The sequence below is a fragment of the Helobdella robusta genome, assembly GCF_000326865.2.
Source record: "Helobdella robusta unplaced genomic scaffold HELROscaffold_1, whole genome shotgun sequence".
NCBI classification, from domain to species: Eukaryota; Metazoa; Annelida; class Clitellata; order Rhynchobdellida; family Glossiphoniidae; genus Helobdella; species Helobdella robusta.
This window is the reverse complement of record NW_008703570.1, coordinates 6,615,760-6,680,247: the sequence shown is the minus strand read 5'-3', so window position 1 is coordinate 6,680,247 and position 64,488 is coordinate 6,615,760. Positions and strand designations below refer to the sequence as shown.

General features: G+C 31.3%; 7 protein-coding genes across 7 annotated transcripts; 6 read left to right on the top strand and 1 right to left on the bottom strand.

Moving 5' to 3' along the window:
• Positions 1-9,770: 9,770 nt before the first annotated feature.
• Positions 9,771-21,423, top strand: HELRODRAFT_159097 (hypothetical protein; the record flags this gene model as incomplete). Its single annotated transcript, XM_009011012.1, has 29 exons — positions 9,771-9,968; positions 10,100-10,287; positions 10,616-10,817; positions 10,957-11,022; positions 11,407-11,518; positions 11,634-11,682; positions 12,052-12,205; positions 12,531-12,653; positions 12,809-12,952; positions 13,212-13,357; positions 13,593-13,727; positions 13,804-14,028; positions 14,119-14,230; positions 14,384-14,544; positions 14,861-14,950; positions 15,146-15,356; positions 15,819-16,044; positions 17,002-17,136; positions 17,258-17,367; positions 17,513-17,644; positions 17,876-18,103; positions 18,284-18,371; positions 18,578-18,728; positions 19,035-19,221; positions 19,589-19,690; positions 19,920-20,036; positions 20,186-20,326; positions 20,768-20,866; positions 21,307-21,423. The coding sequence occupies 29 exons, from the start codon at positions 9,771-9,773 to the stop codon at positions 21,421-21,423; spliced, it is 4,149 nt and encodes a 1,382-aa protein (XP_009009260.1).
• Positions 21,424-23,578: 2,155 nt separating this feature from the next.
• On the top strand, positions 23,579-29,003 carry HELRODRAFT_62290 (hypothetical protein; the record flags this gene model as incomplete). Its single annotated transcript, XM_009011011.1, has 16 exons — positions 23,579-23,737; positions 23,858-24,063; positions 24,175-24,262; positions 24,579-24,653; positions 24,747-24,900; positions 25,336-25,470; positions 25,616-25,683; positions 25,856-26,065; positions 26,354-26,469; positions 26,838-26,875; positions 27,011-27,107; positions 27,204-27,405; positions 27,595-27,783; positions 27,857-27,899; positions 27,986-28,079; positions 28,793-29,003. The coding sequence occupies 16 exons, from the start codon at positions 23,579-23,581 to the stop codon at positions 29,001-29,003; spliced, it is 2,085 nt and encodes a 694-aa protein (XP_009009259.1).
• Positions 29,004-30,084: 1,081 nt separating this feature from the next.
• On the bottom strand, positions 30,085-32,918 carry HELRODRAFT_159094 (hypothetical protein; the record flags this gene model as incomplete). The annotated part of the gene is made up of 8 exons (XM_009011010.1): positions 30,085-30,122; positions 30,625-30,750; positions 30,913-30,990; positions 31,268-31,334; positions 31,412-31,495; positions 31,611-31,731; positions 32,244-32,342; positions 32,866-32,918. The coding sequence occupies 8 exons, from the start codon at positions 32,916-32,918 to the stop codon at positions 30,085-30,087; spliced, it is 666 nt and encodes a 221-aa protein (XP_009009258.1).
• A 2,477-nt stretch (positions 32,919-35,395) lies between these two features.
• On the top strand, positions 35,396-36,827 carry HELRODRAFT_159093 (hypothetical protein; the record flags this gene model as incomplete). The annotated part of the gene is made up of 5 exons (XM_009011009.1): positions 35,396-35,597; positions 35,869-36,043; positions 36,401-36,533; positions 36,614-36,750; positions 36,803-36,827. 5 exons carry the CDS (start codon positions 35,396-35,398, stop codon positions 36,825-36,827), a joined length of 672 nt encoding a protein of 223 aa, XP_009009257.1.
• Positions 36,828-47,995: 11,168 nt separating this feature from the next.
• Positions 47,996-52,526, top strand: HELRODRAFT_63519 (hypothetical protein; the record flags this gene model as incomplete). Its single annotated transcript, XM_009011008.1, has 9 exons — positions 47,996-48,254; positions 49,365-49,562; positions 50,293-50,444; positions 50,808-50,900; positions 50,994-51,156; positions 51,332-51,501; positions 51,617-51,744; positions 52,060-52,099; positions 52,296-52,526. 9 exons carry the CDS (start codon positions 47,996-47,998, stop codon positions 52,524-52,526), a joined length of 1,434 nt encoding a protein of 477 aa, XP_009009256.1.
• A 3,951-nt stretch (positions 52,527-56,477) lies between these two features.
• On the top strand, positions 56,478-59,827 carry HELRODRAFT_155580 (hypothetical protein; the record flags this gene model as incomplete). The annotated part of the gene is made up of 6 exons (XM_009011007.1): positions 56,478-56,552; positions 57,212-57,283; positions 57,363-57,503; positions 57,573-57,637; positions 59,467-59,617; positions 59,750-59,827. 6 exons carry the CDS (start codon positions 56,478-56,480, stop codon positions 59,825-59,827), a joined length of 582 nt encoding a protein of 193 aa, XP_009009255.1.
• A 1,543-nt stretch (positions 59,828-61,370) lies between these two features.
• On the top strand, positions 61,371-63,635 carry HELRODRAFT_105393 (hypothetical protein; the record flags this gene model as incomplete). Its single annotated transcript, XM_009011006.1, has 6 exons — positions 61,371-61,439; positions 61,514-61,709; positions 62,109-62,202; positions 63,042-63,172; positions 63,294-63,425; positions 63,489-63,635. The coding sequence occupies exons 2-6, from the start codon at positions 61,530-61,532 to the stop codon at positions 63,633-63,635; spliced, it is 684 nt and encodes a 227-aa protein (XP_009009254.1). The 5' UTR covers positions 61,371-61,439; positions 61,514-61,529.
• Positions 63,636-64,488: the final 853 nt, after the last annotated feature.

The following is a 64,488-nucleotide window of genomic DNA, read 5'->3' as shown; positions in this document are numbered from 1 at the left end:
AACTAAACGTTCACCAAAAAACTTTAGTGAGAAAAATCGAAAAAACGAACTACAAACATATTAACGCCAAACATTCGGTAGAATTTATAGAATATTGTAAATATATATATATATATATATCTATATATATATGTATATATATATGTATATATATATATAAATATATACATATATATATAGATATATATAGATGTATATATATATATATATATATATATAATGCTTTATAATATGTTTTATAATATGCTTTTATAATAAGTTGGATTTTATTTAAATATTTTTCCAACTTAGGAAGTAAAAGACGAGCAAAGTGAAATGCACGTAACAGCAGCTGATGTCCACGTGCCTTCTGCTGATGAAGATGATGAATATGATCAGGCAGAGTGTGAGTTAAGGACTGATTTGTTGATTGGTCTAAAAGCTTGCAAGCAACAGGACCACGTTGTCTTCATCAATCTGGTCGACCTCACCAAGTATTATAATTATGTTTTTCAGTTTTATGAGGGATGTGATATGTTTAGCTAAAAAAGTTTTTATTCAATTAAGCCTATTATGTTTTACTTCATCGTTTTCTCAGAATTTGTTTTCAAAATAATATTTTTTAAATTTTGCAGAGATCTCTTGTTGAAAAAGTCATGCCATCTATTTAAGAATCATGTTCTGAAATTCAGTAGAAATCTCGTTCTATTAGCGGCCAGGTATGTTTTTGTTTTTCATCTGTTTAATTTATACGTTGTGGATTATGATAGCTCTCCGTCTTCTAGTTTATGTAAATATGGACAAACTCGTTATATTTTCTGATCCATTAAATTAAGCCATATAAGCCTTAACTATGTACTGACACCTTAAGACTCTAAACGAAAACCTTTGAACATCTTGAAATATAATGTAGGTATCCCCTGGTAAGTGGCATATACAAGATGATGAGGATGGTCTTCCGGCTAAGCACGAACATTAAGTACTTTGAGGTATGTGCTGATCTGCCATTTTATCTGTTGTTAAGTTGCGTAAATTTTGAGAATTTAGTTAACAGCATCAATTTGAGTTTTTTTGAGTTAATTATTATTTATGGCTGTGGTGTTAAATTTTGCTTCCCCTGCTTTTGTACGTACTGTATTTGATTTTGTTGCTGATTGAACTTAACTTTTATTTTTTCAGAAGACGGACACGCGCAGTAATAAAATGAAGACATATGATGATTATTCATCTAATGATACTGCTCAGCAAGATCCATTTTGTAATGAAGTGGGTGATGGTGACAACGAAGCAGACAGTAAGAACCTCGTCTCTTCCTTATTTCTCAAGTTTTCTCTGGAGGTTTATATCTGCATGCTTTGTTGTTTATTCCATTATGTTTATTTTATCAAATTTAAATCTTTTTACATCAATATATCAATTGCTGATTAATTTAAAAAAAAAGCTTTATGAACCGCATTCATGCACATTAAAATACCAAAATTAAATGACCAAATTAGGTAGGACATCGAATGAGTAGATACAAAGATGATTTGTTGGTTTCTTGTCTCTCCATGTTGTTGGCCGCACCACTTCATGTTGTCACCAACAACCACAATTTTTTCATCGGCGTCGTCAAGGTTGGTGTCTATTTTGTTGTGGGTCTGTTGTGGGACTCATCCATCATTCTCTAATTAAAGGCATTTCCTTCTTCCTCGAGTGTTATAAAACAGCATTTACTATATTTTGTCAGAAATCTCTGATTGTGGGACACAGTTATCTGCCGGTGATGATTGAATCCCTGGAGAGCCTGGCAGATTGGATGAGATACATTCCAACGCACGTCCTCTTCTCGTGCAACCATTTCAAGAATGTTTTACAGTTGTTTGATGCTTTCCTGGCCTCATCCCACCGTCGAAATCTAAACGAGGTTTACTTATTTTTTTTAAATTTTTTCCATCTAATAACTTTTTATTTCGATTTTCTTGTTTTCAATAGTGTTGATTATAATTCGCTTGATTTGCCACGATTGTAAGTCCTTACAATTTTTGATATTTGACGTTGCAGAGCCATCAATCTTCAAATTTGGATGACGTAAAGAACAGAATGATCGACATATTAGGTGACGTTGGCAGCTCAGCTGGACACTTCATGTTGTCATTTCCACCTCCTGATGAATCAGCCACATCAACCACTTCAGCAACAGCACCTACAACTGCTTCTCAGTTGTTGGCTGTTGCTGAGACAACTAAATACTTTAAATATGATCTGCCATTCACAAACATGAAAATAGTTCTATACTTAGGTTGGTTTCCAGTTTATGTTTGTCTTTGTTTTTTTTTTACTGTTATATCCTATCCTAACAAAATCCTATTATATTGAAATTTCTTAATAATTTTCTCTGTGCAAACCAGAGTGTCGGAGTCAGATGAAAAATCCTCAAAAATCCGAATCCTCAAAAATATCCCACTCCGATTTCGGCCCTTCAAAAAATTCCGACTCCGGGTAAAAATTTCTGACTCCGGGTTCCGACTCTTAGAAAAAATTTTTAACTTTTGCATTACAATTTTACCATATTATCACTAGTAAATAGAAAATACTTTAAAAAACACTATAAATTAGTCAAATGTAATTGTTTTTAAGTAAAATTATTATATTTTATGTTTTAAAATTAACCGAAAAAAGTTATGTGATTTTATTGACATTATTTAGCATTTATTTTTTTGTATTAAAGATAATTACCTATTGCTATACTCATTTATTATCTAAAAAACACTATCTTAAAAAAAATTCAGAAAAAAAAATTAAAAAAAAAATTTAATAACATTTTCCGGAGTCGGAGTTGGATAAAAAAATCCGACTCCGACTCCACCCCTTCAAAAAAATCTGACTCCGGCCAAAATCTCCGACTGACTCCTACCTATTTCCGACACTCTGGTGCAAAGAGGTAGGAAGAGCAAAAGATTTTCATGCTATCAAAACCGAGTTTGAAACATGTTGATTGACATGCAGATTTGTTTATTCCACGCACAATTGAGTTGGCACTGACATCGGGTGACCGCAAGACCAAAGTGGCCTCGTGTGAGCTGCTCCACTCGTTTGCAGTCTTCATGGTCGGCAAGTCGGCTCAGATAGCTGGTCACGGCAGGGAAGGAGGGATGGATGGAGACAAGATGTCAGTCGGAGGAAAATTATTTCAACACGTTTTTGAGGCTGTTGTTAAATTGGCTTGTGATTCTGAACTGGTAATTTTTTAATTTAAAACAAAAATCACTGTATATAAAGATTATAGTAATTTAATTTACCCCAATCCTTCTATTTAAAATTTTACCTCATCAGGTAGCCAGGCAATTATTTGAATCTCTGACATTCCAGCTCATCCATTGGTACACATCTGCAAACGCCTCAAGATCATTTGAAGCTCAAATTCTGCTCGACGTTATCATGGTAGTTGCCCTGCTTCTTATGTTAATCGTTGTACAACTAGTACAATATTTCTATTAAATAGTACCGTTGTTTTTTTTCAACAAATACTTGGTTCTCTTCTTAACAGTTGAATACTCAAAATTGTTTGCTTCTCATATCTTAGTTTCAAATAATAATTTAAACGATCTTTGAATGACAGGAAGGATTAGTTTCTGGTGATGATTCTTCACTCAGAGATTTTTCTGGTCTTTGTTTGAAGGAGTTTGTCAAATGGTCCATTAAGCAAATGTCATCCAAGGTTTTTCAGACATTTTTTTCCAGTTTATGTTTTATAAAGGTGGCTCGTACATAAATGTTTGTGGGATAATTTTAAACGTTAATGATCCATAAATGTTTCATTCCTATTCAATTTAAATATGCCATTTCAATTAAATTAAAATTTTTAAAAATATGTTACATGTTTCAGCAACTTCGCAACAATGCATTCAATATTGGGTGGGTGCTGAAACGCTTGTTCTCGTATGCACTGCATAGCAATCCTGCGAAGAGGATGGGGGCTGCCCTTGGCTTCAATAACATTTATACCTCATTCAGGTATTTTATTTTATTTAATTTTTTATTTAATTTTTAATAGTTCAAGTTAACTATTTAAGCAAATAATTGTATTCATTGTTCTTGATCAAATTTGTAATCTTTATCTTCCATTTTTGATGGCTTTTAAGATAGAAACTTGAAGTTTTTAGAAAACTCAATAAAAAAATTTATTTAATTGAAAGTTGAGTTGAATATTGTTTCTCTCAGAAGTTCACATGCAAAATATCGTCTGTTTTTACATGTTTTTGATTTGAATGTAATCAGTTGAAACTATTTTGTGGGAAAATGCTCTTGTTGCTTCGTTTGACAGTTCACATGAGTCAGCCAATAGTTAGATAATATAAATTACAGAGCTGAAGAGAGCTTGGTGGACGCATACACGTTTGAAATTTTCCATTGTTTCGCCGAAAGTTTGGCTCTCAACCATGATGTTTCCAAAGATGATAACGGTACATGTTCAAGAAATTTTTCAACGCTTTAAAATGTTGTGAAAATAGGTCCGACAGAAACTGACTGCTTTTATTACAATCAGATTTGTAATTTTTGAAGTTAAATTTTTTTTAATAAAATTTAAAATTATTGTCAAGGCGTTTCCACACAGTGTTTGTTGAGTTTGAAGTATTTGGAGAGAATTATAAAAACTAGGAAGAAACTTTTCAATCAACCGTCAAAAAGAAGAAAACTTCCAAGGTAAATAAGATTATGTTTCTTTTATATAATAATTCATTGCAGAAAAATAATTTTATCTAATTCAGAACTTTTAGGAATAATTTTGCAGAAAGAAATTCGGATTTGAAATAATTTAATTCGTGACTTGCTTTTAGAGACTGGCCTGCCGATGGCACATTGAAGTCGTGTGTTGATTGGCTGGTTGATCAAAGCGGCAGACGAGAAACTCTTTTCCGACAGGAGTGCATGAGACTTGCACACTCACTAACCACTTCCATAGCTGGTTTGAAAGTTTTTTCTATCCACTTCATTCACATTGTGTGCTATTGATACGGTGCCTACTGCTTCAATTAGATTAAAATAATTTGTTCTTTAAGAATGTATGGATGGTTAGATCAAACTTTGTTATATCACTCATGTTTGTGAATGTTTGTGTTTGTATTTTTGCAGGCATGAGCAAGGCACAAGATTATTTTGATTTCAAATTAAAAGAAAATGATTTGAAGCGACTTGTTGAAAGGTCGTACACATTTTTTAATCAAGATATTCTTAATCAATCAATTAATTAATTAAATATTTAATTTATTTACGCTTTTTTGTTGGAGATGTTGATGCTCGTTGGACACTCTATGCTACTTTCCTACGCATGTAATTAATTTTCATCACAATTAAATGCTTCCTTTTGTTTCTTCTTAATTTTAATATATCCACTTATGTTTTTTGTTTTATTTGAATGTGATTTGAACTCTTTGCGCAGTTTTGAAAAAACCAGACGTATGAACGATGAAATCTTTACAACTGTTGGCTCGCTTGAATGTGTTTTAGCATCGTTAGATTGTTACACTTGGCTGTTTGGGCAACACCTCATCCATTCTATTTCTATTCTCCAAGGTTAAATCACTCATGTTTTGATTACTTATTCAACAGTTTAAAATTTTTCGTTACATTAATTTGTTTTGCTGGCTATAAATTTTCCAATTTTTTTTATTCAAATGAATGGTAATCTACTACTATCAGTTTACCATTCACATCAGGTTAAGTAATTTATATTCAAATTTTTGAGCCTCTGGTAAATGCTTTTAACTTTTCAACCACACGATAATTTATACTATTTCAACATTATTTTCAGAATCAAGTCGATCAAATCTTATGAAAATTCTAGAGGTGTTCTATAAAAAATTTTCAAGCCACATAAAAAGCAAGATACCAGCTAGCCAGACAGTAGTGAGAAGCAGTCAAGTCGATGATCAAAATGAAGGAGTACTGAACAGGTTCCATTAATTTATATCATTTCATTTTTTTCCAAATTTACATATTAATCTGGAGCCTTTCGTGAATTTTAATAGGTAGAATGTGATAGGGTTGTTTGCAATAATGATTACAATGATTAAGATAACATGAGGATGGTAACAACGATGATGATGTTTATGTAAGTTCATTGTTGATTATATTGTTGATTATATGGTTAGGGTATTATGCAAGCACTACCTACAGATAAGGTCTCAGTCAAATTACTGAAATGTTTAACTATTTATTAGTTTGTAATTCAGATTTTTCAGTGAAGTGTCATGTCAGCACATTGACTCATTGCAGTAATTTTTATTCTCAACCAGGCTGAGATGCACCATACTTATAAGAACCATGAATCTTTTTACGATTCTCTTCAACAATTCGCACATAGACTCTATGCATGTTAGTTTAGTTGGCAAACTTTTTTTCCAACTTTTTTGAAGTTATTTGTTATTTTTAAAAACCTTGCTGTATTGTTATGTATAAAATTTTAATATATTTATAATTTATACTATCGTTTCAATGCATCGTTGTACTGAACTACATGACGTCACATTGCAACTGCTGAAATGATTTAAATATGATTAACGTGTGGATGTGGATTCCAGCTGATGACATCAGAAATGATGGAAATCATAATCACAACTTGCTTCAGTCCTACTCGCGTTCATTTCAACATGGCTGATGTTGTAGTTGTTGACAATCTGCCGAATGAATTGCTGCTATTCTTCAAATCTCTCAACAAAATGCCAAAGCTTAAGGAAACTTTCATTCATGAAATTAACTCTGAAAAGTTAGTTTAATATCGCATTCCTACTAAAAATAACATGAATATTTGCAGCCAGATTTTTTTTATTAAATTGATCTAATTTTGGAGAAAATTGCGCTAAGGTTTGCCGAGATTCATGGAAGTGTAAAGTTGCTATCGGATGCTTCCTCACTGCTATCGTCCTCGTCATCCTCTCTGGCCCACTGTCTCAATGGACTGAAAATTATGCAACAGTGCAACATGTTGGAAAAGTTGGAAATGTTCAGCAACAATGTTGACTACTTTCAGATCGTCTATCAGGTTTGAGTTGCTGTCTCAGTTACAATTCAACATCAATTTGCTATCGTAACATTAATGTCGAAAACCTTTTGCCGCTTTCAAATACAGCTGTTCAATGGCTTTGTGAAAACTTCATCTGATTATCATTAAATAAATTTCTAGTTTATTTTTTTTTTTTATAAAATAATGACTATGTATCATTTCACTATTTAAACCATGAATTGGTAGAACATCAACATGTAACATCTTCGATCTGCACGACACATAGGTTGTGTTCAGCCAGAACGAATCCTGTATTATTCTGAGAAATGTTCCAGACCGTGTTTTGTTGGTTTGCAAGGATTTGTTAGACCTAACCTTCAATATGGATTACAAAGTTAATATGAACTTGCTGTTATCATTCATCAGTCTTGCTTCTCTCATAACTTTTTTTTATAATGTAACGAAGAAATATAAATATTTATAAAGTTTTTTTTCTCATTTGCATCAGGTGCAAGAACTTTGTTCACTGCTCACAAATCCAGCACAAGTAAAACTAACCAAGCGAGTAGATTCATCTGACACTCTGGGCAGCCTGTTTTTGAAATTATTTGCGACCGAATTGTTGGTGCACATGATAAAACATTCTGATGCATTCATGAACGTTCTCATCTCGTCCGACCACTCAGCTCAAATGATGGCCTTCATCATGAAACTTTGTGCAGAGATGTTGGAAGTGTTGAACAAGGATTGTAACCTCAAGAAATTGTTAGCTATTTACATTAGTTTTTTATTCGGTCTTTGTAAGTTTGTGAATTATATATCAAAATTGTTTTCTGTTGAAGTTTTGTTAACGTACTTTGAAAAAATTATTCCCCTTGCTTTAGATATTCAACGAGTGTCGTCAATTCAATGCTGGACAATTGGAACAAATTGGATTTGAAAAGGACCTCAGATCTCAAAACTCAATATTGCAATCTGTTTATTAAACTTTTATTAAGCGATAAGGACTTGTGTGCAATTAAAAAGCATAAGTTTATTCAAAGGATTGTGGAAGATTTCTGCTCTCTTGCAACTTCCAAACTTGAAACATTGTTTGAAAAGGTATGGCTTGAAAAATATTGATTCTGGGTTTTTGAGCTATTTATTTTTTATAAACTGCCAATTTTTGACGTTGAAATTGTTGTAGGTGCAAGTACTAGATATGTTGCTGGAAATGTTACATCTGCAAGACGATCAGCTAATTATGAACAAACTCAAGTATGGAGAACAGTACATTCATTATTTTTTGAAAGTTAACATATTTATTCGTAATTTGCTTGGTTACTTCAATATGCAACAATATATACATCAATACCTATACTTTCAACTTTGTTTGACAAAATTTAAATTGTCTATTTTTAAAAACCGACAGTTCTATATAGCTTTTTTACGTATAACCTATATGCTGCTCTATGATAGTGCCTGTACCAAATTATGAAAAATTCCGAAAATTAAAAAAAAATATTTTTGGTTTTATTTTTTCATCACGATCATATCATCACATGTTACCATGTTACACTCACTAGATGTTCATTGAAAATATTTATATCCAACAACTTGGCTGCATGTTCTCGCGATTATGAAGAAGGTTCTTCCAAATTTAAAGAACAGGTCACCATCGTCAGAAAGGTAGACCAGATAAGTAAAAAATTGAGAAATTGATAGTTTTAATTTAAGAAATATTAGATATTAACCAGTTAATTTTGAAAATATCAGATGAATAATTACTTCAATGTTAATTTAAACAGTTGGTGTCCTTGTTAGCTACCAGTCAATCCAGCGGTAACGTCAATAAAATGCTGATTTTCGAAAATTTGGTTCTGCTGTTGTGTCGAGAATCTGATCACGTGTTGGAAGAGGAATTGAAAGAAGCGCTTTTAAATTATTTTCAATTGTATGTTAATTAATCAAGCTTTTTAATTAATTAAAATTTTCATAATATATTTAAGATTGGTCATTCGTCCTTTAATTTCACTCTTTATCCATGACACACCACCAACTGGTGTGCATTCCACATGTTCCACTTGCTTGAGATTCAGATTTCAATTCAGATTCTAAAATTTGCCGCTGCTTCTTCCAGTTTTCGTCTTCGCAGTTCAACATATTCCCAGCTAGTACATTTTGTTCTCACAACTTTGTTAATGAGGTCATTTCTCGTAAATCACCCTGCTAATTCTCTTAATCCTGCATTTTGATTTTGCTATGTTTTTGTATGTTTATACAGTGACTGGCTGAGATTTTCCGACATCCTACATACAATTCCCTATATATTTTTATTTACTATTTTAGTATTAGTATTTTTATTTACTAGTTTACGCGGATGATTATTTTTTCAATTTCTTCCTCGTACTTCCATTGTAGTCAATCATTGCTCTGTCGAATAATCCATTGTTTTTTTTACTATATTATTTATTTTATTTGCATTTTTTAATATTTTCGTAATACTGTTTGTATAAAATATATTTGTGAAAAAATTATATAAACCGTAACTTTCCAAGTGTTATTTTGTTTACCGATATTTTTGTTGGTGCTGAACTACTGTTAATACTAATTGAAACGTTTGACTTCTTTTTAAATATTTTAATGTTACACTTTTTTAATAATTCAATTAGCTATTCCTGAAACTTTTTATTTGATTTATAAAATATTTATCAGCAATTTATAAGATCATGTGTTCTTTCATTCTCATTTCGTATATATGCGGCGTATTTTGAAATTAAACTCTAGTTTTAGCTTGGAACATTTTTTACTCAGATTACCTTCTAGCATGAAGAAGGAAATAATGGAAAAACTGGATGGCATGTACAAGAACGAAGAACAGTACAAAACACAGCACAGAAAGTCCATCTTCTACAAGATTTTCTATCCCACATTAGAAAGCGCCACTGAGGAAGCATTGTTGGAAGATTACTTTATTGCTCATGTCCTGGACATTATGAGTACTTTGAACAAGAAAATCCCATATGTTAGTTTAATTCAATTTGCGTATGCGAGATAATAACAGTTTCAGCTCAACGAATGGTTAACGATTGGTGATAAGTTATCTTGGCATGTTGATAAAAAGTATGTCATGTTTTATTTGAATTTTATGATCAGCATTTGGACGTGAAGTTGGATTCTCACTTCCTGAACAAGATCTGCTGCTTGGATCTCATAACATTATTTTACAGTCGACTGAGTAAGGATTCTCTGCATTCTCTAACTTCCAAAGTCAACAGCGAATATTGCAAACATTTCTGCGTAACTGACATAAAAGGCAAAGAACTGACCACCTCGATAATCAGGTATTCATTCTTTAAGATTATTTTACATGTCGATCTCTACGATAACAATATTTCAACAAGGAGCTGGAGAGAGTGAGAGAGAGAGAGAGAGAGAGAGAGTGTGTTGATAATGCACTTTAATTAGATTTTGAAATATTTATTTCAATTTTTTAGAGCACCAAGTAATAACATTGAGAAGTTTATTTGCTATTTCAAAAATTAATTATTTCGTGAAGTGAAAGGTGTGTGCAATAATTGTAATAAGATTAAATAAGAGAGAAAGAACTGGATACTGGATCAATGACTTTCACAGATTACAAGTTATTCACTTTGTTCAATATATTTTCAGAACTGCTAAAGACTTCAAAAGTGATGATTACCATTCGAAAATTAATTCACATAAAACAACACCATCATCTCCTTTGGATGATTTTGAGATGCAAAGGCTGCTGAATTGTTCATCATTCAACACATTGTCACACGTGCTCATGAGGACTCAAACTGATGTTAAGTTCTACACTGCATTTCTCTTCACTGAAAATCTTGCCAAGGTGATTATTAAAACCATTTTACTTTACTTTACTTCAGAACATTTATTCAATATTTGTTAGCAATAATCTGCTTTAATCTCAAAAGAAATAATTAAGTAGATGTAAATTTGTTTCTAAACGATGGCATTTATTTTTAAAGGGTGAAATAATTTGGGAAAATTTGATTGACACAAAAAGGCTTTACAAGTTCTCCATTGAAATAACAGTCAGTTTTGTTAATTTTTTGAAATTTGAATATTCTAATTATTGAGCTAAACAAAATATTTTATCCCGTATATATTATATTGTTTTATATATAAAATATATATATATATATGTATAGTGTAGCATCTTAGGCATTGTTTAATGGACGCATGGTCAGACGACTATTGACAGAAATTCTTCAGCTTATTTGTACAAAAATGGTTGAGAATTTTTGAAGAGTTCGATAGATAGTTGCTGATGCTTGTTAATAATTATCGGATGTTATTTTTTTCATCATAATCAACTGAAGATGATTTCATTATTGAATTTAATTGTTGGAAATATTTACTACGGAAATATTTTGTATAAATGTAAGAAGTTTTCGTAATGCGTTGATTTTTTTGAGGATGCTGAAGCCAGAAAGATGAAATACAAAACGCTGAGGAAACAAATAAGAATTCATACACAAGGTAAACCTGGAGTCGACGCTGAAGACGAGGAGGAAGATAATGACAACGGTTAGTTTTATTTCTTTTTATTTAAAATGACTAAAAATCCATTTATATAGAGATGGAGTGAAGAATAAAGTGTAACATTTAAAATGTATTCTGATTGTATTTTTGTAATAAACAGTGCAGTACTTGTCAACACTGGACAGTAGTGTGTCCGCTGATCTTACCCAGTTTGATTTCACTAATCCTGTAGACAGTTTATTTCGCATTTATTTTTTAGATTTTTTTTTATTCAACTTTGAATAATTTTCATCATGTTACCGTCATAGTTAGTTCATGAAAAAAATTTCATTTTGCCGTTACTCATTAACAAACAAATTTCTTTCTAATTTCATTTTGGTTGAATTTTTTTTCATTTATTTTTTTATTTATCTATTATAATGGCAAGTATCTTTTTAAACTATCCAGACTCATACTACCAAATTGCTAGATAAGCCCAAACCATCACCAACTAACAAAACCGAGGTAAGTTTTCTACATTGATTACTCTGTTTCGGTTTTTCTTAACTGCATCATGTCGAGTCATTAATTTCGAAAAGGTTAATTCCAAAAAGTAATCATTTTTCTGTTAACAAGAGTGTACCTCATCAATCAACACCGACGTTGGATTTTGATGAAATGAATTGTCACGAATCGATGCAGACTCTGATGACCATCATTCATCATATCAATGAAAACATTGCCCCCTTTCAGGTTTTTCTTGTCTCGTTAAATAATAATTCTATTCAATTGAATACACTACACCAGCATTACAAGCTTTTGTAGAGGAAACCCAAAACCTAGGCGGAGGTCAATGAAGTTTTTTTTTAAAGTTTAAAGACCACAATTGTCTGACTGAATAGGAAACGTAATTTGGTGCCGTTTTAAAACAAAATAGAAGCTCAACCAGTTTGTTCTGGACGGATTGCAGTTTTTGAGGGACGAGTGAAGAGAGTGGTGTAGTAGTGAATTGTAGTAGTCTAAAATTTGTGTACCAAAACTCATTAAATAGAGGAAATTTGCATGTTGTTGTTTTCAGAGCAGTCCAACATCAGCAGCAGCACCAACCTGGCTGAGCTGCATAATCGAAAAAATTTCCTCACCATCCACTCGATGGAATGTCGTCATCTTCCTGGTTAAAGTCATCGTCAACTGTCAGCAGGTGTATGTTGTCATTTGTCTGAAACATCTTTCACTCGTTTCTATATAATACTTTCACTTCGTAATCTTGGTTCAAAACAAACTACACGACTTATTTTCAATTTGATGTTGAAAATTTTATGGTATTATATTTCAATGATATTTGGGCATTCACAGATATTGAAATACTTTGCTTCATTCCTGATTGGACCCCTGTTGAAAGTGGCGCAAGATTGCAGGTTGTACGAGCATGGATCCAATACAATCTCAAATGATGTTGTTGTCATGCTACTGCTCTGGTCTGATGCTGCTAAGCCTATGGTTTGTTTTGATTTGAAAGTTAATGCTTATGTTTAGTTTGTTTTCATTTTTTATTTTACATTCTAGCATCATAAATTTTGTTTGTTTTGTTGTTATTTTTTCATAATCATTTTATTGTGCCACCAAATCTGGTATAAATTTGTTAAGAAAAATCCTATTCATAATCAGCAAAAAATTTCAAAACTTGCAAAGCTGTCGAGACATTGCAAACAATATTTATCACGAAGACCATGTTGACTCGATTAAAATATTACCGAAGGAACGTGACAGAGACATGCTGTCTCGGTTGTTGGAGGCTCTGGTGCGAAACTCTGATGACAGCAACCGATCAGTCATGCGCAACAACGTCGAAATCATCAAAGTTTTCTTGGAAAGCTGGAAAGATATTGTTGATGTTCCTACAAAGTATGTAATAAGTTTCCAATGAACTTCACTTTAAAAAATAATTGAATCCATGTTGATCTGAATATTTTTGGTTCTTGTTAAATATTAATTTGGTTATAGTTTCGTAGCGCTTGCATTTATTGTTTCTTTAGGCATGACATCAAATTTTACATTTTTTTTAATTTTATAACTTTCTTGGTTAAATTTATTTGAATAAAAATTACATCATTTTTACTTAAAATTACAAAATGTTCAGAATTCTTCTGGAAAAGATTTCTGAACGAAATATTTCTGGGAAGCAAAATATATATGGCTTGCAGATGGTTGGAGCTGTTTTGGCAAAGCAAATTTTGCCATATGAAATCAGCTGTGACCTTGAAACCAAACATAAGTAGATTTTAGTACACTTAATATAATTTCTACGTTATATGTGATATCGCTGAACGTTTTCCAAATGTATTTGCAAGGTTTTTCAAAAGTTTGTCTGACTGTATGCTATGTGAATCGAAATCAGTGTACTGCGTGGCAGCGGAAGTTCTTGGCATGGGGTTAAACTTGTTGTCGTTGAAAGATGCAGATGTTTTGAAAGATGCGATGGTTCTTGTTAGCAAATCAATGAGCAATTTCAAGGATGACAAGTTCATAACATGCCTCCACAAGATGCAACTCAATTACCCAGCTATATGTGAAAGGTAGGTTTGCAAAGTATTTTGTGACGTCAATTTGTTTCTAACGATTGCTAGATTCTGCTGAACAATACTTTTCATTTTTTTTCTTTTTAGATACAAGTCGAAAGTTTTGTTCATGATTCCAAATGTTTATGGGATCTATCAAATCTACTGCCTCGAGATCCTCAAACATTACTGTGACAGAAGTTTATTCGTTGATCTTAAAGTTAAAGGATTATTTCAGTTGATAACCAATCCGTGAGTTTCGTTGTCCTATTTAATGGTGATTATGTTATCACGTTGACATGAAAATGTGCAGTTTGATTCAGTTCTGATGGAAGTTTAAATGAATTTTTTATCCAGAAATTTCCAAACTCAGCTAGCCAGCTTAAAATTTGTACACGCACTGCTGACACACCTGACGGTTGACGACCTAACTCTCCTGATCCCCCACCTGTTTTCAGTTGGAAACCACACAAGTGTAGAGTGCAGAGTGGCTCTCAACGAAATATTCATGTGGATATATGATCAGTACTACGAGTACGTATGGCTTATTTATTTTTTATTTAGAAATTTTCTTCAACCTCACGATTCTGAATTCGTTGGTAAGCAGTTAATTCTTTAGTATCACACGACCTCTGTTATGTCCTAATAAACATATTTATTTATTTAATAATTACAATCATATATATATTAACTATTACATATGGTGACAAGAATGTGACATGTGTACTATTATAATCATGCATGCATCATTTCGTGAGTACCAGTTGGTTGACTGAGTGGTTTTATAATTCATTGACAACATTTTACATTGTTTAAAGATGTTAATGTAAAAATTAATTGAAAACTGAAGCAAGAAGCTTGAAGACAAGTTTGCCCTGGAAATAGACAATGTGAAAAAAAGTTTGATAGGTTCACTCCAGGATGAAGATGATGTAGTCCGGTTAGTAATTCTGAACGTTTATGTAATTTCATTTATCATTAAATAATCTTTTCTACTTTAACGTCGTCTGTCTGTATATACACGTCAATTTTTTTTTTAATTTTTATCGATATGGCACAAAAATAAAAGTAAATAACTGCTGTGTGCTATGTAAGTGAGCAGAAGGCTTGAACAGCTCATTGAATTCCCCTGCAGAACACTGGCGTATAACTACTGGAGACGGGAAAGCCACCTGCCGAAATCTGCTGACGTCCGCCTAAAGAGGATCATCTCACACATGTACCAGAGCACTTCCGAAGCATCCTTCCTCACTTACGCCTGTGATTTCCTGATGGAGTTAACTTCCTGGAGTTCGGAATTCAACAAGGAACTGTTTGACATGCCGCTATCAGAATGCATCTTCCAAGTATGCTCTCAGACATTTATGGTTCCACGTGTTTTCAATTGAAAATGCTACTAGTTTTTTATCGCACTAAATTTTATTGTCCTAGTCTTTGAAACATTTGACATTTTTGGTTTCAATAGCGTGACTCTTCAGTTCTCAGTTTGGTACCAATTGCACAGAAGTGACAGTAGGATTTAAACCTGCAACTCTCCTGGGAATGTCAACTGTCTAGGTGTTACACTAATTATGTTCAAGAGAGCAGACGACAATCAATGGAATTTATTAATTTGAACGAAATATTTGTGAAAAAATATGTTCATTTCATAAATAGGTAGATAGATATTGCATGTGTAGAAAAACAACGAACCATACTGTTTAATTTGCTAACTTTTTCATTGTTCGTTTTATTTATAATTTATTAATCTTATTAATAATTAAATAATTAGTTGATCATTTTTTTTCAATTATTTCATTTATTTTCAGTTTCTCAACGGACGTGATAATACCATCTTATTAACGATGCAGGACGTTCAAATCCATTCAGACTGGAGAGAGAGGCACTCCATGATGACCCCTCTGTTTGTTGAGACGCAGATGTCCATATCCACTCCATCCCTTTCGTCATCTTCCTCTTCACTGCCAGTTGGTCAAGTGAGGATAACCCAAGCTCCATCAGCGTTCGATTCCATCCAATCACAATCCAATAATCGTTAGTTACTTTTATTTTATTGTCGGTTCATTTATGTTTTAGTCAAATTTAAATTTTCCGGTATCTATATTGAAAAACGCTCTATGGTTTTGTAAGTATTCTTTACCATGATTCAATAAATCATTTGAGTTTGTGTTAACTTATAATATGGATAAAATAATATCATGAAACTGTGTAAATTAAAAATTCTTAAAAATTTCAGTAGCAGCTTTCCCAGTTGAATTCAAAATTAATTTCTTTGTAACTTTTTTATGCTCTTTAGTTAACTTGAAGATTATTTTTTGCATGTCCTCAGAGATGCATCAAACATTTAATAAACTTTTGTAATGTTGATTTTTAACGCATTCGTTTAAAAAAAAAAATAGACGATCCTTTCCTGGTCATTCACGTAATCACGTCCTTCTATCTTTTAGTCTTTTGTTGTTTCTCAACGTTCATTTTTCTTGCAAGTTATCGTAAAAAAAATTTTTTTGTGATTCAACTTATTTGTATTTTAATTTATTTCCACTACAATCTCGAATTAATCGCAATTAAAATTGACTGCCACGTTTTAATTGACTGTTGTAAAAAATGTGTGCATTGTAACTGAAAATAACTGAGAAAGTAACCACTATTCAATCAAAGAGAAATCTTTAATGGTTCATCCTAACCCAAAATTATTATCATTTGAATGACTGAACAATCCTTTTAATAAGCAAATTTAAATGAGTAAATTCTGAATGCAGAAAGAATTTCCTGCGTTTTTTGAAATGTTCACAATTTTTATTTTGATTGTGAGAATTCGAAATATTCTACAAATGATTTGGTAGTGAAAAAATCTTGCTGGCAGAAATTGTTTAGTTGGGCATAGAAGCGCTGTTATTAATTTGTTTAAAAATAATTAATTATATGTTGTGATTTTTTTTATTTGGAAAAAAGAATCGCATACTATGAAGTTTCTTTCTTTTCGACATGAAGCCACTTTTGACTGGTTGACTCAGGAGAGCATTGACGTGTCAGCGCTAACCGCAACAGCACGTTCGTCATCATCACTTCTCTTCAGTCGAACCAGCCATCAAGTTAGGTTGCAATCAAGTGCCGAACCCGATCGAGGTTCTTAAATTTACTTCCATACTTCCAGTATTTTATGTTGCCAAAAAAAATAATTTTTAAAGTGTGTATTCTCTGAAATGTTGGTAAGAAGACTGATTGTTGATGTATTTATTAAATGCAGAAGTGTTTGATGACGTGAAGAAGTTGAGGAGAAGGTTTCAGAAATACAGCGACCAAGAAGAGAATCTTTATTTCATCAAAAAGGCAACTAAAATGGGTAAACAAAAAGAGGTACGGCTTGTTTTATTTGTTCAAATTTCTCAATAGTTCCTAGTTATTCTAATTATAACTGTGAGTTAAGCGCGCCTTTCAGTTTTTTTTAGAATATTTTCTGTTCCATACTTGAAACACTGTTAATTAAAATAAAATTGTTCAGGATGAAAATCTGATTAGAAAGCAGAGTAGAGAGAATGACGTGAGGATGGTGAGAAACTACAGAATGGGTGAGTTGCCGGACATTCAAATCAAACACAGGCACCTCATAGCTCCTTTGCAGGCTCTTGCTCAGGTTTTTTTTCATAATTTATTTTTGTTAAAATGTATTTGCACAACTTTTTTTCTGTTTATATTTTGTTTTGAATAATGTTGGCAAATCTTCAAATTTATTTTTGTACTTATGAGAAAGTGATGTTGATGAAAAATTTTTTAATGGTTCTTCACATTTTTATCCAAACACGAATTATATTATTAAATGTTTCGATTTTCAAAGATTTGGTTTTAACAATTTTTAAATGCAAAGAGGGACGGCCAGACGAGTCGCTTGTTGTTCACTTCGTTGTTCAAGGGCATCGTGACGGAGCAGATGATGAAGTGCAGAGACGATGACGATCTGATGATGATTCATGATGATCAGGTTGATAAAGAAGATCAGGATATGACTGCATGGTTCACTACTTTCAATGAATCCTTCAATAAATGTCTTCAAGAGTCAGCATGTCTCGATCCACAATTCATCTCAACCGCACTTGTTTGTACATTTCTATGTTTTTATAATTAAGACTTCTTCGGTTTCATTTTTGAATAAAAACTGAATTGATTTTTTGTAGTTGATGTCAGTTTTTTAGTTATCTGTTAGTTATGTATTTATGTATGCTAGCTATTTGTTAGTTATGTATTTAATTTGTTACACCTTGGACACTCGTGATAGGAACTTTGCTTCGAATACGTCGATCATATTTCCATAGCTCCTCAACTGATAACAAAGGTCGCACTCAGCGCGAATGTCCAACCTCTCGGTTTTTGTTTTATTTTTTCTACGTGAATTTTATAAAGCATGTTGTTTTTCCTGACTCTTACAACATTTTCGTAATAAAAAAGAATTTTTTGGTTTTCACAAATAGGATAGTTTTTAATTTAATACTTCAATCTACATGAAAAAATTTTTTAAATGAATTTCTGAACTATAGGTTTGTGACACTTTTCTAATATTTTATCGTGACAGGCATATTGCTACTGGAAAAGATAATTGTAACTCTCCGAAGAAATTTGAAGAGTGATCAAGTGCCAACATGTCCGCCTCGCAAGATAAGAAAGAAGATGGAAGCAACAGGAGAGATCAGTCTGATTGATGAGTGCTGGATTGAACTTGCAAAGTTCGTTTGCGAGAAAGTTATTTCAGTGAAGATAATTTCTCGTTACTTTTCGTTAATGTACTGGTTGATAACTGAATTCATAGTGCTGAACATCACGTTATTTTATTTCACCAGATAAAATCCTATTTTACACCTTGCTTTTTTTTTAGTTGGATGAAATGATTACTCTATTATATTTACAGTAAAACCTGCTTTAATATAATATTTTATCTTATAATGTTTTAGCTGACAGAATGTTCATGGCTTAATTCAATTTATTTGCACGGTTTCAATCGATTTAGGTTTATGGGTTCTTTTTTCATTTAGGTTGTACAAGTCGATATCTGACTACAACCACGTGCGATGTATATTCGCTTACCACTTGACTCTCCCCTGCAAACCTGCAACATCCGCGGCATCTTCAAACGTTTTGAAGAGCAGTGACGTCACCAAGCTGGCTACAGAGGCTGAGATGTCGCGTGACTATGTCACAGCATTCACGTATTACAATCAGGTTTTTGAACTGGTGCTGCTCTATAATGTTATGATACAAATTATTTTAATGTGCCGTATGCATTCAAAGGATGTTTCGCTTAACATATATGTCAGCGGTTCATCACTATGTATTTTGCACCTATTTTTTTATTTAAAAATGCTTTTTCTTATTATGATACAAGTTAATTGAGCTTTACTTTTGTTCTGTTTTTGGAGTTTTTTACTCCAGGGTTATTTGTTTTTTGGGCTTTGGTCTGAATAGTTTTTGTCTAAGAACCGTTTGTAGATATTTTGAAAGTTATTTTTGAGGAGGTTATATTTTTTGCACAGCTAAAACGGGAAAATTTAATGCGCTTAATTATTTTAAACTTGCTTTTACTTGAAAGGGTGTAAACATCTACAATGATGAAGACATTTCCATTGTTGGCGGGAATGCAGGTGCCGTGTTGTCGTTCGTGATGAATTACTGGGACGATTGCAGGCTGCAGGTTCGCCTGTGACGTCATGGAATATGTCTTTGCTTAACTTCAACATTTGTAGAAATTGTTATTTATTTATTTTTGTTCGCAATTGTGGAAATCAGTTGTTTGTACCACTTCTACCAAATCTAGTTATTACAGAAGACATTCTCTGACGCATTGTTTTTTCTAATTTTTGCACTTTGATAAAATGTTTTTCAATAAATATTTTTTGAGTAAAATTTAATTTGATCTTCAGTGCATTGAACGCTTGGGGCAGTGGAAGAACGTTGAGCAGATTTGTCATAACAAAGTCAGAATTGAGACGATATCTGACGACAATCATCATCGGCTGGATGATTTTTGGAAGGATGATGTTAGTTGACATGTGGTTCGGATGAGGATGGTGTAGCTTCTAAGTAAGGTTAATTAATGCAAATAATAGTCATTTACTTTTCTGAATTATTGTTCAAAAGTAATACAATAATAATGGGATAATATCAAATGGATTTTTATTAATTATAGACCTTTTTCTACTTGTCCTACCTGATGAAATCAGAAACGAAATTGTTGTTGGCCAGTGGTGGTGGTGATCCACAGCTCCAGCATTTTTTGTCGTTTATCGACAGAAATCTTAAAATTCGTGAACGCAAGCATATACTTGAGGTTTGTTAATTAGTTCCAATTCTATATTTATTAAATTATTTTATATGTAGTAATTGTTATTTTAGACTTTGTTTTGTTTTGTTGTGTTGAACTACACTGTTCATTGCCTTTGGTTGGTTATTAAACTCCATCAGTAGAAAGTTGCAACACGCGCGTTGGTTGGGTGTCTTTACCATAGAATGTTCATACCTGAGACGGGCTGCGAACAAGCAGTTTCTGTAAAAAAAAGGATTATTCAACATTCAACAAATTATATCATGCTGATTTATATACATAGCAACTTTTTTTCGTCAGGGCAGTGTGATTAAAATTAAAAAAGTGTATGTGCTCGTATTCAGTTTTTTTAAAAACGGATTTTTCCGAGAAATTGATTTGTTTCAATATTTGTACATTTATTGAAGTTTTTCAAATGTAAACTTTGAAACCTACCAACCATCTTAGAACACATTCTACACGGAACTTGCCCTGTTAAGTTTGTGGGAGGACGATCATTTCAAGGCCAGGCATTACGTGGAACTGGCGAGGAATGCCTTTTGCAGGGTAGGACCTTCTTTACGGTTTTCATAATTGTGTATAAAAAGAACAAATACTGAATGAGCGTTATTGTTAGTTGTTTGGTTGTCCTTGAATCACCTTTTTCAGTATCCCATCAATTGTTCACTTACACGCGTTTTTAAAGCTATTTTCACCCATCAAACAACTCCTTACCCACATTAAATTTTTAAACAGCTCATTACATACATTAAATTGTTAGGATAAATTAAAATTTCAATTTTATCAAATACTAGAGAAATCTGGTAAATGTTTTTTTTTGTTATTAAATGAAAATGTTGGCATGACAAAGATGTTGAGATTTTGAAAATTGTCCAAGCTGAGTTATGGATTGTATTTAAAAAAGATTAATGCAGCGCTGACTGACTGATCGTGATTTATCAGAAACTTTTCCAATATATAACCCACTGGGCGGCATTTTTTAACAGGAGTGGAGTCACACGTCAAGAGCCCAACAGAAGAATAAGTTGAGCAGGCTGCAGAAACTTCATGTTGTGAAGGAATTGCAGGGTGTCATCGAAGCTACAAGCAGCAGCGGTCGTTAATTCAATATATACATTAGTAGTCGAATACGTTGCATAATAATAATAATTATTGTCATTTTTATTTTTTATTCATTTTAATGCAACTCTGTCATACGCAGAACTGCATACATGTTATTCTCTACTTGTAATTAAACATTCGTGCCACAAAGGCTGTACACTATCCACTAGCCACACGACGCACATACACATTACGTATGCACGCGCAAGCACCCTATCATACGGGTTTGATAGTCTTTGATTTTCGGACAGGCAGTATTCGAACCATGCCATCGCGTAATAGCAGCACGAGACATGGCACTTTTACTGATTGTGCTAACTCGTTGTTGGTTTGTTATTGTATTTTATATATAATATAAAAAGATTAAGGCCAAAAAAAGAGCGGGATGTTAATTTTCAATTGGAGAGCAGAAGGGCATAATATTTAATAGTAACAAAATTGAATTCAGATTTCCTCTGCAACTTGAATGAGTTCAGACGTTTCACAGATAGATGGATGGAAAGAATGCCAAACAAAAGGAATGATGATTTGTTACATTGGGATGATGTGATTAGTAACAGGTGGCTTATTAGTTGAGAACTAGTTATTTTTCTGCTGCCATTAGAATTTTCTATCGAAATTGAAATTAAATTATTTATTTTGGTTAAATTTAGGAACTTTTATCTCAACTGTTTTCATACGAAAATGAATGAATCCGTGAAGAAGAAGAGTGAAGAAATGATTGAAAGAATGAAAATTGAGATGATGTTGGCTAAGACTGAAGCGGCTATTGAACAGAACAGTCTCCTGGCTGCACTCTCCTTCTTGAAACACACGAGAAAGGTTTCATTTCATTTCGTTTCATTTTATTTCATTTTGTTTTTATACTTTATTGACATCGTGGCTTTAACAAGTGCTACTGTTTGTTTGTTTGTTTGTTTGTTTGTTTGTTTGTTTGTTTGTTTGTTTGTTTGTTTGTTTGTTTGTTTGTTTGTTTGTTTGTTTGTTTGTTTGTTTGTTTGTTTGTTTGTTTGTTTGTTTGTTTGTTTGTTTGTTTGTTTGTTTGTTTGTTTGTTTGTCCGTTTCCTGGCTAATAATCATGACACACTTTATTTATTTTATATACTTGAAAATTTTTTAATTATAATTATTTACTAAACTTTTGTGTCAAGCGGTTTTCAATGATGCTGAACTTTTGAAGATAACAACGTTTAACAAAATAATTTCTCCATTACAAATCGACATTGAAAAGGATTGTTCGAAGATTCCAGATTTGCACTTCAGATGGGTTGCATGTTATGCAGTGACCCACCACAGACGCTGCGAGAAGTCAGCTACGAAGGATGTTGAAACCGTGAAGGCGGTCGTGGGGGCTGTCGATTTGTTGAGTTGGCACACCAAACTATTTTCAGAATTAATTTTTTATTATTTTGATGCTATTTTTTTTAATTGTTTAAATATATTTGCTGTCAGATTATTTAGTTCGTTTACCTCCAATGAATAACATTTTACGTCTGACTTCCGTATTGAACACAATTTTAACACCACAGATAATCTCTCATCAAGTCGCCTCCTTGTGAATGAACGACACAAGCAGCAGCAGCAATATTTGCTAGCCAACTCATTTAATATATTGTGCAATGTCATCCACAATCGCGCCAACAGAAATGACGATGATGAAGATGAGACGATTACGCGGCTCATTGCTAACATTTCTGGAACGGATAGCAAAAGCAACGTTGGGTTTTTTAATGTTTCAACATGATGTTATTATGCCGTTATATTTGCATCTGTTTATGTTTGCAGAGTTTAAAAAATCTCTTGGAGAAATGTTTCAGCAGTTATAAGTCAGCTGTACAAATGGACAGCACAGTGCCCTCCTCACTTGCACCTCCTACAAAGACAGCAGAATCAAAAGCTACCGATCACAGCAGTTACATTCAGAGTCCTCAGAATGTAACTGTCCAACTGTCGAACGTTTGCTTGGCGTTCTTTTTGTTCGTGGACAATTATTTGGATTTGTTGGGGGAAGGTTGGTCTTTTTTATTACTAATTATACATTTGTCTGTTAGTTAATAGTTGGCATGATGGCATGTGGCCAGTGCAAATTGTTTCAAGTACAAAATTGGTTAATTTTTCAATATTTCATTAAAAGCAGAACATGGAATGATATCCGGTATGGAGTCGGTAAGGAAGTTGTTCCCACAGACTGCCATCACATCTCTCCTGCGATCCATGAAGCATGGCAACAGACAGGCACAACTCTATTTTCCCAAACTACTGCAAGTGCTGAGAGAACATTACGACGAATCCTTAGTCGAGACTTTTAAGTCTGAAGTATGTCGATGCCCTGGTATTAAAATATACTTCGATTCGAATGAAATATTTAAAATTAATTTTTTAACACCACATACGCATACAATTAGTTTGCCACCTCATACATTTACTTGTCTGCAGTGCACTACAGTTCCGTGTTGGATGTTTTTGGATTGGATTCCTCAAATGACGGCCATATTGGATAGGAAGGAATCGGCGTGCATCCATTCAGTCGTCATGTCCATTGCTACGGAGTATCCACAGGCACTGGTGTATCCCATGAGAGTGAGCTCCGTTGGATGGGATTTCAAGACCCACTCGATTGCTGGGAAAACTTTTTGCGATAAGTTAGACAAATATTTTCTTTTCTTTTATGCTTGTTGTTGTGAATATCTTGTTATGTAAGATTTTCGAAATGTTTTTACTATATTTTGTTAGTTTTATCATAAACTTTTCAGGATTAATTTCCATCTGTCCAAAAATCCGCTAATTGAGAAGATCATTCTGGAGTCGGAACTCCTCTACTCTCCACACTTATTTTTTAGAGTAATTCTTGATGTTTTTGTTGATTGTTATTGTTAAAAAATTTTGAAAAATTTGTTTTGTGATTTTTACAGCGAATTTTTAGCGTTTACCAGTTTTATTTATGAATGAATTTTATAAAGTTATATAAGTTTGATTTTCTGTTTGTCCAATGAATACCTCCAGTAAGTTAAACGATGTAATAACCTCAGGGACCTTTTGTGGGCATGCCTCCAATTCTACATGCACATTAACGACGAATCAGTCGGAATAATTAATTACTAAATTAAATTAATATCCGCTAATGAATAGTTTATTTTAAATGTATTACTCGTTGAAGGAATGGTGGGAAAAAGCATGCAATGCACTGAGCAAGGAAGTTGTTGATAAGAACAGCATGCTTTCACTTCTGAAGGTTAGTTCATGCTGCTCCAACGTTTGAACCTCTTCATGCGTCATTCATTGACATCACGGTGAAGATTGATCTTATCATTTTTTACCAATCTAGATGTTTAATTCAAGATTTCTTTTAACAACGGGGGGTGATGATTTACCTGGAAGGCATGGTGATGAACAAATGGATGTTGATGGTGAGGATGACGAAGATGACGATGATTATCATGATCCGTCAAATGACCTCATCACTATGACATCTCAACCTGGTTTTCTCTGGTTGAGTGTTGCAAAAACATATCAATCACAACTCAACGAATTTGTTAATTATTTCAAAGTGTTGATTAAGGAGGCGAGCGAGAATAACGCAAGTTTTATTTCCGCTGTTGTTTTAACACTACAAAAATTGTACTTTTTTTCATCCGTGCTACGAAAATATAATTTCACTTCTATTTTTTAATAGTTATTTTTTGATGATAATTTGTAATTTTGCTCGTTGTAAATGTTGTTATTATATTTCGCAAGACATGAGTTTGTCTACTAAATGTTGCTTTTTCTTATGATAACTCAATACAGGCAGGCGCTTGTAAATCTTTTTCAATACAATCTTTTTTAGTATAATATTTCATACAAATGCACGCTACTATCAATATTTACAATGCATGCACAAACACTTTTACAGAAAATAGCTCCACAACAGAAAGAAAAATTTTCTAAGGATGGCAAATCGTTAATTTTGATGATGAAGTCAACAAAGATGCCTCTGGATCTGAAAAGTTACTCACCGTGGCTTGCAAACTTCAAAGCTGACTTGTATGATTTCTCTGTGGAGTTGCCAGGTTAACATTCAACACGTTTTTGATTTGGTCATTTGGAAATAGCTGCAAATTTATAGGATCACATGTTCTTAAAATGTCAATTAATTAATTACGATGGGTTACATTTTTACAATTTAAATTTAAATAAAATTAAAATAAATAAAAGGTCAGTATTCGGGCAAGTGCAAGCCACAGTTGGAACAACATGCACTCATCTCCAGCTTTCACGAAGTGGTCAGTTTGCAACTGTATCCATCTCTTCATCGGATTTTCATTCTCGTATTTTTAGAATTGTTATTGGTATCATTATTCATCTTAGTCTTTATAACTTTTCATTGGTTTTTAATCTCATTTATAAGTTAAGACTTGAGAGTCGTGATAGCAGTATGACGTAACGTGCCATCAGATCAAAGTGCTGCCTTCGTTGAGACTTCCCAAAAGGTTGACAGTGAGGAGCACGGACGACAAGAAGCATCATTTTCTCGTTAAGCATGGCGAGGACCTGAGACAAGATGATCGCATAGAGAGCATTTTTCACCTTATGAACGAATGCATGAGCACGGAATATGGAGCCAAGAATAATATGGAAGGCACCGACTTTCTGAAAACCTACAAGGTTACTTCTTATTCCTTTAGTTTTCACCATCTATTGTTCTCATTATCCATTATAGGATTAATATTTTATAATGTAAAATTGTAAGTCTCCGTGCAACATTTGTTTCATTTACAGTTATTATATGTTTTTTCGTTTCCGAAAATGGCCAACACACATACAAACACACACAACACACGCACACACACATACATACACTCAATCACACCCTCACACACACACACACACACACATATATATATATATATAGATATATATATATATATATATAATATATATAATAAATTTTAGGTTATCCCAATGTCGACAAAATTAGGATGGATAGAATGGATGAACGACACAAACACACTGAAAAACTTTATCACGTCATCCATGACTCAAGATGAATTGAACGCCTACAGATCAGAGTGAAGCCTCGTTTTATTTATTTCATTTAATTTTATTCTATTTTTATTTCTAATACTCGTGCAATTATATTTTTATATTCCCTTGCCAATCGGTAATAAAAAAAAACGCATTTAATCTATGTTACTTCATTTAAATTTCCACTTGAATACCTAGTTAATTTGACGTTGACGCGTGACATTTTTATTATTATTTTGTAAAGTTTTATAATTTAACTTAGATTGTTAATATGCATACGCTGGCCACTCACTATGTGATGCTACTCATGTTTCCGATTTTAACAATGTTCTTGAATTTATAAATAGTTTCGAAATAAACTCATCAGAAGTCATCAGAATTTTATGCGAGTTTACAATTTTTAATGAAACAGATTGCTTGGTCCTGCTGCTATATACAAGAAATTTATTGGTTGGTGTTATTTTGAATTTATTATAAAACTTCTAATGCCTGTTAGTTAATGTTGGTTTATTTTGAAATGATCTATTATATCATTCAAATTGTTTGAAATCGAAAAAAATTTCCATTTTACATTTTAAAATTCAGGAAAGGACTACTTCGACAGCTACAAAAATATTGAAAGGAAGAAATGCATTGAAAACTTGAGAAGCATTGAAAACAAAGTGCCACACAACATCATTGGGTTAATAGATTTTTGTTACTTTTACATTTGTTATTTTATAAAATTTGGTGATCCTCTCAAAACCTCTAACAACACTACGTTCACAAAATAAACCAGCCGGGCCTACAGAAAACTCAGTTCTTCTTTGGAGTCATATTTTTTCCTAAGACGGAATTTTGTGAGATCGCATGCCCAGCTTTCCATCTGCCATTACATTCTTGGCATAGGTGACAGGCATCTTTCTAATTTCATGGTGAACATGCTCGATGGATCACTGGTCGGCATTGACTTTGGATATGCCTTTGGAATTGCTACTCAAGTTGTTTTTTTTCTGTTACTGATCTTTCAAAATTAAACACAGATGTATCAATATATTTAAAACTGTTATAATCTATTTAAAATATTTTTAAGATTATAATTCACAAACGTTTTTTTTAAACCATCAGCCAATAAATGCATACAATGATGTTTAAGTGATGTTTTGGTTAACTTTTTCAAAACATTTCAGTTTTTAGCTGTGCCTGAACTTGTTCCATTCCGTCTAACAAACCAAATGAAAGTATTCATGGAACCGTTCCAGGAGAATGGTTCCTTCAGAGCTGTTATGGTGAAGACCTTAAGGTGCCTTAGAAATAATTCAAGGCTGCTGTTGAGCACCATGGGCGTTTTTATTTTGGAGCCCTCATTAGATTGGAAAGTATGGCTCTCTATTTAACATAGAAAATTAATGTTAAACGTTTCTCAACATTCAAAATTTTTATTTTTTTTAGTATTACGCTATGAGGCAGTCAGAAAAAATGGGAAATAATACTGGTAGGGTTAACGCTTAGTAAATTTAAATATCTTAATTAATTTTATTTTTAATATAACTAATTTTAAAATTATTTCATTATTTTTAGATGAAAATAAATTGTGTGTTACCTGGTACCCGAAAGAGAAAATAGCATCTGCTAGAAGAAAATTAAATGGAGATAACTGTTCTTACATCATAAAGTAATTATTATCCAGTCCAAGTCTTTTAAAAATTAAAATTAACTCTAATTTATAACTGACCATGATTAAGGAAACCATGCTAGAAGTACCCGAAAGATAGTAACAGTAAATGACAGAACGACATGATCAAGATTGGTAGATCTAGAAAATACTATAGAAGGATTTCATTGATTTGCAGATAGTTTCACTCTATTTAAGAGCTGTATGTTTAATAGTAGCAATGCCTGGACATTTCCAGAAAATTAAGGAGACTATAATGCAGATGCTCAAAAAAATATGGTATAGTAAATGGATAAATTTGGCAACCAAATTAAAAAAGGATGCGATTCAAGTGCGTAAAGATAATTTGTAAAAAAAAAGATTTATCTAGTTTGGACTTTTGAGAAAGAAAGTTGAAATGGATTGGGAAAAAAAACTCGCTGCATCTTGGTCGGGAGCTAAAAATTAGAATCGGGCCAGCTGTAATACGTTTGGCTCAGGTGCTAGAAATAAAAATAAGAAAAGAGTAAGAAAAAGAGAGGCAGTCTATAGAAAACCGCCTTTGTTGTTTTTCGGATAGATTTAATATGCAAATGACTTTAAATACATTTCTTATTTTCATTAAAATTTCTAGTGTTAGGTTTGCAAAACATTACCAAATTGACGCTGATTTGTATTTGTTTCAAATGTTTTTCTCATTTTTTTTAACATTTTAAACCGTTGTAAATTCCAAGACAAGATTTTCAAGCTGGTCACAAAAACAATAAGAATTTTGGGGAAGCTGAAAAGATTTTACTGGGCATATCATCTGATTTGCATGAAGTTAGATTCACGATGAAAGAAAGTGATTTAACATTTGAAGAACAAGCTGAATGCCTTTTGAATCTCGCAACAGATCCAAATGTTTTAGGACGTGCCTGGGTTGGTTGGGAGCCGTGGATGTGATTGTGATTAACTATCATTTGTATTTTCTATATACTTTATATATATATATATATATATATATATATATATATATAGTATATAATATAATCAGAACTGCAACAACTTATCTATGTATGATTATCACCTTAACGTTTCACGAACTCTGAGAAATAACAGAAAAAAAATTGTCTACATGTTTTCGTATGTGAATACCGTGCACGACTGTGTCATTCTAATACCAGAAATTTTTGGAATACAAGAAAAAATTCTTCGTAAAGTTCAAAACATGGCCGAATAAAATATTTTTCATTACCTTTTTTCTCTATCTAGCATAAATGTATCTCTTCATGACACATCTTTTTCTTCCCTTTATTATTCATTGGAATAATTTGATGTATATTCATCTTTATGCTTGAATACCACCAATAAATATAATACCGAATAAATTCTAAAATATACACATTCTAATTGATTTCCTGTGTAGGTTATCATAGATCTTTTAACGTTTGGCGACAAAGCCTAAGCAGCCTGACCTTGAACCGTATTGTCGCTCTCATTCTTCTAATTCCTTTCTGGTTCTTTTTTGAAATTACGTCAGTTATTTATGATGTTCACAGCAAATCTCAATGCCCACCAGCAAAATTAATTGAAGTGAGCACTGTTGAATATCATGGGTATTTGACGGCTTGTATTTGTCTACCAGTTTTCGCTTAAACAATTTCAAGCAAGTCAGACTGGTCAATCCAGCGGTACTGTGCTGAATGCCATCTTCAGTTGTTTTAATGAAGTTAGCTAAAAACTCTAGCCAGGTGCCACCTATTGCACGAATCATTCCCATTTAAGAACTGTTAATGCACAGCGCTTCGAACGAGTTTATTTCAAAAAGCTTTGCGGCATAACCTAATGCAGATAGATGCAATAATTTTCGTGTAAAATATTAACAGTCCAAAAATTTGTCTACCTGATATTCGACCAAATCTAACGAAATGAAATAATTATGTACCTATAGACTATTCCAACAATTCCAAACGTTTTTATTTTGAAATAATTACTCAAAAATTATTTTATAAGATGGGAAATGTTAAATTATTTAGTGTTGTCTTCATTGATTTGTTGCCAACTGCATGACCGCAGCCACACCTGTCAATTGATTTAAGTAGGTTGTTTATTTGTGAACATTCTGTTTATCATTTGAAATCATTACAGCATATTCTATCACTATAACATGAAAAATACCTTGAACATTCAGTTTTATAGAGAATCATAGTTTTGCAAACAGGGCTTGAAAATTGTGAGATTTTCAAGATACTCAAACTCGGTGTCATTTATAATTTTTTATGGCTAAAAACCAAAGATACAATAATAAGTATAATATATCTATGCTGACAAGTAACGTTGAACTTGAAACCTTGTTATTCAAGACAAATAATAAATTGCATCTCATTAATATGTAACAGTTCAAAATTAACTTAACGTAATTTTACAAATTTTGAACTGTTTTATCAGGCTTGATTGCGTGGACAAATATTTTAGAACTTAGTTGAAAAAAGCATAGATGGAATAGAACTTATGCCAATGTTCATTTAATATTTTAGCAAAAAATCAAACTTTCAATAGATTGCCTACAAATTTAAATCCAAACCTTCAAAAGTGATTTTTTCCGAGATATTTTTAGTTTTTATATTGACTTCCTGATTAGCAATAAAAACATAACCATCCCCTTTATCTTTCCACTTATTTGTTGCTATCCACTGATTGACTTGCGACTCTGGAAAAAAAAATTCCAATTAATCCAGAATAAAGATATGCAATTGATTTATGGGTGTTATGGGAAGATTTATTATTTTATTTACTGATTCATTCATCATCACTCCCTCTTGAAAATTGAATGAGTCTTAATATAATAATGAAATTTAAATTTAGACAATACCTGTTAGACCACCAAGAAGTATCTTCAATTCACTCTTTTTTATGACTTGAAATGTGATACCGATAACATGGCAAACAACTAAAAGTGATTATTTTTTATTATTCTTTGAAAAATCAGAATTTGACAGACACAGAAACTGTTACAGCATGCAAGGCAATAGTATGAAATGGTAACAAAAAATAACAGACAAAAAATGTTTGAACATGAAAAAAATTAAAAATAAAATAAAGTAATGGTATAAAAAGGCAAATAAATAAATTTATTAATGCAATTTTGACATATTTGAAATATTTTGACAATATTTTCCAGTTAATTTTAAACTAGAAGCAAAATAATTACAAAAAAAAAGAATTACATTTTCGGATTGAATCCTCAAATCCTTTGATGTTCAGAAGTCTATCAGAAATTGCATCCAAGCTATTCTAAAAGTTGAAAATGAAAACAGATGTCCATTTAAAATAAGATCACATAAAAAATACAACTGGTGATAAATTCATACCCAAAAAAGATCAAATTGGCAGGTTTCCAAGAGTTCTGACAGTGCCAATATTTTTGCAAAAGGCTCTTCAATCAGTTGGGCCAACTAGTACAAAATTATTGACATGTTTAAAAAGTAATCAGTTGGACATGACCTCATTGTCATGTCTTTCTTTATAAATATAAAAAAGCCAAAAAAAGTTTTTTAGTTATGAAAATACCTTTCCAAGATCAAGAATGCATTTACAAAGTGTAAAATCGGAATGAGGCAAATTTGTTAATGCCTTTAAGAACACTAAAACAGCTATATTTTCATTAAATAGACTTGGCCTGAACTGATACCTGGAAAAGCGAATAAGATTCAATAGGTAAATGATCAAATTTATCAGCATAAATTTTTTTTATTGAATTAAACTGTTTTTTGATGCATGTGAGTTTAACTAATAGGCATTCTTTTCCAAGTCAATGGAAATGGCCAACCAGAAAAGATTTTTGGAAAGGAGCAAGGAAAGGGGACACGATCAGCTGCATTAGCCTATTAAGAAACTTTTGTGAGATTCAATAATCTGCATCAATTCTAGCAACTATGTTTGTTTTTATGCAAAGTCCTTTAAACCTATTCACAATTTCAGATTTTCACAATTGCCTACAACTATTCATGTTAGACCAAGACCAAGTAACCTTTTTATTATACCATCTTTAGGTATAAACTTATGTTTTGGTTTTTTTAATTGCAGCACATAAAGCAAGCTCTGCATTGTGTGATGTATTTCATTTATTTATATTATAAATTTCAAGAGAAATAATTAAGTTTAAAAACAGTAAATGAGAATTTCAGCCAAAAATAAACAAACGTTTTTAAAACGGCTAAATAGGCTTCCAGATCATATAAATTCTCTGAAGCAGTAAGAACAACATATTTTTCTAATATGGGAAGATTTTCTGGATTGTATCTGAAATTTAAATATAAAACATAAATGCAGTGCTAATATTATCATAATTTTAAAAAATATTTTAATATTATCATAATGAATTATAAAAAAGATTGAAAAAAATATAAACACCTTATTGAAAATAACATTTCCATCAGGCGTTTGTTTTTAAAATTAAAACAAATTCAAATTAGTTGGAATTTTTAGTGTCTTTGTCTAGTCTTTTTAGTACACTAAAATATTATCTGCATGAGATCCGCATGAGTGTGCAGCCATTTGTTTGTATTTTATTAGGAAACAACAAGTACTTATTTCACAGAAACCAGGGTTAAAATAAATTTCACGATATTAGTAAATTAGGATATCATGTGTCCTAAAACTGGAAATTTTTATTTTGTTTTTTATAAGATTGCTTCACTTACACAAAAAACAAGTGAACAACGTGCCTTTATTTTCTATTAAACTTTTTAAGCAAACAGACAGAAGAATTTTTCGAATACCTAAAATTATTTTACAAGTAAAAAAGAAGCGAAACAGGGCAAACCTGTCAAGTCCCTTCACGATGTGGGCTACCTTTTCTCGAAGCTCCGCGGCCATCACGAACTGTATCAAGCCAAGATTCGTACGTGCGTTTCGAATGAAAATAGAAATTTGTTACGAATGTTGGAGTATGGATAAACAAAACGATTCTATATGAAAATTGTTAAACATACAAGTGGCACATTTTTGTACTTGTGCGGTAGAATAAATGTGAAAAATATGTATTTTATTATTATTCTTTAGAAAACCAAAATCTGAAAAACACAGAAACTGTTACAGCATGCAAGGCAATAGTATAAAATTGTAGCGAAAAATAAATAAATTACTGGGAAAAAATGTTTAATAAGCATGAAAAGTATGGAAAATCAAATAAAGTAAAAGTTTCGTAACGTCAAAGATTTCTCCTTTTTCAACCTTTTAAGTATATGTTAGTAAAATACAATTTTTTTAATTTTTAAATAAATAGCATATGCATTCATATGCATTAACGATTAACTTAACAATCCATTAACTGCTTGGATATGTCAAAAGTTTCACTTTACACCTACTTACGTTTTATTGCTATTCAAAGCTAGCTAGGCTCACCAACGCACTTGTATTGTGAATTATAAATTATACGTCTACATGAAATAATTATATATATATATAATATGTAATAATAATATTCATATATATAAATAATATAGTATATACAGTCAAATAGTATAGTATGTACAAGGTGTTTATGCATCATCTCAAAAGACAAAACTCATTAATGATAAATAATGTTAATGATTAACACTTAACAGTTAATATTAATTTAATGTTAATCCATTGTCAAGTCGAGATCACTAGATAGGCGAGATCAAGAATCTCGGAGAATTACTCTCAACGACCTCAAAACTAAACAAATCAATATATCTATCATTCAAGTCAAGAAAGGTAAGGTTCCATGTAGTTACATTAATTATTACTATTACTTAAATTTTGTTTTTGATGATGAATAGAGTATAATTTATAATAATGTTTTATTATTTATATTTTGTTTTTGATATAATTGTAAATTATAAATGTTAGGTTCATTTAAACTTTTAAATTAAATTTAGAGAGATTAGAGGTAGTGGTAGTAGTAGTAGTAGTGCTAGTAGTTGTAGTAAGTTAAGTAGGATCTAGATTTTACATTTGAATTTTAGTAATCAATTTTAGTTAAATCCTAGGATGGATGGGCAAGTTTTTTTTGGAATGTGTCATATGTCATTTATCATTGATCCTATTTGTTCACATATTTATTTTAACTTGTAATTTTGATTTTTTTAAATAGAAAAAAGGTGAACCTGATTTAATTGTTAACATTTGTTGATTGGTGAAGCTAGAGGCATTGGTGGTATTTATTTTCTAATTAAATGTTTGAGGCAGAATATCAGGTTTTTTCCCATTTCAAAAAATAAATAATAATAAAATAATAATATATAATACTTATATAAATAAAATAAATAAAATCATTTAGTTATTTTTTACTGTACTATATAGCCAAAATTCAGCTTTTTTTTCAAATCTGGTCGAATCCGGCCCCGGCCGGATTTGGTGGCCGGATTTAGGGCCAGATTTAAGCGTCTATCAACTTTTAAAAATGTTAGAAATAGAAAAAAATATTTTATTGAATTCAATTAATTTTATGTCAATAAGTTAATGGCTAAAGCTAAGCTAAAGGCATACATGACACATAATAACAACATCACTAATTGTGAGGTGATCTGGACAATTTTCTTTATGCTATAACATGGATTATGTATAAATTATAAGCTGATCTTTGTGTAAAAGAGTTTGTGTACATGTATATACTATATATTGATAATAGCACATGGCCGATCATATAGTTACATAATATATATATATATATATATATATATATATATATATATATATATATATATATATATATATATAAAGATATATATATATATATATACATATTTAGAGAGAGAGAGAGAGAGAGAGATACATAAGCACATAATTTAAGAACATGGTATGTTAAAGGTTAGGCTAGGTATACATGACACATAATTACAACATCACTAATTGTGGGGTGAGCTGGACAATTTTCTTTGTGCTTTAACTTGGGTTATGCAAATATGCATAAATTATAAGCTGATCTTTGTGTACAGAATTTGGCGTATCACACAACTTATTCATATATTTGAATTAAATAACTATTTGCTTGGTGTTATTTTTTGATGTTCAACATGTAGATAACCGTAAATGTGAGTATTTTTTCTAATGTATGTAAAATGGTAACTAAAATCCGGCCCCGGCCCCGGCCGGTTTTTGAATTTCAAATCCGGCCAAGTCCGGCCCCGGCCGGATTTGAAAAACCTGAATCCGGTGCATCCCTATTAGATAGTAATTATGTATGAGAATACCTTAATTGATATTTTTATCAAATATGAAAAGAACTCATGCTGTTATAAAATATATTCTTATATTTAATTGTTCAAAACCAAAAAAAAATGTAATTGCAAATATTGACGTTATTTTTCAAAATTTACAGACCAACAATGAATAACTGTTATAGTTTTTCCTGTTACTGCTGCTTTATTGTTATCTTTTGCGCCCTGTGTTTGTCGTACGAGGTTAAAGAGGATGGGACACTAATCTATCCGCATCTGGAAGATAAACAAATGTTATGTGGACGAGATAGCTGGAAAACTATTTCTGTTTGTGATCCTGATAAAATACTTGGCTTGAAAGATGTTGAAGGTAAGATTAAATTTTCAAATTAACTCTAGACTGTAAATCTTCTATATATCATAATTCTGGCCTTACCATTTACCTTTCTGTTTAGTCTTAATTACTTAATCTTAGACTCTAAGGTGAGGATTTTAAAAATAATGCAATTGCAAAGTATACGGTACATTGGTTTAACATTTTTTCAAAGAAAATATTAATTACTTTTATACAGTGGTAGAAAATATTAATTTACCTTTTCAAATTTAGATTAATCTGAGTTTTTTTTGCTGATTATCTTCAGCTAGCCAACTGGATGAAATCATAAAGAAAATAAAGCATGAGACAAAATGTCCTTGTAGCAATTACATATGCACAAAAGACCCTGGTGGTTACAAAGTTGGTGTTGCCATTGTTAAGAAATTATCAGATGATGATTTGGCCAGCAGTTTGGACGATGAAGATCATTATGAACAGAAGTCTGATTCTTTCATTGATTAATAAATTATTCACTTATATTAAAAATCCAACTCTGATTTCAAATTCACCTGGTATTGAGAAATATGCTTATTATTAAAAGTAGTAATTTCTTTTCACAGGATAAAAAAATGCTTACCAAGCAGGGATGTATCAATCAACTTAATTGATTTAATTATCACTTATATTACACTTGCACTTGCAGTCATAATAAATAAAACTTTTTTTTATATTGAAATTTTGATCAATGCACATTATATTTCTATTTCTTTAATAACATATAACAATAACATGGTTAAATATATCAAAAAATATAGATATATTTGATTTGAAACATGAGTCTTCACTTTTTTTGGCAGTTCTAACAGGCGCAAGAAAAATGAGAAGAAGCTTGAGGAGGCAGGAAAGTTTGCTCACATGGTACGAAATCTTTGGAAGCTTGGCAGATGTGATGAGGACATCATCATCGTCTACTCACACGATGATAAAGTGGTAAGCCATCTCATATCATACTAAGTTAGCAGTTTAAAATAATTATAGTTTGTAAAAACCTGGCTTGCTTTCAAAATTAGATTTACACTGTGACTGGTGATATGGCCAGTAAAGTCTTGACTAACAAACTCATCACTGAGATAACTGGCAAAGTGGTACCTTATGGCTTCAATAAAGGAGCTTTCCATGGCCTCAATAGTATATTACATGATTACAGGTTTTTAATATATATTCAATTTTTATTTTAATTATGTACATTATTTTTATAGACAACTTCTTCAAATACAGTTGTAAATAATTTTTTTAAATTGACAAATATCTCCAAAAAATCAGATATTTATTAATTCACTTATTAATTGTTCAGCTGTTATGTTTTTATCCTAGATATTTTAGCACCTATCTTCTCTTTATTTCATTCCTGTGCTCTGTTAGTTTCGTTGAATTTCACAAGCTTAAACTCTGAAGTCTGAATAAAATGCTCTTAATTAATTTTAGCAGCCATACATGGCCTGTTCTTCTGATGACTTTTTTGGGGTCTTAGTTAAGCAGCTTTAACAAATGCAAAACTACTTATATTACTCCCATTTTATTAACAAAAGAACTGTGTGTGTGTGTGTATGTGTATGTGTGTGTGTGTGTGTGTGTGCGCGCTGAACAGCTAACGTAACTTTATATGACATATTCGTTTATTATTTGTGTACATATTTCGTTTATTATTTGTGTACATATTTGCTCATATGAACAAATTCTTAAATAAACAATATTTGTAAAGTTTAATGTTAACATTTTTTAAATTTTTACCAAAATTAAAAGATTTTGGCTGCTATTATACAGCTAATAAAATTGAACAAATGATGATTTAAATGGCTTCATAAGGTTTTTAAGTTTGAAGTTTTTTTATTTTTAGAGCTGTCTTGTTGAATGTGTATCGGCCAAGAAGACCTCAAGTCGGACCCATTTCATCTTCTTCGATAACAACTCGTATTTCCTCTCCTGATAGATACATGATCTTATTGTGTTTCATTCTTGTTGCAATTTACATCAACAATTTAGTCTGTTAAGAAACTTTCTTTTCATACTCAATTTTTCATTTTTTTGGTAAATTTTCTTTGAAACAATGGACGTTACCTGTTCGTTTTCATCACTTTATTTATTTGTTTTTGTATCATGATGTGTCTGAAATTTTGTCCTACCCATTATATGTGTATGTAAAGCATACCTGTTATAAAATGAACTGCACGATCAAAAATGGCCTGTGACATATTTTTACAATGATCTTCGTTTTTTTTTTTATTTCGCTGGCTGTTTGCCTCTCAAAGAAATTTAGAATATGATCTCTTTTATTTATTTAGATGCTTTTTAGCATATACAACTTAATGTTTTTTAGGTAGACAATGTAATATTTTATAAAATTTATTTCCTTAAAAGATTAGTTCTTTCTGATTAGATTGACCAATTCAAAATCACCCGTTATACCATTGCTCGCCTTGTTTTGGTTACATTGTTACATGCATTGTTAAATTATTATTATCATCTGCATTGTTGTATTATCACATGCTATTTAATTGTATGCAGTTTACAATCTGGGCATGAAGGATTCAAACAGTTAATTTAAATATACCCTAAAAGTTATCCTAGTTTGGATAGAGTTAGAATGACTCTCGCTTGTAAATATCCTTAATTAGCTTTATTAATATTAATAATATTATTAACATAGTTATTCACATGTGCTTTTGCATTTACGTTCATGTTGACGCTGTATAATAATCTCATAAATTAAATTTTGCATAATGTGCCTACAAACTAAAAAACTTTAATTTGTAGTTTTTATCTTATGAAAAACTTTTCGTGTTTTCTATTGTTTTAATAGAAAATAAGCACAATTATTTTTTTCTCGTCTTGCGTTTATTTGGATTTCAAAAAATTATTTTATAATTTAATTGTTGATGTATTCAAATTTGCACTTCTATCTTTTGTATTAAATTGTATATATATATATATATATATATATATATATATATATATATATACAAATATTATATATATATATATATAATATTTGATAATATCTAACGAATTTTTTAGCTTTTGAAAGTGTACTGTTGAGCTTTACAATAATTCTAACAGTGATTTTATGATTATTATCCAATTTACTAGAATAGAAAAGAAAATCCTTTGTGTTCCTTTGTGACCGTATAGGTCCTTTTATTTATTCAACAAAAGTATTTTTAGCTTGAAACCCACGAGAAAGATGCAAAATTCGTTTTTGACTATCTTGCTCGGGAGTTAAGCTACGTCTGTTAGTCGTAGATAATTATGTAAAGGTTGGAAGGAGACCATAATTGTTGCAGTATTGGATAAAATCTACCGAATTTTTAGTTTTTGAAAGTTTACGGTTGAGCTTTTCAATATTTCTAAGAGTAATTTTATAATTATTATTAAATTTAAGAAAAAAATCTTTGGTGTTCATGATGAAGCGTTCGGTCCTACAGCGATAATTATCAAATTGTCAAAACCATATATATATATATATGTATTATATATGTCCCGAACTTTATATATATATATATATATATATATATATATATAGATGCAACCTAAACGGACAGGACAAAGCAGAATAAAAGCACTTTGCACTCACAGAGAATTGTAAAACCTTGAAATATTCCTATACAGGCGCTGATGATGATTAAAATCGAAATACGACCTATACTCTTCACCATGAACACCAAACGATTTTCTTATTAATTTTAATAAATTGGATAATATATATCTATATGTATGTATACAATACGTCCTACCTCTGGACGCAAAACGAAGATTGATTGATCTATATGTATGTATACAATATCGTATGAATCCTAGCATGTTATTGACATTAACCGATTTAAAGTTTGTTTTTTCAATTTTTCTTACTAGAAATTTCTGGAAATTGTCTAATTTATTAGAATAAAAATAATATTATTATCCAAATTTATCATGCAAATTGGTCTATTTTGATTTGTCACAAATCATCTTCGGTCCAGCTTTGTTTTATCAAGCTTCTTAAACGAAAGGTAGTTTAATTAATTAGTGTCATATTATTCACTGATGATGGATTGTAATTGTGGAAGTTGATGTTTTGTAGAGAAGCCGGACCAGAAAAGGAAAGAGCTGCATACCTGACTTGTGAGATGATGAGTGTATCTGTGATGTCGAACAGTTTGATATCATTGAGTGAGACCGTGTGAGCGAACTGTATTATATTTTTAATTTATTCTTGCGAATGGTCGATGTACTGGAGGTAATGTTATTTTATTTTCTTATGATTATTACCATAAAAAAGAGCGTATATATATATATATATATATATATATATATATAGCTACGTTCCAAAGTACTCTACAGATGTGCATGCATATAAAATATAATTCACTATTTATTAGAAAGCCCTCTCTCCATGTGTGAGATGCATCACTAGTGCGATGTGAGGCGTACCTTTAAAACACCTTTATTACTTAGCCGTAAGTAAAGTAAACAAAAAAAAATCATCGATGTTTTTATCATAATTTATAATTCGTGTGACTATTAACTGAGTCAATGAGCTGTTTTGTGCTGTTATTCGAATAAAATGGCATTCGAATTTTCGAATAATTTCGTTCTAGAAAGTGGTAGTCGTGATAGTGGTATCAGTTCGTTCAGTAGCGATTGCAACGATTCAAACAATTCGCTAAATTTCAAATTTGAACAAGAAGAACTTCACCTCATAAATACGAATATCAGCGAAAATAAATACTATCTCAACTTGAATAAAGAAAATACTTTCAAGGTTAAATATTTGGGTGAACGACAGCTGAGTAGAAGGCACACCCCTTACATGATACCTTGGGTTGTTGATGAAATTAGAACTTGTGGCAAAGAATATGACTGTAATGTATCTGTAACAAAAGCATCAATAAATTCTGAACTGATAGTATTGAAAATTGATCTTGATGAAACGATTTCAAATACACATTTATCACCAAACAAATACAAACATTTAAATTTAGAGCACAATTTAAACAATTTGACAAGATTTTCAAAATCTGCATCAAATCACAGCCACTTTTCCTATTTATATAGAGATTCGCCTGAATCTCCTTTTACATGTTTTCTATTCAATGCTGTTGAAGAAAAAATTGTTAGTAATTTTTATTTTCCAATATTTAACTTTTGGCTAGATTTCCTAATGCCAATTCATTCTAAATATAACTCAAACTCTAATTACATAAACAATAAAATTTAAATGAAATGTTTAAGATTAAGTCTTTAAACTTTGTTTTTGTATCGAGTTTATGTTTTGTAGTTTTCCTTTTAAATTTGCAGGTAAATGACATATTTTATGCGATTCACAATGCAATGCTTTCTTCATCTTTAACAATGTTCCATGAACCATCTTCTCCTCCAGCCAGTATTTGTCAAAATGAAGAGAATCTTCACAAGGTTGAAGTCATATATTTAGGGAAGATTGTTGTTGCAACCAAGAAGGCAAGCCCATCTTTCATTGATGAGGCTGTGAAAAAATTTCATGAATTAGGTAAGTGGGATAAATTTAGCAAAGACCTTACCAGTTGCAATATAAATACCAGCAAGTTCAATTTCAAACCTGTTGGTCCTGATACTGGCAGCATAATGAAGGAAATTGGACAAAGGGTTTATGACAGGAAAAGTAAAATGACCTGCATTTTGGAAAGTCAAGTATGATTTTTTATTGACTGTAATAATTTTTTAATATTTATCAAGTTTTTTTATTTGTTATTAGGATGAAGATAATACTGAAAAGACCGCTAAAACAAAATCAGTGTGTATAGAAGATGTTAGAACAGTAGTTAAATTACGGCATTTTAATTAAATAATATAGTAAAATTTATCATTTTTCTTTTAAACTATTTAATTATTTTACCTTAATCTTTTGCTTAGATAACTTATTGACATTCAAATATATATTTATTTATTTATGAATATTCAAGTCTACATTAGACTCAGAAACACAGAATTGTGATCCAGACATAATGAAATCAGACATCCAAAATGACAAACAAATTTCAAATGGAGATGATGAAATAAAAAACACATTTAACAACTCAAATAATGTTGGTATCTGCAAGGTTTTTTGTTATTAGGAAATATGACAACATTTCAATGTTTGTCAAATTATGCAGGAAAAAAATCATGAACATCAAGAATCTCAGCAACAATACATCAACAAAAGCCAGCAAGAAAAGTCGAAGCAGTGTTATTTAGTTGTAAGCAGAGATTACCTAACGCTTCAGTCCATCAATCAACCTCAGCCTTTGAGGGAATGGAAGTTTAAAAATATCACATTTTGCTCACAGGTTTACAGGCTTCTGTCGTTATTTTTTTCTTTTAAGTGTTCTTTCTTACAAATGATTGAACAAAAAAATAATGATTTGGTTCTCCACTCTTTTTATTTTTCTATTATATTGAATATTATAAATTTATTCAGGGTGTAATATACAGCAACCACATTGGTTTTATAGCTCGTTCTAATGATAGCAACAAATTTACTTGTTTCATTTTCAAATGTTCATCAGAATCCTCGGTCAGTCACTTCGCTGAATTTATTCCTTCAAATATCCTTCAGATATATTTGGTTATATATCAAATTAATCAAATCACAAAAACATTTATCTGCCAAAAAATATAGATTAAATTCTGTTCATGTTCTTTGTTTGATCCCTAAATGCAGGTTGACGAAATGATGATGTCCATAAAGAAGGCGTTCCAGGAAGCTGTTGAGAGGTGTAGTCGCCATCAAGTTGTCTGTGAACTCTGTCCCATGCATCAACTGCACAAACTCTGTCTACAGCTGGAAAGTTAGCAAAAAACTGATTGTGTGTAGGGGCAAAATTTGTTCATTTTTGTCAAATATTATTCAAACGAAAGTTTGTTCGTTATTTTATCAGAAATACGAATTTAGTTAATGTTAAGTATAATATTAATGTCAAACCACATTAACTGGTGCATAAACTTTCGCTCAATTCTCAACGGCAGACAATCCTCTGAGGAATTAGAGTGATTAATAGTGCTAATAATATTGATAATAATAGTGTTATTTATAATAATAATTTTAATAAAAGTAATAACTGGTTAGATGTTTCGAACCAGACAACCAAATGAACCAATCAATTATGCAGATAAGGATGATGGTTACATATTTTCAGCTCTGTTTGACAGGATCACTTATTTGGAGCATTGCTACAAGCTCGAAATTTATTGCGATAAAAAGGTGTTAAAATTATGTTTTTCAATACATACACATTAATGCAATACAAATGTTACAAAAATTTAATATTATTTTTTCATTTCAATCATTTTAATTGTATTAGAATTTTCATTGTTTGATAAATCGACAGACAACATACAATGTGCCAACCCTGCGTGAAACCAATGTGCATATGATGTCCTGTATCATGAAATTATGCGACAAACAACAGCTATGTCACGTTCATGTTAATGACAGCAAATGCAGTAACACTTCCAATGTTAGATCCTTTTGCCAATAATTTTTTATTTAATTTTCAAAATATATATTTTTTTTACTAGAAATATTCTTTTTATATAAATTATATAAATAATATAAATATATAAATTGAATATAATATTGATAAATTAAATGCACATTTGTATATAAATTTTTCTTGTTGAATTTTGTAATAAATTGTGTTAAATAAAATTATCATTAGTTCATGCTGTATCCGCAAGAACTTGATCCAAATGATTTTCAGTTCAAGGTATTCTTTATATATTGTTCATTACCTGTTTTTAGTTTATTATAAATAAGCCTTACGTTTCCGGTTTTATTTCCTGCACTGGTTTATTTTTTCACGAAAAAGACATTGATATGTTTTTAACGCATTATTTTTCAAGCATTTTTATCTTTAAACAATTTTAATTATTCCGCAATTTTGTAACTAATCTATACAATTGATCAACCGCAATCGTGTAGTTTTTATAATAGGGACTTCAAAGCATTTGCGTCATTCATCATTATCATCATCATCTGCTATCATCATTATTATCATCATCATCATCTACTGTCTGCCTGTCCGGGCGGCAAGTCACAAAGAGCCTCCATCTTTTTCTATGTTTTGTCATATTTCCGGCTTCTGCATGTTTTTTTATTTTGAAGACATTTTTAATGTTGTCAGTCTAAGTTTTTTTTAGGATGACCTCTTCTTTTCTTACCCTCTACATTGTTGAGTAAGACTTATGTTTACATATTTAAACCAGATTAATCTTCTTTTCCGGATTCTTTCTATTATGTTGCTTTCTTCACCATTTTTTTTCTAATGTTGTCGTTTCTTATTTTTTGGAATCAACTTAAACCCACGATCTGTCTCAGACAATTCATTTCGGCTGCTAAAAGTCTCTTTTTATCTGACTTTTTAATTATTCACGTTTCTGATCCATAGATCATCTGTGGAACAATGACGGTTTTCATATATCATTCTTTTGGTTGATAAAATTATGTCTTTTGCTTTCTGTTTTATGCGCCCCACTGTTTGTAGAGCTATGCATATTCTTCTTTTTATGTCTTCCTGATTGCTTCCGGTGCTTGTTATCCTTCCACCCACGTAGATAAAGTTTTCCACTACCTCCAGTACATCTGAATTCAGTTTAATTTGGGGTTTTCTCTTTTTCTGATAGTTTACTGCCATTATCTTTGTTTTTTCTGTGTTAATAGTTAATCCAAGTTTTTTACTTGCTTCGTTAGCTCTCGTGGTTTTATAATTTTTTTTCACTTTCTGACAGTTATCCAACATCGTATGCAAACTTTAAATTGTTTAGCTTTTTGTTTCCACATTTTACTCCAACGTTTACATTTTCTAGAGCGACTTGGAATACTTTTTCCAGCAAGATGATAAATAATGTTGGAGATAGATTACATCCTTGTCTTACCTTACTCCCACCACGATCTTTGCGTCATTCATTACCTTTTAAATAACAATCCGCATTTAATATTCATCTGCCACTTAATGATTCCTTACGTAAAAAATGTTAGTACATGATGTAACTAACGCATCTGTTTCTATGTTTTAGGTAAAGTGGTAATGGAAAGAACGCAACATGGCAACTATGTTCAAAGTAGTGCGCTTGCAATATTTTTCATAGCGTTTTTATGTAGCGTTCAATAAAGGTTGTGCTAGTTTAAGACACAATTAGAGAAGTTGGAAGATAGTTTAATAATAATATCAATATCAACTATTTTTTAAATTTAAGTAATAAAATCTATATCATTCATAACATTTAAGCGTACTTTTCACTTGAAACTATTATGTAGGTACAGGGAATAGAAGGATCGAGCGCAGGAAACAATGATGTTCTTTTTGGATCAAATTATTCCGTTAGTGGTTTTTATTTGTTAACGTGCCATACACTTATTTATTTCAACTGTTTACGCTCCTCGTGTATTGTTTTTTATAATTAATTCTTTTTTATCTAATGCAGCTCTGTCAAACGCAGAGCTGCTTACATGTTGTTCTATACTTCAACTCTTGACCAGATAAACTAAATTTAATATTTTTATTTTTGAAGATTATCATTTTCAATATTTATTATTTTTAGATTAAAGTGTCATATGCATGTGTACTTCATTCAACGACTGAACGTTTTTTTTGGTTCACATTTTTTATTTTGCACTTGTCATGATCGATCGATTCATAAGTTTCAACTGCAATATTATTCAGCAGATGATTACATTATGCAGCAATGTTAAATATATTTCAAGTCTAATGTATATTATAATAATGCATGCAGCAGTGGCGGATCTAGATAATTTTCAACGGGGGGGGGGAGGGGGGCAAAGACCTTCAAAAAAAATCTTTGACGACCGGGGGTTGGAGGATTTTTCAAATTTCCACCAAAAATTGTATTTTGCTACCCGGAGGGATTTTCTACTACCGTGTCATTTTGTATTTTCAATAACGTAACAACAAAATTACATCTGCAAAAAACGACAGATCAAACCACGTGGTTGAAATTCTTCAAAACCACTCTCATAATATTGCAATCGAAATACTTTACATAACATGCTGGAGAATTGATCAATACAAAAATATAATTGAAATTTAATTGAAATGACAATTCAGGAAAGTTTTCTTTCTCAAAAAGTCATAAAATCTATTATGATAATTTATGAATATAATTTTAAAATTGCACGTATCTTATTTAAACATCAAAAAGTTTTTTGGGGTTGATATATAATTTTTATTCAATTTAAAATTAAAGCTTCTATTGAATGATAATATATAAAATAATTTAATTTTTATTTTTTTTAATTTGTTGGAAACAAAAGCTTATAGATTTTTAAAAAATTTCGTCAGTTACTGAGTTGCCCAGCTATTGAAGACATTGACGGTCCGTACAACTCCACAAACAATCATTTGAATGTTGATGGATGTTCAAACAAAGTTAAACTGAGGAGACATTCCGTACCTTACACACTTCCCGTTGGTCAAAAAATTGCACTCCATGACGCTTCACCTGATATCAATCTTTCGTCAAGTCAGAAGAAATTGGTGATGGTCGTCAGCGATGGTAGGAAGGAGCAGGAAGATGGTGGGTTGGTTCTCGTTGATAAGAGGATTCCTTATGATAGCCCAATCAGAGCTATGTTAGAATTGCATTACCATTGTTAGACTTTTTATCTAATAGATAAAGTTATTGAAAACAGTAATTTTGTTAGTTGAAAATTTTAAACAGGTTCAACAAAGTTGGCAGTCACAACGGGTGCGTCATGACGAGGAGCAAGCAACATTTGAAGCAGATTGGAAAGAGTGGTTCAACTTCATCATCATCATCATCATCATCCTCCATTTTCTCTCCTCGACTCTCGCTGGATACGGCTGTCAAGGAAGACATAAAAACGCTTTCAAAGTATCGTGGTGCATGGCAGATCAACGTTATATCAATAATGAACTTGAACAAAAATTATTTAATGGAAGGTTAGAAATTTTTTTTGCATTAATTAGTGCAAAAAGAACTAAATAAATATGATTATTATTTCGTGATTATATATTTATTGCTTAATTAGATAAATTTAATGAAGCAGCAGCAGTAGTGGTGCATCGTTAATATTTTGTTATCATCATTAGCCCTTTTGTCACATTTTCATAATTCCTCGTACACAGCTTTGCTGTCATAGAATGTAGTTTTCAGATAAGCACTTGAAATGTCAGTTTGATGAACATGGCACATACATACATTGCGTACACTAATGTCTCACCAGTTTATTTATTTCTAACAGCTCAGTTAGATTTGACGTATGTCGTAAGTTGCATTCTTGAACTAGCAACAGCTTTCTAGGATGGATTGTTAAAGTTGTTGCTTCATTTTGCAACTGTTGCTCTTTTTCATCAACAATTTTCAATTGCCCAACTCACTGATGTTGTAGTCCGCGATTAAAGATCTTTGAATATGTTTTTGAAATGCCAAGTAAATTATACTGAGATTAAAAAATAACTTCATTTGTAAATATATACATACATACATATATGTAACTATTATTTCGTATAACTTCGTGGCCATCATAAAACAGTTCAAGCCATCATACAACATGTTCAAAATGTCATACGATTTGTTAAATTAAAATTGCCTACAACGAGCATTCCTCATGCTGACCACTTAAAATGGCCACTTCATTTTTTTCATTAATATTTCCCAAAGCAAACTGTTGTTAATATTAAATTTAGTCCAAGTACTATCTTTAATAGCAAATTTCAAAACGGGATTTTTAACAAATGTTGAGTTTGTTTCAACCGCATTGTAGATAAGTTTTGACAGAAAAAATTTTCTGTTCCACAGATGAAAATGAGCTGGATGGATTGCGAGATGGGGATCGTTATTTTCATCCAAGATCGACATGGAAGAAGGCCATCAGTGATACCATCCTTCTCATCAAGATAAACAAGAAGAACCAAAAAAGTGTCAAAAATTCTGGTTAGCACTTAATCAATTTACACAGCGTATTAACATAAAATATCATGTTTTATATGGACGTAGTTAAGTTATTTCATTATTTAACATAGGTTTAATTATTGGCTACATTGTTGTTAATTTCTGCTACTTTTTTATTTTCGCATGTCATTTTTGAGTTTAATCTTCTGTTATTATTTTTTTCTACAAGCCATGTTCAGATTATTCGTCAGTAAAAAGATCTAAAAGATCAACAAATTTAAGAAATTTATGTTCCCGAATTTGCAGTTTTGTTGTCTTTGCGTTCATTATTTGCAGTTGTACATTTTTTGTATATGTATTTTTATAAAATTTATGTACTTTCGTTAAGTATATTCACACAAACTTCTTTAAAAACTATGCATTGATTGTATTCATAAACAAAGTAATAGATGACAAAGTTTCTACTGGTTTATAGTAATTTTTAATAGTGGTGTTGGGTGAATTTTCTGATCCTATTAATCATAATGTTTTTTCCTAGTGGCAAAGAATTAAATTTAATTAATGATGAACATTTTTTAAAATTTTTTCAGTGGTTAACAGATATTATAATTATTGTAATTTCAGAGAAGGAATATTACGAAGGTGTGGGCAAACGTGTGAATTACCAAGAAGTCACACCTTGCTTGAAAGGGGTCAAAAAATTATGGAGGCAACTCTTGGACACTGACCTCTGGAAAACCATAAAATTGGACAGGAAGATCTTAATCAGATCAGTCAGAGATGGTTGGTCAACTGATACACTTTTATAACAATGTTTCATTTGCATAGAGCTCTGGAAAGATTAAAATTTGCAGATATCGTACTCTTATGCGTATGTGCAAAAATAACGCGTCGTGAATGGGTGAGCATGATAAACAGGACCCTCTTTGCATCGAAATGAGTCATTGCAAAGCATTTGACAAGCACTTTAACACTATATCATCTTTCTTTGTTATTTTATCATATTTGTTTTCTCATTATTAGCATGCTCAATTATTTTTATCGCTGAAAAAATATTTCAATCAATCAATTAGTTTGTAAGCGCTATTTCCGCAATGTTCAACAGCGCACCTCAATGAATTTTGCAAACAGATGAGTGTTGAGATTTGCTCCGAACTTCGTAAGTGATGGAGAAGCAGTCAGAGAAGGAGGTAGAGAGTTCCAGAGAAAAGGGCTAGAAAAAGTAAATGCAGATTTAGATAAGAGAGTGTTTAACAATTAAGAAGAAGTGAGAACAAGATGATCGTAAACCGGGGCGTTTAGATTCAATTAATATATCTGATAAGTACATAGAAAATAATTTAGATTGAGACTTGTACATTGATGTGCGCATTTTAATAATTATTCTATATTTTATAGGTAGCCAGTGCAAGAGGACAAGGTAAGGAGATATATGAGAAAAGAAGGGGGTTAGGGTTTGCTTTGCTTTGCTTATAGGATAGAGTGCAGAATCAGGAAGACTATTGTAGAGCGAGTTACAATAATTAACTTTAGAAAAAACTAAAGAAGTAACAAGAAGGGGAAGAGTAGGATTGTCAAGAAAAAGCAAAAGTTTTTTATTCTACTTTGATGAAAGTAAGAACTTCTAGCAACACTATTAATCTTAGAAGAAAAAAACATGCTAGAATCAAAGATAAAGCCTAGACTACGAAACTTGTGAGAAACATTAAGAGTTTAATAATCATGAAAATATTTTAATTATGTCCTGAATAGTTATAATTTTCACATTATAATTTACGAATCGGTGAAGAATTCGTGATTAAAGATGCTCTATATTGTTCTATATAAATTGAAACACGAGGTTGGGTGCCTAGGACTATTTTGTTTCAATTTTAAATTTATTATGAAATGTAGGTGTACCCAAAGAAATGAGAGGTGACATTTGGAAGCTACTGATCCTCCAGAATAAGCTGCATCAAAATGGAAACGTTGAACACCAGGAATTCAACAACAACATCTCCAATAAAACTACCAGCGATTATGATGCTCTTCATTATGATCTTTTGAAAAACCAGTTGACTTCACATCAGCATGCTATCCTAATTGACTTGGGTAATTATAAAAAACAATTCGTATATATTATATTTAACATTTTGACGTAATTTATGTTAATGTAAATTATTGCCAGCCACTTAGTTCGTTGTTTAATGAACGGAAAGCATGTTCTGTGCATGTGGGTTTTTGTTGAATTGCTTTCCTACCTTCGATTGTGTATGTGCGTGTGTGCGTGCGTGTTCGATGTATTACTCTAGCACTGAAAGAATAAATTTCACAACGTCTTCGATTTGAAGCTTAATCCAGATGTTTGCAATGCCTTGTTTCAGCGAAACTCTTTTGCCTGCTATCCATGCCAATGACCTCCACACAGTCTGGAGTATAATTTTGAGACCACTTATGAAACGTGTTCTGTTTGTTCGGCTTTTGGAGGTTAAGTAGTAAACAAACAACCGCCCACAGAAATTTGTACAATGCAATCCAAAGTATGGCGATCTCAGTTTTGTCTTATTCTTTATCTACTATACTCTTTATTTATTTTCTTCGAATGTTTGAAAATGTGAAAAAAAGATTACAGCAAGCTCGCCAATGTTTTTTCAGTGTAATTTTTCAGCACTCAGCAGCGTTTTTAACGTTTGACAAACGTAAACATTTAAAACAATGCAATATGTTTGGCTCTTCGAACAAAGCCACTTGCGATTTCGCATTACTCGGCTCCTTTTCTGTTTTATTTACTATTTTGTCGCAAAATAAAATATTTTTTAATCATAAATCGATTTCATTCAAGGTCGAACTTTCCCGAGCCATCCGTTCTTCTCATCAGCAGCAGGGCCTGGCCAAGCTTCTCTCTTCAACGTTTTGAAGGCTTATTCAGTGTTGGATGCCGAGGTTGGCTACTGTCAAGGACTGAGTTTTGTTGCCGGCGTTATTCTTATTCATGTGAGTTTTATAATAATAATAATATTATTATTATTATTAGCTTGAATGTTTAAAATAAAAGTTAATTCAGTTAATGTTAGTTAGACATGTCAAAACTTTTGAATAAGACTCACAATCATCATCATCAAATATTTTGTTTTAAGCGAGTCACCTGAATTCATGATAGTTATTTTTTTAAATAACATTAACACAACGAAATTTTTTTAAAAATTACCCTCAAACAAGGACAGAAACCGAGTCAAATTAGAATATAGCTAAATAAAAATAATGTGATTAATTTAATTCTAGAGAATTTTTAATTAAATATTTATGAAATTAAAAGTGATTTTTAACCTTCAATATTTGAATTATTATGAACTAAAGGTGAATGAAAGAGATGCATTCGATGTATTGAAGTACATCATGTTCGAACTTGGCTTCAGGAGGCATTACAGACCTGACATGGTGCCCCTTCAAGTTTGTAATTCAATTTTATGTTTGCTACGATAGCTGGAAAAATTGTTTTTTTCTATAATAAGTGATAGAATTGAACTTTTATTGCCTTCTGAGCAGGTGAGTATGTACCAGCTAACTCGTATGTTGCACGACTCCTACAAAGACTTGTTTGATCATTTCGACGCGAATCAGATCGCTCCAACGTTGTATGCTGCCCCTTGGTTTCTCACAATCTTTGCCTCTCAGTTCCCGCTAGGATTTGTAGCAAGAGTTTTTGGTTAGTAGATAAGCGCGGTTATTCAGAGTTTATTTTTATGTAAAAATTTATGGTTTATAAAATGTAAAAAAGCATAGAATTATTTTCATAACAATCAACTTAAATTAGTTCCGGTTTAAAAAAAAAAACAAATTATAAGTTTCATTAAAAAAAGTTGTAATTTTCTACTAAACAGACTTGATCCTAATGCACGGGACTGAGGTCATCATTAAAGTGGCTCTCGTGCTGCTGGACAATCATAGAGAACTCATCAAGCAATGTTCTTCCTTTGAAAGTCTTGTCGAGTTTCTGAAAATCACTTTACCCGATATGGCCATCATCCAAATGGAAAAAATTTTCAATCAAGTAATTTTTGTAATTCTGTACAATTTCAACTAAAATATTTTTGTAATTAATACCAATATGACATAACATGATGGTTAAAATTAAAATGTTCTAAATTTTGATCACCACATTTGAGGTCTATTCAATGGACATAACTCGATGTTTGGAAGCTTATGAAATGGAGTATCACATTCTCCATGAAGAGATCAGTCGGCCTATTAAAAACTCTTCCCAGATTGACGATTGTGATAAAATTTTGACGAGGTTTCTTTGCATCAATTCATATTACATTTTTGTATCTTCAATCAGTTGAAAATAATAAATAATACGAATAAACCAACGACTGATAGATTTCGAAAAAAATTAACATTTAAGCTATTCAAAATTTGTACTGTTTTTTGTGACCTTGTTATCGTTTGTCTGCGGTTAGATTGTTGTTGCAGTGCCCTCAACACACCACAGATGTACCTTCTGCATTATCGTGAAATAGTGCATCCAACATACAACTGATTCATTATTAATATTATAAATTTGTTTCCATCGAACAAGATTAACCAGGATTCAGTTAGTAAACGACAGTCTTAGGAGACAAAAAATGGAGTTGCTGGAGCAGCTGCAGGTTAAAACATTGAAAAGTTTTTGTTTCAATTTTAAAATTTTTTCATAGATACAAACATTATTTTTAGGTTTCATTTTACTAATTTTTATATCCCTGTTTTTAATGAAATAATGAAGAAATTCTTTCATTTACTATAATAGTTGGCAAAACTTGTTAGTTTGTTTTAAATTACAATTGTTTGATGACTATATATCAGATTGCCAGAAGGCAAATACTATCATTGGAAGAAGAAAACTGTTTTCTTTCAAATAACCAAATGAAGTTGAAATCTCAAAACCAAATACTGGAGCTGGAAAGGACAGCTCTTCTGAAAATGATTGATCAGATGAACAACAAAAATGAAGTGAATCCTAATCCTGAGAAGAGTGAAGAACTCATTACGAACATGCACAGCTCTTCAGGCGAAAACGTCCCGCTCGGCATTTAACTGTACAGATTCAAAGCTTTAATTTTTGAGTTTCACAGCATCTATTTCATGAGGTTTCCTCAATTAAATCTTGAAGTAATTTATTTTTTCTACATTCTTAAAATTATAAAAGTAATCCTGCAGTAATCTTATAAAGGGCTGGTCGAAATTTTTTCGTCTAAACAATCTAAAAAACACTTCTTTTTAATTTTTTGATTACTTAAACTTGCAAGTTTTTCTTACAAATATGTTTAAAAACGAGGTATTTTAAGCTTTCCTTTGCAATAACCTATTATGGCTACAGCTAAAATTAAAGTTATAGTTTAATAATATCACTTGGTATGGTGCACGTTTCATTGTAGCAGTATAACCAATCTTTTTTTAATAATATGCGAACGATTTAATAAAAGAATTTGTTGACTTCAATGATCCCGATAATGTTATTGAGTTATTTATCTCGTATTTTGTTACTTGTGATGTACAAATTGTGCAATAGCCTGCTTGAGACATAAATTAAACATGATATCCGTTATTACCGATACATCGTCAGTTCGTTACAGGAGACAGTCATGCACCCACACTAGCCTGAAGTGGCTCCTTGACGATAGTCGCATTTTTCAGGGTTTTCTTGTTTCATATTTAGATGCTTTCGTTGAATTGTTGCTATAATTAATGAAAATATATATATATAGTATTGCATGAATTCTACCTATTTGTTGGCATTAATCAATTTAAAATTTATCTTTTCAATTTTCTTTGCTAGAATTTTCAGGAAATTGTTCAATTTATTGAAAATAGAATTATTATCCAAGTTCATCGTAAGAATTTAATAAAACTGTTGTTACCTAAACTCATCATGCAGATAGGCCTTATTTCGATTTTTCAAAAATCAGCGCAGGTTTGTTTATATAGTTTCTTAAAACAAAGCAAAGTTAGTTCTTTAGCAAAGAGAGTTGGTGTTGTATTCTTCATCTTTGTCATTGTCATTTCTCTGTCCTTCAGTGTTATTGAAGTTAATATTAAAGCGTCCAGTTGGTAATGATGAAATCATTTTTTTTGGATGTTTATTTGGGGTTTATTGATATCTATTAGGATAGCTTTTGCAATTTTTAGATGTATTTATTGTTTTGGTGTTTTGATAAATTATTTTTGTGTTGCTGTCAAGAAATTAGCTGGTTATTGGAGTTGCATGTGTTGGTTGTAAGTGAGATTTGGTGGCTCCTCTTTGAGTATGCGTTGAGATTTGTAAAAAATCGAAATAAGGCTTATCTGCATGATGAACTTGGATAATAATTCTATTTTCAATAAATTGAGCAGTTTCCAGAAAATTCTAGCAAGGAAAATTGAAGAAATAAACTTTAAATTGATTAATGTCAACAATTCGGTAGAATTCATACAATACCGTATAAATATGGTCTCCTTTCAATATATATATCTAAATATATATATATATATATGTATATATATATATAATTTATATTCATTCAGCTAGCCATTTTTGGTGTGCACAAATGTTGAAAGATGTTTTCTTCATAAATGGAAATACATCTCGTTAGAGCATCTACAGTCTGTTGAAAGAAATGCTGATTTAAAACGTGATCATATCATTCATTTCATTTTATATATTTGTTTGTTAAGATTTTTGTTTGTTTGTTTTTACGTTGTTATTAGCTTATTCAACGGCGGTTCAGTATACAACATTGCTGAATGTTTTTGAATAAAAATTTCTCTAGCATCTTTATTTGGTCAAATGTCTAGTCAAGATGATTAGTTTGTTTAATTTAACTCATCGTGGTTTTCTGCAATAACATTTATCCTTTTATTTTTTGCTGAAATTTGCCATTTTTTATGTTTGTGCCTTCCGTAATACATTTTCGAAATTGTTACTATTTTTCAGTTAAGTCTGTACATTTACATAATATCGACTAATCAATGCATTCTTAGTTCAAATTGTTGAATTTTTAAATTAAATGAATGGCCGATCAAATTACAACACTCAACATACCCAAATGTTTATGAAGAAAGTTTTAAATTACACATGTATTTATTTGAAATCATTTTCATTTATAAATGACAATTTTTTATATAGGGTATGTATTAATGTAATTTTTTGTTGTTTGTTTTTTACATTGTTATTACATTTTTTTCATCTGCTAGTCAAATAAAGCCATACAAATTTCTAACTGCCTTATTTTTTTAAAAAACTTCTGAAATACTGGAACAAAATAAATTACAAATTTACCCATAAAACATTGCAGTATTTTTCAAATGTTTTACCTCATTTTACGTAACAGAATCATCGATTATACAAAACTAAAGTAATATGTACATGCAAATTTTATTCGATGCTTCCTTTCTTTTTTTTAAAAAGTTTCTTCTGGACAACAAATTTCAAACAACGTCCAGTTTTCGACCATCCAAAATAAAGCAGAATGAAGAAAATTGAACAAGATTCTGTTTTTCAAAATATACCGTACACATTTGTAGCAGAAGCAATTGTTTTAATATTGATAATAAATGTTACCAAACGCATTGTGCAACCATTTTTATTTTTAAAAATTGCAAAAAAAATTTTAGAATAGAAAAGGACTCTTTAGTGCGTAGTGTGCAAAATGATAACGACAATTTTTTGGCTGGATAACAAACTGAAATTGCTAATAATTGTTTAACAGTTAGCCAGCAAAAAGAAACCTCAAACTGTTAGACTTCATTTGTACAACCCAAAAAACTCATTTATTGCAATTTATCAATGTTTGGCGTAAGATTTGAATTCAAATTATTTAGAATCATATTTTAGTCAATTTGTTGTTATTTTTGAATTTAGTTGGAAGCCAATTCTGTATAGGTGATTGTGGTTTTCAATTCAAATCAGCATTTACGTGGTATTGATGATTTTAAAAACTGAAAATAATTGAAATGAAATTAATAATAGGGTGATAATAAAAATGTTACTAACAATGCAATAAGAATACTTATTCCACAAGTTCATATACTCACACAGCAACAACTCTGTTGCAACTACTCAACATACTTCATTATCACTAGATACCTCTCGATAAACAACCAAGCAACAATAACCATACACTTTGACACTCCTCACCACACAACTTTAACACCTTTCAACTGTCCAGCGAAGCTAAACAATGAATTACTAATATAAACTAATCGGCAAATCCTGATTTTTTCGCTTCTACGCTATGGGAAGAGAACGAACCTGTGCGCCAGTGTAGATGAAGATGGGTTTAAAAATGTTTCCGGAGAATTTATTTATTCATCTATTGATAACTTCAATTATTTTATCAACATAGTTTCCATTTTATCTATAGAAGTTAACATTCACTGTCAGATAGAAATTGAACTAGTTTCATTAGCCTCAGCCTGGTCTTTTGTCTACTGCTTTCAGTGACATTAAGTTGCATATATAATGCTTTTTATAATCAATTATTTCTTGAATGCTGGTCATTGAATTAATAAAATCACTCAAAGCATTATGTTGGTTCATTAACTCAATGTGCCGGTACTCTAACTCGAAGATAATAGATATATAAAATACAAAATATGATGTATTTTAAGTGTATGATAGATATTAATGTTTATATAAATAATAAATTTTTAATTTTGTTTGCTTTTTTTTATTCTACATATTTGGTTGTTACAGCCGTGCATATTAATAAAAATTACAGCATAGAATTTAGCTCTAAATAAACTACTTTTGATATCCAATATAAGTTTTAAACATAAGCAAATTTTCCTTTTCCGTTTCGTGTTTTTTGTTGATGTACTTGCGGTAGGTTTTACTGAAAAAAATATTGAAATCTCCTTCATACAATTTAATTAATATAAAAATATTTGTAATTTGTAATTGGAAAAATATTTTTGATAAGATTTTAAGACGTAATTTTTTTGGATGGTTCAATTTTAACCACTAATTAGCGGGATATTTATTGATTATATTTCACTCATTTCTTTCAGATGTATTCGACAAACGCGAAAATAGTTAAATTACCGGGTGAAAAACCCGATGAGTTAGAAAGCTCTATTTCTCAGGTGTGTTAGGTTTTCAAAATTTATATTTTATAAAAAAAATTCAACTTTATCATGCCTGTTCAACATCATGTTAATAAGTAATTATTTTGTCGTAGAGGCGTTAATTTGGCGGGTCAATTTCTTTGTAAAGGCACAGAATGTGTCTATAAAGTAAATAAATAATATATTATGATGGACAGTGGAGGTTAAAGGCTAAGCTAAAGCTATTTTCTATGAACATACAACAAAATTAAACTGCAAATATCAGTGTTCCGTGCTCAATGTAGTGATACATAGTGCTCAAACATTTATTTCCTAATTTTCTTTATTATCATTATCACATCACAATTTGATAGACGAGTGTTTCATACCCCTGCATTAAATTATTTTATTTTACTGTTTAATTTTTAATGCATTACAATTTTTCAAATTTATGCTATTTACCGTACCTAGTATATTATAAAATTAAATTATATTTAATTAATATTAAATAATATTAATGCTAGCTTGTAGGAAATTTATTGAGGAAGTTGTGGGTAAATTGGTCTTAATACTGCTTTTCTATCAAAAATAAGTCCATTTTATCTACAAATATTCAAATTCCATGCTAAAAAATTTTGTTTGAAATATTTAATATTAATGTCACAAACTTTTCAAAATGTCAACTTTGTAATTTGTAGGCATTGTTGGAACTGGAGATGAATAGTGATATGAAAACTCAACTGCGGGAACTCACATTCACAGGAGCTAAAGTATTTTAACAATCAAATTTCATTTAAGTCTAAATTGCATTAAACTATTTCTAATTATTCTAATCGCTATGTGTGCCAGGAAGTAGATGTGCATAACAAAAAGGCAATCATTATTTCTGTTCCTGTTCCTCAATTGAGATCCTACCAGAAAGTTCAATCGAGATTGGTTCGTGAACTAGAGAAGAAGTTTTCTGGCAAACATGTTGTTTTCATTGCCCAGGTTAGTTTGTTTACTTTTGTTAAGTTTTTTTTAAAATATATTTGCCAAATCAAAATATTCATTCTACAGAGACGAATCCTCCCAAAACCAACAAGAAAAACTAGACGAAAGAATAAGCAAAAAAGACCAAGAAGGTTTATTTTAATTTTATACTTCTATAAACTAGTTGAAAGTAAACAATAAGAGTTTTAACTATTAAAAAAGCTGTTATAAGCAGTAGGTGGAATTGACTCATTTTGTGTAAAAATCATTTATGGACTGAAGAGACTTATTTTACTTATTAACACTAGATGTTGCAAAATAAATTGAATCAATGAGATCACAAATGTGGAAAAAGTTTTTTTTACAGCTGTGGTTTTATCCAGAGTGTTGGAGTTGGCCAGAGGATTTTTTAATAAGCCGGAGTCAGTTTTTTTATCTGACTCTGGAAAATGTTATTATTTAAATTTATTTTTCTTCTAAAAAATTTTTAGAAGATTATATTTTTTAGAGGATAAACTTTTGTAGTAATAAGCAATCCTCATTATTACTGAAAATAAATTCTAATAATGAAAATAAAATCACATAATTTTTTTCAGTACATTGTAATATTGTAAAATATAAAAATAATGTAATGTTAGTAAGAAAAACAATTTCATTGACTAATTTTGAAGGTTTTTATTTAGTAATGATAAAAGGTGAAATTATATTGCAAAAGTTAAAAATTTTTTCTGGAATTTGGGAGTCCTACATTTTTTCTCAGTCTAATTGTTTATGGGGAGGTTGTCAGGTTTTTTGAAGGGCCAGAGTCAAATATTTTTCATCCGACTTTGACACTGGTATTATCCAACATTTCAATGAACCTGGTATGCAGAACAACAAAAACAATTTACAATTCCTGGTAATATTCCTGGTGATGAGTTTTTTTAACAAATAGGCTTACTAGCTAGGAATTTTTTAAATTTCTATGTTCAAAATTTTTACAATACATGCAAATTGTAATTTGAAATTGTTCATGGCCATTTGTAAAATTCCATTATAGCAAGCATCAAATTTTATATATGCAAATAATCTATGTTTAGTGTAAGATTTTTGAAATGGGGACTTGATTCGGGTACAAATTGACATGACTTAGATCTGTTAAATCTGATTCAGATGTGGATCTCTAAGTATCTCTCCTAATTCTAATATTTGTTATTTATAAGTTAATATATATGTATTATATAAAACTCAAAATAAATAAATACAGTTTTAATTTTTTTTGGTCTTGCATGACAGTTTTATTTATTTTTAATGCTGCAACTACTGGCATTTTTCACTTTTTGTGCTGAAATCTGTGGGTATTTTCAATGTTGGTGTATTTTTGTCAATCAATTTTATTTAAAATAAATATTTAAATTTGGTTTGAAAAGTTTCTAATCATAGTTAAAGACATCTCGATAGTAAAGCTATTCAACGCTTAAGCTGTTTTTAAAACCATTGCTAAATGGTGAATTTATATAAATAACTTTTAATTTTTAAAATGTTGGTGTTTTTATTTGGATCTGAATAGCATCAAAATGTTGAATGCTTATTTAGATGTTTATGAAGTTTAAATTAGGGTTTCCCAACCTTTTTGCACTGTGCCCCACAAGCCTGGTGTAAAAGTTCTTTAAGCTCTCTGTTTGAAAAAGTAATCTTTTCAAGTTATTTTGTCAATCATCTATTTTTTATTATTTGATGATTGCATACACTGTTCTTTTATTACATACTGTTTTTACCAACTATTTTCATTATCATCCTAACTCTTAAAGCCCCACTGCCCACTGAGGATTTAATTGCTCCCAGGTGGGGCCGGATAAAACTTGTTTTTGATCTATACGTTTTATTACGTTATTCCAATATAATTGATCTGAATGTCAGTAATGTCACAAAAAACATATGTGAATAAAAATTTGATCTTTTCATTTTTACCAAAAAGTCTATTTTGAATTTTTGTGAACAGCCGTACCCTAACAGCAGTGCATAATGCTATGCTGGAGGATCTCTGCTTTCCTTCTGAAATTGTTGGTAAAAGAATAAGAATCAAGACAGATGGGAGTCAAATAATCAAGGTTCATTTGGACAAAAGCCAACAGACCAATGTTGAACACAAGGTTTATTGACAATTCTATGACTTTTCTCATCTGTAACACGTTTTTTTGCCTTCATCTGAGGAAGTCGTGTTGCATACTGTATATAGGCATATTTTTGTATGAAATTTTTAACGTACATTTTTGTAATTTCAGCTGGATACATTTACAGCTGTGTACAAGAAACTAACTGGTAAAGATGTAGTTTTTGAATTTCCAGAATACGTTCTGTGAAAAGTTACTATTTCATAATTTGATTCCAGTTCAGTCAATTATGGTATGAATTGGACGTAATAAACGAAATTTGAAAAGTGTTTTTTGTTTTAAATTGCTAATGGGTTTTTCAGTTGAGTTCTTTGTGTCAAGTGGTTTCTCATTTTTGTTTCGGTGCGTTTTTCCTGCTACGTTATAGATTCGATCCCGGGTTGCAGCGTCAGCGATGTGTAAAGGCAAATGATGGCTGGCGTTTCGTCCACGCTTTGCTTCGTGAATATATGGGGTAGTGTAATGTACAGTATGTTTAGTGTGCTAATCACAGATTATGTCATGTATATATATATCATTATATATGTATACCCGTATTTTCGTCATTTCAATGTTTTTTTTGTCACTATTGGGTGTGGATTTCAGATATCCTTGGTTTTATCCCATTATTTTAATTTATAAATATTAATGAAAAAGTTTAATTGCGTCAAGTCTGATTTAGCTTTTGTTCCGTTATGCTCCTGCGTTTTAACCTTTTTCTTTACATTAAAGCTCTGTCAAACGCATAGCTGCCAAAGTGCCTACCTTTCTTTACTTGCCATAGACACTTTAAGGACCTGTGGCGTTCGCGCTCTGTATTTTGAACGGGTTCATGGCTAAACTACTTTCATTGCTTTGAAATAACTTAAATTTAAACTTTAATGTCACAACCTATCGGTTCCGCGATAAAACAGTATAAGATAAAACAACAGGTTAGGACAGCATACCGTTACAATTAAATAAATGAAAGGGCCGAAGAATAAATAAATTGAAAAATTAGTGTTCGGTTTTATCCTTGTTCAATTCTGTCTCTGTTCTGCTCATGCCATGGGGTATGCACAAAATGGCCCAGATCAAAATTCCGCGTCCGGTGAATCTTCCATGTCACTATAGTATTCCTTCTATATGACTATGTGCCTGTATCCAAAAACATGTGAAATAACTGGATCACTATCAAAACCAAAACATCATCAACACAAGATCTAAATTTAACTGAAGATGGTTAGAGTTTTGTACACTGCTGTGATTTATGGGAAAGCCCTGTACGAAGAAGACTGTGACAGTGGCACGTTTACTCAACTTATGCACCAGTACACCAAAAATTCCTGTAACGCCAGAGTGTACCTTTGACTACTAAGATTCCCATTAAAAGACAGTAGCAGCGTTACCTACCTTGAAAGAAAAACATCACGTAGAAGAATGCACAGTACGTTTCATATATGTTGTGACCATGTGGTTTAAGATGATGTTTATCAATGACCGGTACATCGCATGATGAATTTGGATAACAACAGTATTATTAAATTTTCATGATGAACTTGGTTAATAATTCTATTTTCAATAAATTAAAAGATTAAACAATATATATTTATATATATACATATATGTATGTATGTATATATATATATATATATTTTTACAAAATCAGTCAGTCGAAAACCATCGACGTGACTGTTAGTTTTACCAAAAACATTAATTTATAAACAAAATATTCTTTCTTCGTTCTTTTCCTGTTACACACATTAATCCCGCTTGCCGTGGGTATTTTGTCTGTCATTCAATCCTTTAAATCCTTGTCGAGTGAATCGAATCTCGTATCTTAGTGGGTTTACTTTAAATATTTTTTTCATTTAATGTTGATTAAGTTTATTGTTTTGGATCCTTTTGATGTTTCAGCTCTGCACCAAACACAATGACGTCTGAAACCGTCGAACAGGCAACTAGTGATGAACAAGTCTCACCTGCTGAGAAGAAAAAAGATCAGACTGGTAACGCATCTACTGGCAATGATTCTGCTACTGACTCTGACGGCGAAGAATCCATTCACGAATTAGAAGAGCAGGACCCAGCCGCTCAACAAGCCCAAGCACAGGTAGGATGAGTTGATGATGTTTTACTTTCAATCCAATAAGCATGTTTTTAATGTTCGCGTCAGTGCACTGCACGTAATTTTAATAAATGCTGATGAAATTTCATCTATTCATTAGTCAAGTGCACAATATTTTAGATTTTATTTTTCATTAAACACTAAGGTGTAAAAAAGATAAATATTTTTTAACCAAGAGAGTAGTATCTAAGTTTTCCTGGGGATATTTATTTTATATATAATAGTTTGGCCTGTGTGATGGCCTAGTGCTTAAGGTGGCCTGGTGCTGTTTCACAGTGTGTCTGTAGTAACAGGGCTTGATTTGATTATACAGCGCCTATCACATGCTTTGTGTATGATTTCTTTAAACAGGATCAATATAATTTTTATTTTATTTACATTCAGTTGGCACAAGCTGCTGGTTTAAATGAGGAACCTGTCAGTAAAGCTAAACAAAGTAGAAGTGAAAAGAAAGCCAGAAAAGCTATGTCCAAATTTGGTTAATATTTTCTAAAATATTAATTTTTCATTTTAAATAGTTTGTTAACTTGTCTCTGTTATATATACTAATAGTTTTGATTACAAATATTTTTACACTTTTTGCTTTATGTCATTTTCACATGAATATAAAATTCCCATCTCATATTTTTTTAAAGGACAATTTATGATCATGACAACATATATGCAATATTGTAATTGTTTTCTCAATATATCTGTAATTTAATAAGTGATTAAGCGTTCTGGGAGGTGTGTTTTTGTTCATATGTTTGAGAGTTAGTGGAGGTTGTTTGTTGTATGATTGCGCTAAGTGGTGCAGTATGAACTTGATATTTGTTTGGGTTGTAATTATGAATATTTGTGAGTTGAATTTTTTTGGTTGCAGTAAGAATTCATGCAGACTTGTTGTTAGCCCTGTTGTTTTGTCAACAATGCCATCTTCATTAGAATGAGTAATTTATACTATTCATTGCTCTGTAACTTTGTAGATATCTTTTGGTGTTATATCTGCTAGTGTTGTAATAAACATGGCTGTCACTCATTTAAGCATGATTCATGATGAATTTGTCTGTAATATAATTTTACGCATGTTTATAAATGAATAATTTTCTGAATCGTACTTATTTTGGATAAATATACTTCATATAATTAATAAATATTTGTGGTGAGCCATTTTATTTTCCAATCCGCCAACTTAATGCTTACTGACTTTTTCACAATGAATTATTTTTTACTACAATGAATTTTCCTGAAATCTACGGCAGAGCAACTAATTTTTTTTGGCTTCATAGTTTAAAAATTTCAGAATTTTTTCATGATATTTTTGAAAATAAATTTCAGGCTTAAAACCAATTCCTGGAGTTTCAAGAGTTACCGTTAGGAAATCTAAGAGTATTTTATTTGTCATCAACAGGCCAGATGTTTACAAAAGTCCAGTTTCTGATACGTACATTCTTTTTGGTGAAGCTAAGGTAAATTGATCCTGTCTGTAAATTATCGTTTAAAAATTGATTGTGACACAGATCTTATTATTATTATTGCTATGTGCAATATTTGTTTGGTATTATATTAACTAACAAATAAATTCTGTAGATAGAAGATCTCAGTCAACAGGCGCAAATGGCAGCAGCCGAAAAATTCAAAACAGCAGAACCAACAGCTCCCCTTGGAACAGCACCTGCTGCTGTTGCTCAACCCATTGCTGAAGAATCTGATGATGAAGAGGTCTTTTTTCAAATATTTTTATAATTTTTTAGTCTTTTATTATCAACCTGCACTCACTGACAGAACGTTGACGAAACCGGAGTGGAAGCAAAAGATATTGAACTTGTCATGTCACAAGCCAGTGTTAGCAGAAAGAAGGCTATCAAAGCACTTAAACGAAATCAAAATGATATTGTCAACGCCATCATGGTATGTTTTGTGTTGTATTGATTAAGCTTGAAAAGATTTTCAGTCCCTTTATTAAAATTGGTGCAGTTTACTCTCATTAATCTGGCCTGTTTTTTGCCACGTTTTTTTTTGATTGAAAACATATTTATTTGTGAAGAATAAATACTACATTCATGATAATCACAAGTGACTTTTTCCTAAATTAAGAATGATTTCATATTGAGTTTTTTAGTTTTAATTTTTGTTCAGTTGAATATTTCAATGGCAAAATATTATAAATCAATCAATCAATCAATCTTCGTTTTGCATCCAGAGACCCGGTTTCCCGAGGTAAGACGTTGTTTTCTTTGCCATCAACTTTTGGCGCAAAATTAGACGATCAGTTGTATCCATTTCATTTAAATTTAGAGCTTTCATGTCTTGCTCGATTGTTTGCGACCTAGACTTTTTTGGACGGTCTTTGGGACGTGTGCCAGGTACTTCAACATCTGCAAGAGAAGTTATTGTTTCCACTTCGTTGCCGGCATTCGTCCTTTATATCATCTATGCCAGCATGACGCAGGATTTCGGTAGATTTGATGTGGTCCTTCAGACTAATTCATTGCATCCATCGGAGCATTTTCATGTCGGTTCGTTGAAGTTGTTGTTCCAGTTTGGTTGTCAATGGCCATGTTTCTGCACCATATAACAACACCGGACGTATCACAGATTTAAAAAGTCTTCATTGTAGTGGTAGTGGGATGTCACGCCGCATCAATATAGAGGCAAGGAGATGCGATTTATTCCAGGCTGCACGTATGCGTGCTCGAACGGCAGCTTCAGCTGTTCCAGTACAATCCAGAACATCCCCTAGATATTGAAACGATGTGACTTTCTCTATTTTAAGGCTCAAAAA